Source organism: Lactuca serriola, chromosome 3 (genome assembly GCF_051521515.1).
Source record: "Lactuca serriola cultivar US96UC23 chromosome 3, Lser_US96UC23_V15, whole genome shotgun sequence".
NCBI classification, from domain to species: domain Eukaryota; kingdom Viridiplantae; phylum Streptophyta; class Magnoliopsida; order Asterales; family Asteraceae; genus Lactuca; species Lactuca serriola.
The window spans coordinates 73418-145506 of record NC_136410.1 but is presented as its reverse complement, the minus strand read 5'-3'; the positions used below and the strand labels follow the sequence as shown (position 1 = coordinate 145506).

Below are 72089 nucleotides of genomic sequence, written 5' to 3'. Positions count from 1 at the left end.
AGTCACAATGACTATTGCCAATGAAATTACAAAGTCCTATATTTGAGATTGTTACAATACAACTCCATAGACGTGATGTCTCTCACTCAAAGTACATTCCTTGAACATCCTTTTGCATAAAATTTTCTAATCTAGACATAGACTCTCAATATCCAACTCCCAATATGGAAACATTTCCATATTTGCCATATGACAACTCATTCTTAATATAATCTTATCTATTCATAATAATGTCGATATGGTCCATCCAATACCATACTTCCAACTACTCACAAGCGACCAATCCTCATTGAACTTTTGATCGTCCTTTGATAGTTGTTTAATTATCTTAGTCAAAACCAATTCTTGTCCTTTTTCCCTCTTAATGCGCGAGACATTTGGAAAATTTTAGAATGGTCAAATATTATAGTACTTGCAATCGATCCTATACCCGAAGCATATGGGACACGATGCATAATGTCTTACATAAAGATACGATACTTTACCAATCTTATGCCATAACATTTAATGTGTCATGTTCTCACAATTCGAACTATGAAGAGGGATGCCATAATCATAATCGAAATTTGAGAACGCACTATGTATCCTTGACTAAATTTATTAACATTCCACAACCTAAGCCTTTAGATTTGAAATGAAGCATAATATTCTCTCCCTTAATTATAGCAAAACAACTTTTCAACCCTTACGACTTTGCAAAGTATAACTCTTGTTTTCTATAATTAATATTGCTAACTTGCAATACTTGCCATAATAATCATACAAGCATAACATTTATGCTCCCACTAACTTTGACATGTATTCTGAAAACAACTTAACTTCCACAAAAACAATACTTATTGAATTTCTTAAGTTCATATTTCTAATACCTAATGCTTTGATAATCCTTTATCTAAGCTTCTCAAACTTATACACCTTTCCCTTAGATAGCTCATATGTGTGTCTAAACAATTCAGACTAATTGCCAAATCTCACAATTCGAATCATGGAAAGGGATACTGTAACCATAATCGAATTCGAGAATACAATTTTCACAATCACTATCTTCTTAAAATCTCTATTAGTGAAAGCATTTCCTCACAATCATTTTCATGAAAGAGGAAATCTTATGACACTTAGATTTTAATGGTGTATGCGTTCCTATCCATGCGAATTTGTCAAAACCAAAGTTTGCGACAAATCCAAACTCATATGGATCGAACTTTCTCAATCTTGATTTCTTGCCTTATGGTAACACGAGTGCCAACCATGTCTTCCAAGTAGATAAGCAACTCACCCTTTCCTATCAATGTACTTTTCATTGATCAAGGTGCTTGCCTTTTATGCGTTCAAATGAGAACTCATAGAACTCATATGCATAATTAACTCAATTGGAATGGCACAGAAACAAGATAATGTCAACACGATAGGTTGTGAGCCTCAAGTCGTGTGCTAGTGATGATTAATAAGGTTTATTCTTGTTTTGTTCTTGAAACCTTTCAAGACCATTAAGACTCCCACTGACTCCTTGACATATAAGATTCTCTTGTCAATAAACATTTCTTGACAAACAAATATTCAAGAGTTAGTGTAGCTTTTATCAAGACAAAAACACTTCACAAAATTGGTCCTAGTTGGTCTTTGTCTTATCCAAGACATCACAACTTACCAATTTCAAATGTGCAAGAATAAGAAAACCTTTTTCCAAATTCTACATTTGATGGATGCTATAAACCTTCTTAAGACTTTTCACTCAATGTCACAATCTTAACTCTAAAACTTGTTTTGGAACGAAGTATGATTGACTTCTTGATTTAACCATTTCTTCAATTCTTGATTCCTCTTCTCAGACATACAATTGTACTAAGAATCACTTAGAGGATCAATTGAGATATGGTTCTTAATCATTAAGACCTATCATAAAACATAATAAAAGGCACTCTCCCTTCTTCTTAGAATAGAGAAACTTTTTATCTTTCTGCCTACTTGATTCTTCTTATTCGTTCTGCTATTGATTTAAACTCTTTCAATCAATTCAGAATTACACTTAATCTTATAAATATAATCATATTTACTAAACCATTAGTAAATCATGACGAATATCTTTTTTACTCTTGTGGTGGACTTGATCAACACACAACTTTGTGTACTCGATCTCTTAGTCCTTCACTTGACACTTTGTCAACGAATTAGTCTAATTTTCAAATATGAAATTTCTCATTCATCATGCAACCAAGTTGCATGATTCCAAGTTTCTGTCCAATTGAAACTTGGGCGATGAGAAACTCTCCCTATTTGGTAAATTCTTGACATTTCCACAAATAACATAATTAAGAATAAAATCCATTATTGCTAATAATAGAAACATTCAAACATCAATTTTTCATACACGCCATTGCAAGGATAAATAAATAATATAAAATCAAAATTTATTTTATTGCGGAAAAATTTGTCCTTACAATTCAATTCATTGAAAAACTATGTTAATACATATTTCATAGCAATCTATTCTAACTCCAAGTAGTAGCTCAAAATTCTAATCTTCAAGCAATGCGATCGAAATCCATTTCTTCACGATTAGATTCAGCTCACTTCTTCCCTTAAGCTTCCTTTCTTTTCTTCGATCCTATAAAACATCAATTGTAATCTTATCACATCATGTATTAAGAATCTAGAATAGGAACTTAAAAAGAGTTAGTTAATGGATTTTACCTAAAGCAGAGCCATACGTTTTGACTCTCCCATCTCTTAGATCTCTTAGGTAAATAGAACAACTTCGTCTCCAATGCCCCTTCTCTTGGCAATAAAAGCAAATTGACTCCTTTGGAACAGCACATGGAACTAATTCAGACTTTGCCTTTCTCTTATGATCAAACTTTTCGATCATGGCATGCCTTTCGTTGCCATTGCCTATATCCATAGAGGTCTGGAAGGCAGATTCACCGATCAACTTTGCTTTTCCAGTGCGCCAAACCATTGCTGATTCAGCAGCAATAAGCATGTAGGTGAGATCTATAAGGGTCACGTCGTGGTTCATCATATAGTACTCTCTTACGAACTCACTATATGAGTTGGGAAGCGACTGAAGAAACCAGTCAACAGCCAGCTCCTCACAGACAACAGATCCCAACATTCTTAACCTATCAATGTGTGACTTCATCTCTAGGATGTGTGCACACACCGACTTTCCTTCTTCATGTTTACTTGCCAAAAGGGCTTGAGTGAGCTTGAACTTTTCAAGCCTTCGAACTTGTGGGTTAGGGAGAATAATTGGAGAAGGTGGAGGAAGTGAAGCATGATCTCTTGTTCCTCGATCGAATCGTGGAATATCATCTTCATGTGGAAAGCTTGTTCCATGGGATTTGGGAAGACCACAGTTGTCGTACTTTGACATCTACAAAACGGGAGAAAATAAATTCAAGTTAGTTGATTGATTGAGTCCTTAATAAATCACCCAAATGAGATACTAAGGCTAGGACCCAACATAATATTCCACAACTTGGGAGAGGGATGCCGTAACCCAAATTGCAGAACATTTGAAGGTAAGTGAATGACGATTCACTAATTTTCCACCATGAAAAACAAAAAACAGGTTAAGTTTTAAATGTTTTGAAAACTCCTAGATCCTTTGAGATTCATTGAACTTTTCAATGACATGTTTAAATCTCGATATGCCCCTCGATTTGTGACTGGGATGCTGAGGATCACAAAACAGGGTGTGAATGACCATGCAAACTTACATAGTGCCCCTACATGTTACGATCACCTATTTGATGTGCCCGTTAACCACACACACTCCACCGAACTATGACAAACATTGAGTCACCCTTTGCTACCTTTGCTTAGAACCATTTAGTGTGCCGGTTAACCACACATGCTCCACTAACGTCTTCGCAAGGGTACAAAGTGTAATTTCATGGAATTGCATCAATTCACTTTTGCCTAAAGTAACTAAGATTGGGAATTTGTAAAAGCATTTAGTTACTTTTGTACTTCATTATGCTTATAATGGAAGGTTTCTGTCCTATCCTACCTGTTTGGCTAACGACCCTCCACTAGTCAAGAGTACAGTGGGTAAGAGTGGATACCCATTCAATCACCATTTTATAGGCAATTTCCTTAAACACCCCTTATAGACCAGTTTCGTGAATGAGGCCTACTAACGGTAAGACTAACTTTTACTCATACATATATATAATATTAGACTTTTAATGTTATATATAGTATAGGGTGTATTTTACACTTTTAAAATACTGGGTGGTCAAATTTAATAATTATACTTTTAATTTAATTAAATTGTAGACCAAAACTTTATGGATTTATTAAATCTCTTTTAATTATACACTTTAACTAATTAATAAAATCATAAGGGTGTGATTTGAACTTTTCAAAACAATACTAGGGTTTTAGAATTTAACATTTCTAAATTAAATTTTTAATCGACTTTTAAATTCCAAAACTTGAGGGCAAGTTTTGAAACATTTCAAAACATTAGGGTTTAACTTATTTAAATTTCAAAACAAAACCTTTAAGTTCAAATTCAAACCATAAAACTTACATGGGCACAATAGAAAGTTTTTCACAACACAAGGATCAAATAACAAATAATAGAAATTAAACAATTAATTTTGTCATTATCTATATTTGACCTAATTTCAATTTCTTGCAAGATAAATTACCCAATTAATACAAATAATCAACCTTTAATCTTTTAGAACCATTAAAAATCATATTTTATAAGTTTAAAACGAATATGGTAATTATCCTTAAGCAAAACAGCAATAAAATCTGAAATTCCCTCTGTCTGATGCTCCGACTCACCGAGTCACACATTGGAACTCGCCGAGTAGGGCAGACTCGCCGAGTCCATGTAGTGACTCGCCGAGACAGTTCGAACAGAAGGCCAGAATTCGATTTTCATTAAATAATTCAACATAGCATCACATACAATAGAAACCAATCAAGTCTCTGATACCACTGATGGGTTTTGGCCATAAGAACATCCTATGTGCTCATGCAATCCCTAATGCTTGGATCTAGGTTTCTCTATTGTACATGCAATGTATCCAAGACTTACAATCTTAGATCTAACATATTATAAACTGAAATTAGGGTTTAAAGAATTACTTTTGATTGTTATATAGCAATAACAATCTCAAATCCTCCTTGTAATGACTTTATAAAGCTTAGAGTCACAATTGTCACTCCTCTAATGGCTCACAAACACCAAGAGCAAGAGGATGAAGAATAAGGAGAGAGGAGGCTGCCCAAAACGTCCAGAAACCCTAGTGGAACTCTTAGCCACGTTTTTGGGGCTTAAGGGTACTTTATATACATGTAGGCTATTAGGGTTTTCAACTAGGAAACCCTAATTTGACTGCTTAAGCCCTAAGTAGCCCATAGACCCTTTTAGAATATCCATTGGACGATTTCTAATGGGTTTCCCCATAGAATTCATCCAACCTATTATTCCAAGGTGATCCATATCCCAAATGCAATTATCTTATAATTACAGTTCCAGTCCCTTAAGTTTAATTAATCTCTTTTAGCCACAAACTAATTATCAATTAATTCTTGACTAATATTAATTAAACAATATGATTTCTCCTTTAATATATTATTCTCATAATATATTAATAAATCATAATTAATCCTTTCTCTCCATAATTCATCTTATCAAGTTGCTTTGGTGAAGGCAACCAAAAAGGACCATGCACCATCGGGTCAAGTACATACCAAAATAGTTATGGACTTAGACACTAATCCAACAATATTTTTACGTAATATTCTTATGAATGTTTTTATAATCAGTTAATTAAAAATGAAATTTTTGGACACGAAATTTGGGATGTTACACCTTGTTCTTTTCAAAGTTCCTTTTTCTCTTTTCAAATTCTTTTTTAGAAAATGATTTTCCTTTTGAAAATTTCCATACCGAGTCCTTAGTTTAAGTCCAGACACACTCGAGAGTGTGTCCGAATCCCTTAAACCAAGGCTCTGATACCAACTTGTAACATCCCAAAATTGAAGCCCAAAAATTTCATTTTTACATAAGTTATTATAAAACCAAAAGTATAAAAACATCCATAATAACATCTCATGTCAAAACCAAAGTGTCAATAGTCAAACATGTTATCATAAAATAATATCAGTGTGTAATCCCAAGGATCTCATGTGCGGAAAAACACAGCGTGATACGCTGCGATCGAGCCAACTCCTTTCCTTTGAAAACGAAGTACCTGAAACCAAAACTGAAAACCGTAAGCACAAAGCTTAGTGAGTTCCCCCATCATACCACATAACACATAACACATAACATACATACTGCCGGGAAATACTGGGGTGCCTGACCTATCTTGTCCGGCCATTCTGGGGTGTCGACCTACCCTTTCTGGCCATTCTAGGGCGCCAACCTACCCATGTCAAGCAGTTCTGGGGTGCTGACCTACCCTTCGTTCCTAACAACCGAACTCTGGGGACTATTTCACCCCCTACTACTACTACCACACATATCATAACATAATCATATTGTTAGACATATCTGGGGTGCCCGACCTACCCTTTAGTCCAAACAACCGAACTCAGGGACTATTCCACTCCTACTACCACTATCACATATAACATGTCATGCTAGCACATAAACATACCAGGTAGTAGCAATCTAGACAATTATCACAAAGACAATCATCTCAACTATAATCAACTACTAGTGGGCCGACCTTGGTGCCTTAGACCCACTTCTATTGGAAGGTAACTCACCTCACACTGTGGAAGTCCCATAGACAAAACTCTAGCTGCTGGATGACAGGTTCTCGAACTGTCAATCATCAAAATAACACCCAATCAGTAATTGGGTTCCAACACATATCCATAAGTTCACGCTTGGGGTAAAAGGCTGCTTTACCCTTATCTTAGCTTGATTCAATCCCAAGGCCCAATCCAAAGGCCCAAAAGTCAACTATGAGTCAAGGCCTAACATATGGCTCAATTTTCCAAATTGGGCCTAAGCCTTTACATGGTCTTCTTCAAAGGCCCAATCATTTATTCTAGTCCAACATTTGACATTTTAATGGCCCAATATCATATAATCATTAAGGCCTAAACTATGGCCTATCTATGGCCTAATTTTCCAAATTTGGCCCAAGCCCCTTACATGGGCCTTACCCTAAAGCCCATTAAATTATTCTAGTCCATATGTTTGATTTTGGATGGCCCATTAATAGCCCAATCACCAAAGCCCAATAGAAAGGCCCAACTTATGGCCCAAGTAAGATTAGGGTTTCACATAAAATGACAATTAGGTTTAAGTGTTTCTCACTTCACCAAGGACTTAATCCATTAAGTCCATCACTCTACCAGATAAGTCATATGGTGTGATTGAGTATAATTCACAACTCCATACCAATATCCCAAAAATGGGTCCCAATAAATCCAAGGCCCATAAATCTAATATTAGGGTTTTCTAAACCCTAATTAGGGTTTCCAACCCCATCTTAGCCCAATAGGCCCAATAGCTAGATCTTTTGATCAATTAGGGTTTATCAGGTCCATTAGGGTTTTAGTCCCTTTATCCAAATACCCCAAATGAATCAAACACAAAAAGCACACCGCCACCCAACACGGCGGCTGGTGGCGACAGCCACTACCTAATGGTGGTGGTTATAATTTTCTATTACTATTTCGGGCACCATTTACAATTCACAACTCAATAACACACACATACACACAAATATAAACATACAAACACATAGCCACCCTAGTGGTGGCCGGCGGTGGTACGTGGTGGCAGCCACCATGGTGGTTTCCGGCCAAAAAGCACACCCTCACTTGTTCAGCAACACCAAAACACAAAACTCTTGAGCTAAACACGAAAAAGAAACACACCCAACGTAATTCTTGTGGCGGTAGGCGATGGTTGTGCGAGATGGCGGAAGCAGCGACAATAGATGGCGGCGGCAACAAAATAGCGACCACACGCACGCCTCTCTTGAGATTCAAAGGTAGCCACCCACCTGATGGTGTTCATCGAACGGCAGCAACATCACTCTTGACCGATGGCGGCGGGCATTGCAAAAACGGGATAGGGTGGCAGTCGGGAAGGCAGCGACTGGAGCTTGTTGAGGAAGCGCCGACAACAGGATCGCAGGTGGAGGATAAGAAAATACGACGGGAAGGTGGCGACTAGCCGTCACCGGCGACAGTAGCAACAGGGTGCCATCGGCCGGAGATAGCAGCGTCAGTCACATCGAGCATTGCTTCTTCAGCCTCTTCTTTCCCCATGTCCATCCACTGGAAAATGATAGCATCTTCTGTGGCGGCTATAGACGGCTGGGTTGGTGTGGCGGAGGGAGGATGGGGATATAAGTTTGCGTCGGCTGAAGGTGAAGGAGTATAAGGTGGGTGAATGGAGGCGGCTAAACATCCTAGGGTTAGGGTTCCCGTAAAGGGTGACGGGTTATATACTCGGTCCCCATAAGTAATTTCCATAATGCCAAGAATAGCCCCTCTCCATACAAATCTTTTCAAAACAGATCTCATATTTACCCATTACACCCCTATTCTTGTAATTCTTTTCATAATCAATCCAACAGTTACCAAAAAGCCCCTCCTCTACAATTTATTTTCAAATAAAGTCCATAAGTTACCCTTCAGCCCTTAGTTTTCCAAAATCTTTCAAATTAAGTCCCAATAATTTACCATGTAGTCCTTGCCTTCATAATTATTTATGAAATCAATCCGAAACTTACACTTTCAACCCCCAACTTCTAAAATCATGACGGTTAGCTTCTCGAGAACACGCCTTGTTGTACAATTATTGATTTTAGGGCTGTTACGTATTCATTAATTTGTATATTTATTTATTTAATAAGCAGGGTGTTACAATTACAACAATCGTGTAACATATAATGAAATACAAAAAATTGGGTTGGATATAAGCTTTTATTTTAAGTTCAGTACTTAAGTAATTATAATTCTGAATTAGTTGTATGAAATGGTTTTATGGTTTAGGGTTTAGGGTTTAGGGTTTAGGATTAGGGTTTAGGGTTTCGGGTTTAGGGTTAGGGTTTAGGTTTTAGGTTTAGGGTTTAGGGTTTGGGTTTTAGGTTTTGGGTTTTGGGTTTAGGGTTTAGGGTTTAGGGTTTAGGGGTTTAGGGTTTAGGGGTTACATGTGACATCCTCAAAATCACAGCCAGAAAAGACCGGATTCATTTATGCTTTTAAAATAATTTTCAGAGTAAATCCATTGATTTAAAAGAGTTGTGGAATTTGTTCCCAAAAACAAAATATGATAATATTTACCAAAACATTTCATAAAGGAATGCATTTTCATTAGATATCAAAGCTCGGGATGTCATGTTCCGATACAGACCGAAAAGCATAAACGACAAATTACAAGCCATACAACAGTTATATACAACTACAGGCTTATAAACAAAATATCTTGATTATTCATCCATCTTATGCCCTCGCGCCACTTCCTGTAATATAAACAAAATTGAGTGGGTCAGGCTTGGGAGCCTGGTGAGCATATAGGGTTTTCAACCCACAATAAATAATTATATTTAATTCACCAACCAACAATAACCCGATTACCCATTCCCGTTATCCTCACTTTACGTCCCTAAAACAACATCTATTACAAAGGACCTAATCTAGGATTTTCATCAGGATGGACCTTACTGCAAGGGGTTTCCTCAGCAATAAAAGTCTTAAAGGCAACCATGAGGGGGATAGAGTACACCGGTGAACACATTGTTCACAAACACCTACAGGTTATGAGCCTGCTAGCGTTCCACAGGACTGTCTAGAAAGAGTCTGTGGTCATCATCCATACTCCACTAGATGGCTAGATCAACAACAACAACATCGAGGCCTCTCATCTGTTTATCACACATCAACTATCTACCCATGCTCTACCCAACATATTAGAAGATAAAAATATATATTTTTTTATACATAGTTTAAAACCTGTATAGCATGTTCATTCAATACATATTCCACATAACAGATGATGCACACACACATAACACGTATTTCATAGAGAATAAATCATATCTATGAGTTAGAAGAAAGTGATTATACATTCACACATATAATCAACAAAATATACACATAACATGTATTTCGTACCAAATACTTCGTAATTATGTGTTAGAAGAAAGTAACTACACACTCACTTGATCAGAAGATGATCGGACAACACTACTGCTTGTAGAAGTAGTAATCTTCGGTAGATCTGAAAGATCTTCACAAAAATTGGGTTCTCGCGGGCAGAGCTTTGGCTCGGGAATTTTACTTCTCCAGATCTTTGGGGCTTCGAAACTGATGGATTTTAGGTAAAACAAATAAACTACAGAACAATTCCTAAGTTCACATGCAACCTACTTTGGATCTATGTTTTAACTATTGAACACATAACTTTGAATTGCAAACAAGAACCCTAGAGGAGAGAGGCTATTTTCGAAAATAACTAACTAGGGTTTAAGAGTTACATACCTTTAAATTGTTATAGTAAACAATTCATAATCCTCTTGAACTTGATCTTCTTGGAAGCCTAGCACCACAAATGTAATGCCTCTAATGGAATCACACCCAAGAACTAGCAAGAAGGAAACATGAAGGAGAGAGGGTAGGGTATGAAAAAATTGGCCTAGGGTTTCTTCCAAGGTAGGAGTGGCCAATTTTGAGAGCCAGGAGGCTCCTTATATAGTTGAGGGATCTAAGGTTTAGGGAAAACCCTAGTGTTCCTTTGCTTAGGGCCTAAGTTTATCCAAAGGCCTTATCCAAGCCTCTTGGACGAAATCATTAGGGTTTCCCCTATAGATTTCGTCCACCCCCTCCCAAGGAGGTTCTGGAACCTTCCACTCAACTATTAGATACTTGCAAACTAGTCCCTGCACTTTATAATCAATACAGTTAACCCCAAAAATAATTCTAATTAATTTATGGCTAACTATTAATTAAACATTATGATTTCTAATCAATATATTAATCTTTTGATATATTAATAAATCATTTGTATTAATTTATTAATCTTATAATAAATCAATATCTCTCCTTTCATAATTTTCTTGTCCGGTTGCTAGGTTTGAGGGCAACCCAAAAGGACTATGTTGCTATCAATTCAAGCACATACCAATTATATTTATTGGCTTAGACACCTAATCCAACAGTCTCCCACTTGGATAAGTCTGTAACTATAATTGCTTGTATGACTTCTAAATTTGACCAGCAAATTGTAGCTTCCAAAAGCTGTTGCCGAACTCTGACCCAGTCAGTTACGTGTCCTGAGATAAGTGATCATATGACCCTTCGTTCTACTAGATATCCCTAGACATAAGACATGGAATACAATCAATCTCTTTGTCCAGAATCCATGTTTATCCCTAGACATAAGACATAGAATATAATCAATCTCTTTGTCCAGAATCCATGTTTCCCGATTTCTATTTTGTGATGATATAGGACTTTTAATCGAACACATCAATTTAGTCCTGGCTGGGCCCAACACAAAAATCAACACCAAATGATCGAGGGGCCCACATATATCGCTTTTCCTGTTAGGGCAAAAGGAACGAATAAACATTGACTCATATGCTTGTATCTTTTACTCATCAAACCATACATGACAATACATTTTATAACACCAAGTTACTGTTGTATTTTCGTATCACCAATGTATAGCCGACTTGCAAATTACAACTCATATATCTCTGTTTCAAGATCATAGATATTATCGTCTCAGTATTACTCATGATGAATTCCATGAAGTAATACTCTGAGTGTGGGTTTATCCAATACTCAAATCTCACTCTCTGAGTACTCATGAACATTGCAGCAATTCTATTGCTATGTCTATCCTTAGAGAATCTGCAATCCAATTCATGACAATCTTAATTCACTACTTACTTCCAAAAGTACGAGCGACTGTGGAGTTTGAAGAATCATATTATTCGGGAAGTAAAACATGCAAAATATGAAACACAATAATAAACAATTGACAAAAAGCTAGTAAACAAACTCATAAATAATACTTTATTATTTAATCACCAAAAGTCAATTACATTTACTTTGTAACAAGTTTCTGAACTAGACTAATCTAACCACTAAAACTAATATCATCTTTCAGCCCTATGCTTCGAGCATGCTGAATATGCTTAGCCCTACTCAGACCCTTTGTGAGGGGGTTTGGTGGGTTATCTTCAGATGACACCCTCTTTACAACAATATGACCTTCTTCTACTCTATGCCTGATGAAATGGTATTTTCTGTTGATATGTCTGGTCTTACCATGGTCTTTGGGTTCCTTAGTGAAGGCAACCGCTCCCTCATTATCGCATAACAGTTCCATGGGCTCCTGGATGGTTGGAACAACTCCGAGATCCCCGATGAAGTTCCTTAACCAAGCTGCTTCCTTAGATGCTTCACTCGATGCTATGTACTCTGATTCACACGTAGAATCAGCCACTGTATCTTGCTTGGATCTTTTCCAAGTAACTGCTCCTCCATTCAGTAGAAATACCCAGCCAGATTGAGAACGCAAGTTATCTCTATCCATTTGAAAGCTGGCATCACTGTAACCATCTACTCTTAAAGTATCATTGCCACCAAGTACAAGGACCCAGTCCTTCGTTCTTCTCAAATATTTGAGTATATTCTTTACTGCTATCCAATGAGCGCTACCTGGGTTTCCCTGATAGCGACTGACCATGCTCAAAGCAAAGGCCACATCAGGGCGAGTATATGTCATAGCGTACATGATCGATATGACAGCGGAAGCATAAGGTACACGACTCATGTCAATTATTTCCGCATTTGTACTAGGGCATTGAGTCTTACTCAATTTTGTGTTGCTCTGGATGGGTAGCTCTCCCTTCTTGGAATTTTCCATACTAAACCTCTTTAGTACCTTATCCAAGTATGTGCTCTGACTAAGTCCAATTAGTCTCTGATTTCAATCTCTCAATATCCTAATCCCAAGAATATAGGCGGCTTCTCCAAGGTCTTTCATGGCAAAACACTTTCCAAGCCAAGACTTAACTTCGTTCAAGGTTGGAATGTCATTACCAATGAGTAATATGTCATCAACATCTAACACCAGAAAAGTTACTATACTCCTACTAGCTTTGATATACACACAAAACTCATCTTCACTTCTAGAGAAACCAAACTCTTTGACTTTCTCATGGAAGCAAAGATTCCAGTTGTGAGATGCTTGTTTCAATCCATAAATGGATTTCTCAAGCTCACAAACTCTATTGGGAAAATTTGCATCGACAAAACCATCTGGCTGATTCATGTAAACATCCTCAGCCAGCTTCCCGTTAAGGAAAGCAGTCTTGACATCCATCTGCCAGATTTCATAGTCATGAAAGGCAGATATGGTGAGCAATATCCTGATAGATTTAATCTTGGCTATTGGCAAGAATGTTTCATCATAGTCAACCCCTGGGGTTTGTGTGAAACCTTTCGCAACCAGTCTAGCCTTGAATGTGTGTACATTCCCATCCATGTTCGTCTTCTTCTTGAAGATCCGTTTGCACCCAACTGTCTTACGACCCGGTGCATTATCAACCAAATTCCTTCATTCGTTGACTCTTGAATCTCTTCAAGGTCAATGGTACTCCCACCGTCCTCTTTGAATATGAGCTCTATTTCTAGAAAGACTCCTCTTCGTGCTACAAAAACCATGTTCTCACTAGGTCTGTAGAACAAATATCCAAAAGACTATTTTGGGTAACCGATGAAAACACATTTCTCACTTCTTGCTGCTAGCTTGTCGTGAGTCTCTCATCTTACGAAAGCTTCACAACCCCATACTTTAATATGTGCTAACGAGGGAACTTTCCCTGTCCACATTTCGTGAGGTATTTTGGCAACCTTCTTTGTTGGGACAAGATTTAGGATGTGGGCGGCTGTCTCTAAGGCATAGCCCCAGAAATGAATTGGAAGTGAGGCACGACTCATCATAGAACGAACCATGTCTAACAAGGTTCGATTACGCCTCTCAGCCACACCATTTAAGTGTGGTGTCCTAGGAGGAGTCAATTGTGAGACTATACCACATTCCTTTAGATAGTCGTTGAACTCAATACTAAGATACTTTCCGCCTCTATCGGATCTAAGTATCTTTATTTTCCTGCCTAATTGATTTTCGACCTCATGTTTAAACTCTTTGAACCTTTCAAAGGTTTCTGAATTATGTTTGATTAAGTATATATAACCATATCTACTATAATCATCAGTGAAAGTCACATAAAATCGATTAGCATCTCTTATGGTTGATCAGAAGGGTCCACACACGTCTGTATGTATGAGGTCCAACAAACCTTCACCTCTTTCACAAGACCCTGTGAATGGTGATTTTGTCATCTTTTCCAAAAGACAAGATTCACACCTATCATCTGATTTTAGGTCAAATGATTCCAACACTCCATTCTTTTGAAGTTGGGATATGCGTTTCTTGTTAATTTGTCCAAGACGACAATTCCACAAGCATGCCTTGTCTACACTATTAGACAAGTCAATATTAAACACACTATTTCCTAAGCTATCAACACAAGTCACTGTTTCATACACACCATCACAAGGTAAAGCTTCAAACATGAAAACACCATTCTTATAAACAGAAATTGAACCATTCAAATTATTAAAAGAGTACTTAAAACCTTGTCTGAACAATGCATGAAATGAAATAATGTTTCTCGTCATCTCAGACGAATAACAACAATTCAATAAATCTAATCTAACATCATTACTAAGCAAAAGTTGATAAACTCCGATCTTGGTCACTGGTGAATACTTCTTGTTTCCCATGATTAAGTTTATCCTTCCTTGCTCTATCTCCTCACTTTCCTTTAGCCAATGCAAATCAGAACAGATATGAAAACCACATCCTGTATCAAGGACCCATGAACGAGAAGATAATGAGTTATTAGAAGAAATAGTGTAAATACCTGCCGAAGACGGCTTCACTTTGCCATCTTTGATGTCCTGCAGATATTGTGGGCAGGCTTTCTTCCAATGCCCTTTTTGATTGCAATAAAAGCAAATAGCCTATTTTGGATCAGAAACATGGGGAATGGTAGCATTGGGCTTGGCCTTTGGGTCACTACTAGATGACCCAACTTGGACCTTTCCCTTCCAGTTTTGCTTAGGAGGACCTTTCCTCTTTTTCCCCTTTCCCTGTCCAATAGCTAAGACAGGAGCACTTGCAGGAGTGGAGGCTATACTTTTACCCTTCATCCCTGCTTCAGCAGTCTGCAACAAGTTGTGCAGTTGGGCCAGTGTCTGCTCAGTGTTGTTCAAATGGTAAGTTAGGATAAACTGACCATAACAATCGGGCAATGAGTTCAAGACCATGTCAATGGACAATTCCTCATCAAAGTGAACATTGAGCTTGACCAAACGCTTTATGTAGCGTTGCATTCTCTGCACATGAGATACAACTGATTCCCCTTCTTTCATCTTACAAGCCATGAGTGACTTGACTACCTCAAACTTTTCTTGACGAGCTCGCTTATGGTACTTTTCCATAAGGTCCTTGTTCATCTCAAAAGGCCAGTAGTCGTCGTAGTACCTTTTCAGTTCTGGGGACATGGTTGCGACCATGATGCATGCCACTTTGGTAGCATCATCATAGTGCTTCTTGTAGGCAGCATACTCTTCGGGAGTGGCTTTGGACTCATCAAGTTCCTTGAGCTCCTTTTCAAGGACATATTCTTTGTCCTCGAATCGAAGCGCCGTCTTGATGTTACGTATCCAATCGTTATAGTTAGAGCCATCCATAACGACTTTGGAGCAAATATTGAGTAAAGAGAAATTGTGGCTGGAGGATGAAGCAGAAGTGTTTCCAGGAGTAGACATATGAAAAGAAAGATAGTTTTAGTTAGATTTCAAGGCACCTCAGTATAATAACCCAAAGATATCATATCAAGGTTAGGATCCAACTATGATGATTTACAACTTAGAAATGGGATGCCGAGATCCAAGTGTAAATCTCATAAAGGTAGGCGAATGACGATTCACCAATTCCACCATTAAACGAAGTGAAATTCCTAATTTCTTTTGAGATACATTGAAACTATTCAATGGCATGTTTTAATCTCGGATTATGCTCTTCTATTTGTGACTGAGATACCGAGGATCACTAACAAGATGTGAATAACCATGCAAATGTGCTTGGTAACCTCATTGTCTTTATCATTAACTATTGCTGTGTCGGTAAACCACACACGCTCCATCAAAATGATAATTTATGAGATACCCATTACTACTCTTTATTAGTGCCTATTAGTGTGCTGGTAATCCACACACGCTCCACTAATGACCAATAAAGCATAATGTGCAATTTCATGGATTAGCATACTTTTCACATTTTTCCTAAAGTAACTAGAGTTGGGATTTTGTAAAATAATGTTCTAGTATTTTAATAATATTATACTTTTAATGAGATGTAGTTGTCCTATTAAATCCGTTCTGCTAACGACTCTCCACTAATCAAGGAAGCGGTGGGTGAGAGTGGACACCCATTCAACTACCATTTTATAGGCAGTTTCCTTATACCCCCTTATAGATTAGCTTCGTGAATGAGACATACTAGCGATTTAACTGACCATAGTCTTATACATATATAATATTTAACTTTTAATTATAATATATATAAGGTGTGTTTTAAACTTTTTAAAACTTTAGGGTTTATATATAAATTTCGAAAATTAAGACATTAATTTTAAATTTAAAATAAACCAAATAACTAGATTTAATATTTATCTATTAATTAACTTTTAATTAATTAATTAAATATTGTAATGATTATCTAATTAAATTAAACAATTAATTTAATCATAATCCAAATCCCTCTAGATTTCGAAAATTAGGGAATAGGATAATTTCCTTATTTTTCTCAATTATCCAATAAGCAAATATTATCCAAAACAAAGAAACCCTAAAAGAGACTAGCAAATTTCGAAATTTAAAGGGAGGGGGCTAGGGTTTCCAAAACCCTAACCCTAATTTCGATTAGGGTTCATGGAGGCTAGGGTTTTTCGAAAAACCCTTTGAACCAAAAACCCTAGAAATCGAAAATTTGGCCTTTTAGGGTTTAATAGCTATAAACCCTAATTTGCAATTCAACTATTATAGCAATTCAATTTAAAACAACAATGGCTCTGATACCACTGATGGATTTTAGGTAAAACAAATAAACTAGAAAACAATTCCTAAGTTCACATGCAACCTACTTTGGATCTATGTTTTAACTATTGAACACATAACTTTGAATTGCAAACAAGAACCCTAGAGGAGAGAGGCTATTTTCGAAAATAACTAACTAGGGTTTAAAAGTTACATACCTTTCAATTGTTATAGTAAACAATTGATAATCCTCTTGAACTTGATCTTCTTGGAAGCCTAGCACCACAAATGTAATGCCTATGGAATCACACCCAAGAACTAGCAAGAAGGAAACTTGAAGGAGAGAGGGTAGGGTATGCAAAAATCGGCCTAGGGTTTCTTCCAAGGTAGGAGTGGCTAATTTTGAGAGCCAGGAGGCTTCTTATATAGCTGAGGGATCTAGGGTTTAGGGAAAACCCTAATGTTCCTTTGCTTGGGGCCTAAGCTTATCCAAAGGCCTTATCCAAGCCTCTTGGACGAAATCATTAGGGTTTCCCCTATAGATTTCGTCCACCCCCTCCCAAGGAGGATCTGGAACCTTCCACTCAACTATTAGATAACTGCAAATTAGTCCCTGCACTTTATAATCAATACAGTTAACCCCAAAAATAATTCTAATTAATTTCTGGCTAACTATTAATTAAACATGATGATTTCTAATCAATATATTAATCTTTTGATATATTAATAAATCATTTATATTAATTTATTAATCTTATAATAAATCAATATCTCTCCTTTCATAATTTCCTTGTCCGGTTGCTAGGTTTGAGGGCAACCCAAAAGGACTGTGTTGTTATCAATTCAAGCACATACCAATTATAGTTATTGGCTTAGACACCTAATCCAACAGACACTTGCTTTGGGGCTCGGGAATGATACCGGGGTTTCAGGATATTTCTTGCACGAAAAACGATGCAAAAACGAGAGAGAAAGAAGAGAAAATGAGCAAAGAACTCGGCAGCCTCGACTTCCTTTTATAGGGGGCTAGATCCTCGATTTATGCGTGGCGTAAATCCAGGTACGCTGGGCGTAACCCGGATAAGGCCGCTGACTCCCCGCCTTTGGAAAATATCGAATTTTATATTTAAATTAAATACCTTAATTATTTAATAAATTTCAAAAATTCATATCTTCCTCATATGAGCTCCGTTTTTGACGTTCTTTATATCCCCACGTAGGTGAGACTACACTCTACAACTTTCGTTTAGACTCCGTCGGCTCATTTTGTTTTTATTTTTTTATTTATTTTTAGTAGGACGGGACAGGAAAACTCCGTTATAAATTCATAACTTCTTCATCTGATGTCCGTTTTCATCTGTCTTTTTACCGTTGCACTACTATCAACAAGATCTTCGATTCTCGTTTAGATTGTTTCGGCTAAAAACCGCTCGAATCTCAAATCGAGTATTCGGGTTGCATATCGCTGACTCGAAACTTAGAAAAATCATAACTTCCTCATACGAAGTCAGATTTGGACGTTCTTTTTATGGACGCTCACAGTTTAACGAACTCTACGACTTTCGTTTCGATCACTAAGGCTAAATATCTCTCTAACGTAAATTCACTTTTTACGTCATTTGGCGTCGTGCCGGTTCTATCGCGAAACTTCGACAGGTCATAACTTCTTCGTTATAACTCGGATTTTGGCATTCTTTATATATTCGGAAACCTCGTTTCGACCACTACAACATTATCCATAGATATCGAGCTTATCTAACATTTAATTTTGACACTCATTCTTAACCTTTATTCAATTAAGACACACAAATAAGCACAAAACACATAATACTCAAATAATACACTTCTGTTATTTCAAAACGTATTACAAATGTTAGCCTAGACTATTACATTAATATTAATGACAAGCCCAGAAATACAGACATTACAAATTTTCTCCACCTTAGGATGATTCCGTCCCCGGAATCACACACCAACAAACAAATGCGGATGGCGACCCATCATGTCACTCTCCGTCTCCCAGGTGAGATTTGGCCCATTCGTATGTTTCCAACGGACAAGAACCAATTCGACCATCTTGCATCGTAATTTATTAGTCTTTCGGTCAACGATTGCCTCTGGTTCTTCAATCAACCTCTTGTTCTCATCCAATCTTAACTCCGAAATTGGAATTATGTCGGGAACTTCTCCCGTGAATTTCCTCAGATAACACACATGAAAAGTGTTATGAATCCCATTCAGTTCTTCTGGTAGTTCAAGCTTGTAAGCTTGGTTCCCAATCATCTACAGAACTTTAAAAGGTCCAATAAACCTTGGACTCAACTTTCCCCTTTTACAAAATCTTATAAGTCCCTTCCACGTTTAGGGTTTAGGTTTAGGGTTTTTTTTTTGGGAAAGAGGCCAAAGCCCCGACAAAGATTTTATAACAACAAAAAGAAAATACAAGAGTTTAAGTCACTTTTGGACAAACCCCAAAAGTGAACCAAAGCCAAATATCAAAAAGGTACCAAAACCATATGCTAGGTCTAAAAACAATGAAAGCAAAGAAACAACAATTTATTTTCTTCCAACTCCACAAGCCGGAGTGGTCTTCACCCGTCCAAAAATCTAAGCAATTCATTGTCTTCTAATCTTCATGCATCTTCCAAAACTGGTATCCTCTTTCTTCAAATCAATCCAAGTGATCAAAAAAACTCTATAAACCCCATAAATTATCAACATCTTCAATCTCTCTTGACAAAACTTCAAATTAACCAAAATAGCAATCAAATTTGTACACCTTATGCTTTTATTTATATTCTTCGTATAACCCCAAAAAAGTAACACCTTGTAAGCTTCAATGGAGACATAATTCCAATTTCCCAAAAACATAATAATCCAACCATCAAAAAATCAAACCATATCCCAATATCAACAAAAAAATCTTCAATGTATCCAATCTTCATCCCAAAAAAACCATTATCTCTCAAAAACTTATAATCAATCCAATCTTCAATCAACCAACTTTGAATAAACAATCTCTCAATTTTAGCCTCCCAAATAAAGAATAAATCACTCCAAAAACCATTTTTTAAAAAATCTGCATTATATCGAATCTTCTCCCCAAAATAACTACTATTCTTCAAAATCTTCAAACTAAACCAATCTTCAAGAACCCAACTTTGAATACCCTTTCTCTTCACTTTATCAATCCTAATTTCAACATCTTCATTTAGCATCCAAAAATTCTTGAAAATGAGCTCAAAATTTAGGATTTTACAGAAAACATATCCGTCAATTCCTTGAATGTACACACCTTGTTTCCAAGGCGGAAATTCACTTTTAAGGGAAAAAGTGAGAAAAATCCCAAATCCGTCAATTCCATACATATACACACCTTGTTTCCATGGCGGAGATTCACTTTTAAGGGAAAAAGTGATAAAAATCCCAAATCCGTCAATTCCATGAAAATACACACCTTGTTTCCAAGGCGGAGATTAACTTTTAAGGAAAAAAGTGATAAAAATCCCAAATCCGTCAATTCCATGAATATACACACCTTGTTTCCAAGGCAGAGATTCACTTTTAAGGGAAAAAGGGATAAAAATCTCAAATCCGTCAATTCCTTGGTTATACACACCTTGTTTCCAAGGCGGAAATTCATAACAATTGGGAATAAAGCCCATATGTAAATGAATTAGATCCACATCATAAGGCATAAACCAAATGAACCTCGGGATCAAACCGAGCTGCAATTCACTTTTAAGGGAAAAAGTGATAAAAATCCCAAATCCGTCAATTCCTTGAATATGCACACCTTGTTTCCAAGGTGAAAATTCACAACAAATGAGAATAAAACCCATAAGTAAATGAATTAAATCCACATCATAAGGCGTACACCAAATGATACTCGGGATCAAACCGATATACAATTCACTTTTAAGGGAAAAAGTGACAAAAATCCCATATCCGTCAATTCTTTGCTTATACACACCTTGTTTCCAAGGCGGAGATTCATAACAATTGGAAATAAAACCCAAAAGTAAATGAATTAAATCCACATCATAAGGCATAAACCGAATGATACTCGGGATCAAACCGAGATGCAATTCACTTATAAGGGAAAAAGTGACAAAAATCCCATATCCGTCAATTCCATTTAAAAAATAGTGAAAATGAATTCCATTAATAGCAATAGAAATCATCCATAACCAATAATTCCAATTTTGCCCTTTTGCCACAACAAGAACCAACTTCCATCTACACTTGCTTTGATCGATCATCATAATATTTCCACTCCAAAAGCAAACTCCAGAATAAACATTGAAATCCAATCTCCAGTAAATAAACCCGATTAACCCAATTATGGGAAAAATCATAGAATAATGACCAAATTGCCTCTACCTCCAAATATTGAAAAGATACAAAAAAGAGGATCAATAAAAATATCACCAATAATAATCGCACCACACCAGCCACCTCTATGATCGATCCAGAACAAAAAACACCCAAATTATTAAAATACCCAATATACCCCTGTTTATTAATCCTCCCAACTTGGTACCAATAAAAACGATTTCTCATAGAATCTCCCATCCTCACGAATCTGCGACATTAAAGAAGAATAAAAAAAGTCCAGTCTTCTTCCACCATCAAATTATTATCGCCCAGATTACCAAAATACCCTTCAGCCTCAAAAACCCCTTCTCGATATCTCCTTATATCCTTTATTCTTCCCTTTCTCTCGCCATATCCCTGTTCCGATTGAAGATTGAAGCTCCACCATTTATCATTATTACCAATTAGAAAAAAATAATTCCAGAATTGACTAAAATGCCCCTTATAAACAACCACAAAATACCCATCATGCCCATCCATCCCCCATAACCAGGGTCTATAACTGCAAATAATCAACTTCCTGTAGTAGCATCTCTGCCACAGAAACTCCCAACCCATCTCAATTTTGAATTTTTCCCCATGATAACAATCAACATTATTAAATGGGATATTCCACTCCTTGCAAATTTGCTCATTAAGACCTAAGAATCCAGGCTTAAGACCAAAAAGCTTTAATCTAATATCAACCATGATATTATGAGCCACACTTTCAACATACTTACTTTCTTTCCCAAATAATCTCTTGTTTTTTTCAACCCAGACATGATACACAGAAGCTGCCAAAGCAGTTTTTTTTATAAAATTCTCAATATTCTTCACTTTCAGGGAACTTTGAAGGTCTTCAATGATTTCAACCATGGACCATGCTTATGAGTAATTTTGGTTTTCTGCTTAACCTTTTTCCAGATTTCATTAGGGAAATTGCACTCAACGAACAAATGCTCTTGGGAATCAAGTTGAGATTTACAGAAAGCACAAACAAGCTCACTTGATTGATTCCAATTCTTCAATCTATCTTGGGTTCTTAACTTACCAAGGATAGCCAACCACAAAATAAAACTGTGATTGGGTATTCTTTGTTGAAACCAAACAAGACCAAACCATTTGACTTTTTCCTCACAAACCATGATGGAAGCTGTAACCTGTTTAACTGAAAAGGGAACAGGATCATTCTTCCAATTAAGCCACATCACTTGATCCTTTTTCTCTCTAACTAACTTAGGAATAGAAATTTCTCAAAGTTGGGGGATCAGTCTTATCCAATTACGTGGCCACTCTCAATCATCATTAATAATAACATCTTTGATTCTATCCCGAATATTAAATCCCTCATTGGCAATTTCTCTAGGGGACAACACATGGCTCAAAGGACCCAAGTGACTCCAGTTGTCATACCACATGTATGTTAATTCTCCATTTCCCACATGATAAAGAAAATTTTCTCGAAGACAAGTTCTTATGTTGATTAAATTCCTCCAGCTCCAGCTCATTTTATCATGGAATTCAATGTCCCAAAAACTTCTTCCCTTCAAAAGATACGAATTAACCCATTTCACCCACAAAGAATTCTGCCCACTTATTAATCTCCAAATTCTGCTTCAAAGGAGAGCAATATTCCAATCACTCAGATTTTTAAGGCCCAATCCTCCAAATTCTTTCTGTTTACATATCGCATCCCAAGCAACTTTAGCCATACCTTTCTTCATATCTCCATTGTTCCACAAAAAATTCCTCATGATTTTCTCTATATCCTTAGTTGTTGACTTGGGCAAAAGAACAACAGAAGCCCAATAGACAAGTAAGGAAGAAAGAACCGAGCTAATAAGCTGCAATTTGCCAGCATAAGAAAGAGACTTATTTTTCCAATTGCTAACTCTATTCTTCACTTTATCCATCAAACCTTTACAATCTCTAATGAATAATATGGTAGAAATCAGAGGAACACCCAAATACCTCATTGGCAATCTTCCTTCAACAAATGGCAGAATCCTCAAAATCTTCCTTTTAAAATGATCTTTAACATTTCCAAAAAAAAATGTGGCTTTTAGATAGATTTGGCACAAGACCCGCAGCACTAGCAAATTCATCTAAAGCCTTCTTCACAATCTTAATGGATCCAGAACTACCATGATAGAAAACCATTAAGTCATCAGCAAAACATAAATGAGTAAGCCTCTGATCATGGCATCTCCAATGGTATTTAAACCCTTCCTTTTCACGAATGCATCTCATGAGCATAAGATTAAACACCTCCATGACCATGGTAGAAAGATACGAGGACAAAGGACATCCCTGTCTAAGCCATTTTTTTCCTTTGAAATATCCATGAAAACTCCCATTTATATTTATCATAAAGGAAGACGTGGTGTCACACCCCAAAACCAAGAACGGCGGAAACGTTCTGGGGCGGAGGGCGTCATGTAAAGTATCACAACAATGCAAAGTAGTAAACAAACAACAACATCATCCATTGCATTAATAGTATAATTTTAATTACAAGTGTGTTCTTTCATAGTATACAACAACATAATGAATAATCAAAATAAAAGACGAGTATGGACTGCTCCGTCTTCACAAAACCTGGTCGTCATACTTGTCTAATTGTGACATGAGAATACAAATTATTTTGAAAGCGAGTATCAGCCAAAAAGCTGGTGAATTCATAAGTATTTTAGTGTCATTGATTTGTAAAACTGCAAAGTAAAGACTTTGAACATTTGGAGAAAAGTTTGTATAAGTATGAAAATGTTTGTAAATAGTTGAAAACGTTTGAAAGACCCTAGAAATCCCTATGATTCCTATTAGTATAAAAAGAAATATTCTGCCAAGACCTAACTGTTTTGAAAGTAGCCTTCTACCAAGACTTGACTGTTTTGAAAGTAGCCTTCTACCAAGACCCGACTGTACGACTAATATTATTATTAATTTAACCTACCACATCGATTATGTGAATATGACCCATAGTAAAGGTATTAATAATATATTTACTGGAGTTTCATATCCCAGTGTAATTATCGTAAGTACTGTAGTATTTATAATAAGTGACTACTTTTGTACTATTTTGCCTTAATTAAGGGTTAAGGCATAATATGATGGCTAGATCCCAGGCTAGACGCTCCCCTGTCAAAGAGATTTTGGGACCCACACGCGACCCCTGCATGATTGCAAGCCGCGAACATCCACATTACTATGATCATGTATACCCAATATAACTATCACTAATGCGTTAGTGATTCATTGGTATAGTTAGATCCTGAAATCGTTCCATGCTATAGCGCCTAGTTATGTCTGTTCTATTGTTGTATATGTAAACGTACTCATGTAAGCGTATCTATGTAAACGTACTCATGTAAGCGTATCTATGTAAACGTACTCATGTAAGCGTATCTATGTAAATGTATTCACGTAAGCATATCTATGTAAGCGTAATCATGTAAGCGTAACTATGTAAGCGTAATCATGTAAGCGTATCTATGTAAGCGTATATATGTAAGCGTAATCATGTAAGCGTATCTATGTAATATGTAATGTATTAGTATAGACTCATGAATGAACTGACTCTTGTGTGATTCCTTGTACTTGGAATGGTAAGTAATATCTCCTAACTATACCTATAATAGTTACTAATAATGTACGTGTATAAACTAAAGTATGCCTTTGCTACCCAAAGGTACTGAACTGACTGAGGAAAACTTTTATGTCTACATATGTATACATGATATATAACTAATATTTAGACGGCATTCGGACGGATAACCGATACCCTATAGCCACATCCCAACGAGGAAAAGGAAATTGAGTGAGTTAGCCTTCCTAAGTCCTTTAAACATTACTTTAGACATAATGTTCTATCTTCTAACTCTAGTAAATGATCCTATTTATAGGATACTCCTAGCATACAAAAAATATACTAAGGACTAAACATATAAGCTTCAAATAAAACTGCCTTAGTAAAATACATTATAAATCATACGAAGAGTACAAAAGGCTTCGACTCATTACAACCCAAAAATACCCTTACACTATGAAGAGAAACTAAGGAAACTTACATGATACTATACATGAGATCATATTATACAAACATTTGAATACGATAACTAGAATGTGACATATTATTTCCAGATACAACAACACATGGTTGTATCACATTGTAACCAGAGTTTCCTAGAGGGAGAGCGGGCATCGTGTGTTTAGATCTATACGGGACAGACACTCCCACACCCTGACTGCTAGCTACGGTCCCAGCCGATAAGGCCAAGGGGTGAAAAAATATCACCTTACTATTTTATGACCCCGGAAGGTCATCAGTTATTCTGCAGTCAATCAGTATGGTTACAAATGAAATCACATCTAAACCTTTAATTAACCAACTAGGAATTAAAGACAATAAGACTCTCCGAGGTGTATAGCTCATTTAATACGACCTGGAGTCTTTATTTTATTACTTTATAACTAGTAGTGTCACTACTAAGATAAAACATTATTTTCCCTATATGCACTTACTTTGTGATCTTCTCACAAAAATGATAAAGTAAACTATATTTTTTGTAACAATAGCTTCGCTTGGGAAAACTCATTCATTTACAAAAGAACAAACATACAAACAGTTGGGTCTTGGTAGAAGACTACATTTCAGTAGAAAATATAGGATTTTCTAGGGAGTACAAACATTTACAAACATTTACCAACATTTACAAACATTCACCAACATTTACAAACATTTACATTACAGAGTTACAAACATTTTTATACAAACAATGACACTAAAATGCTTATGAACTCACCAGCCTTAAAGCTGAAAAACTCTTTCAAAATAACTTGTATTCTCAGGTCATCAGTGGACAGGTGCCGAGGCCAACTTTTGAGAAGATGGAGCACTTACAAGACTCATCTTTTATTTTGATGCATATTTTTGGTGTCTTATAAACTATACAGAAGACACTTGTATTGAAGTATATTATTAATGCAATGGATGAGGTTGTTTGCTTGTTTACTATTATGCTTTGTTGTGATACTGTACATGACGCCCTCCGCCCCAGAACATTTCCGCCGTTCCGGTTTTAGGGTGTGACATGTGGACATTACAATTATCTCCCCCTTAGGATGATTACGTCCCAGAATCATCAACAAGACGGGGCTTGTATAATGACTCCATTCGTTATCTCTTAATCCTAGGTAATAATTGTAACTTTTATGTTCCTTCAAATGAGTATTTAACTCTTGGACTTCATGACTGCTGGCGATGCTCAATCTTGCATCTGTCCTCGTAGTATGTTGGACTTTCAATTATAACGTTCGAGTTACAATCTTGATTCTTATTGGAACTCCTTCTTCTTAACAGGCTTAAGATAAGTTATTTCCTTCGATCACCATAATAGACCGATGAGTCATTGATGCAATGCTTAGACTCATGTCTTTTAGAGTCAAATTCCAGAACGGAATATACCTTTCTTCATATTCTAAGGTGATATAATCACATTATAGCATGTAGCACTTCTAGCTACAAGCTTCTTACTTTAACGACGATCGCGATACTTTTATTGATCGCTTCGATTATCTTTCATTTCAATCTTCTGGCTTAAGTCAGATGCTACATCAATATTGGTTCTCTGAACCACGTAACATACTCATCTTAGTCGGACTCGATTTGGTATGACCACTAGGGTCGGAACAATAATCATTTTCTTTGTCATTATCGAAACAGTGGTAACGACAGACATAAACAACACAAAACCAATTACTAGTGCCTTAGTGACCTTGTGACTTTCCCAGATCCAAATGCTTGTCCTGTGCTTCCGGTAGTATAAGCATCTACTACTATCCACACCTACTCATACTCTTCCCAAGTATTGTCTCGCAGTCCTCAAGTTCTTATTTCCTAAAATCACAAAACAATTTAACACATACGAATGTGTCCAAGTAATCATAAAAATTTCCTTAGACTCTACTATGACTTCTTCCATGTGTATCTTCAACATAAATTCCGTTTCAACTCGGTTGGTGATAGAAATGCCATACGATGGGATAACTTCATGGATTATACCAAAAAAAAAATTCTTTCTGCCAATCGAAAGTGTACTTTTCCCGTACCGTACTCCTCTAAAATTATTTTAGCAAACATATTCTAAAGGCAAAGATACCACTCTTACAATATCTTTCGATATGTGACATTCATTATCATAATCCATTTCATTTCCTCCATTTACTTAATTCTCTACGAGTCTTCACCATGACGCTATGTTCACAGAAGCATGCGTTCAGTGCATCGAGACAAGAATATAGACAGAGAAGATTTAGATGTGTAATCCTCCTTATTACTCCGAAAAGTAACATGCCAGTTCTAATACCGTAATTAAACGTTTAGAAATTTAAACACATAAAATTTCTAGATCTGGTCGGCAACCAACCATAGATTCGATCCAACAATAGCATCATTAAGCATATAAGGCATCTTATAAGTTTAAGTATAGAAATTTACGGTGTTACACTACTGCTCCCCAAGCTACCAATACCAATATAACACTTAGTCCCAAAATGCCTGATATGTGCATAATTAGTTAATTATTTAGCATACATTTTTATTCATTTTTAACTAATTATGTGAATAATGTGGACAAAAGGTACTTAAAACTCCTTAAATTTTGTTTTCAGTCCAAAAGACATGCTTGAGAGTGAAAGGGAACAAGGGGAAGCAATTAGAGACCAAAGAATGAAGATTGAGGGACAAAAGCTTTCCTACTCGGCGAGTACACGAGCCTACTCGGCGAGTCCATTAGAATATTCCAGAAAATAAGCCACGACTCCTGATTTAAGACGGATAACTACGAGCCTACTCGTCGAGTTGGGTCTGCTACTCGCCGAGTACACCCTGTTTTGAGATAGCTATAAAAACCGAGCCTTTATCCGATGGGACGACTTTTCTGGCATTTTTTGAAGATCCATCTGCGATTGAGAACCCTGGAAGGCGCTGAGGAACTCTAATCTTCAATCTCTTGAAGAACCAAAGCAACTAGGTCAATCATTCCACTTAGCTTTAGGAATTAAGAATGTTTAATCTAGTTAAACTTGTTTTTGTGTTCGTTTTTACTGCAACTAGGAGCTAAATACGTTTTTGTTTCTGTTTGGGGAATACCAAGGAACTTCTATGGTTTAATTCTTAGCTTTTGATTGATTGTTTATTGGTGATTTATTAAATTAAGTTTGTTAAAGAACCTTATGCATTAATCACAACTATTTTCTGTTAATTTGAAGACAATTAAGCTGCATGAACATCTCTTAATTGTTAACCTCATATGTCTATGTGAACCCTTAATCATATGCTTAGGAATAATGAATATGAAACTAAGATTAACAAGGTAATGGGTAGATTAATGTGTGAGCTTGTTTGAGAAACCAACAAACAAGAGGTTAATTGAACTACTAATTTGATTAACCACTACAAATCTTATTTAATCCAAATCATTAATCTAGGGAATTAATTAGTTTAAACACTTGATCACCGCTTGAATTAATTGATTGTCTAAGGGTTAGGAGTAATGAACATGAACCTAACCACTATAGTTGGTAGCCAATAGCAATTAATCTATCATAAATACAAAATAACCATAGGAGTGAATTGGTTGAACCTAAATAGAAACATCTTTATCAAATTTGGTGAATTAGTTGTTTGCTTTAGTTACTTAGTTCATTAAGTGTTTTTATGGTATGTTTAAGTTTCTAGTCTTGCAAAACTAGAGAAAAAACCTTTTTACTTTCATTATTTGTGATTTGTGCATATTTAGTTCATATTAAGTATAGATTTTTATTCATTTATTAGCTAAATTATTGCATTTTATGGACAAAAGGTACTTAAAAGTGTTTGAATTATATTTTCAGTCCAAAAATGAAGCTCGGAAGTAGGAGAAGCGGTTGAGAGATCGAGAATGGAACAAAGAAGGAAAAACACTAAAAATAGCACCTACGCAGCGAGTAGGGTCGACTACTCGACGAGTCCAAGCGAAGATTTGAGAAGATAAAGACTCGGGATCCCAGAGACTTATCACAATACGGGGACTGAGAGATGGACTCGACGAGTCGCCACCTGACTCGACGAGTCGATTCGTATATATAAAGATAACTCCTCAGAACGAATGGGGGGAATTTTGGAACGATTCAGAAGAGTTTAGCTGCGATTAAGAAGTCAGAAAAACCCTAGAAGACGAAGATAGAAGCTAGAATTCAATCCCAAAGGAGAATTGAGGCAAATTTCATCATTATACTTAATCTTTTGTTTTGTCATTATGGTTAAACAATTAGACTCTTGTTTGCTGTTATTTACTTCAATTATGAGCTAAAACCTTTAGACTTCTGTTTGGGGATACAAAATTGATACTATGGTTTGATTGATTGGTAGGATTAATTCTAAGTTGGTGATTTTTGTTATTTTAGCTTGCTAAAGAACCTTGTGTGTGAATAATAATTATTTTTCTGTTAATTGGAAGATAATTGATTAGCATGAACATCTATTGATTATCAATCTCATATGCTATGTGATCACTTTGCCATATGTCTAGGATTAATGAACATGAAACTAGAGTTAATAAGAAAATTGAGTAAATTCATGTGCAAGCTTGTGTGATGACCATCAACAAGAAGTTAATTAAAAGATTAAATTAGTTAACTATTGCAAGTCTAAATTAACCCGAATAATTAATCTAGTAAATCTAATTAAATTAGACAACTGGCCACTGTTTAAGTTAGTTTATTTGCTAAGGATTAGTGTAGTGAATGCGAATCTAATCACTTGAATCGGTAACCGACAAAAGAATTAATCCATTGCACCATTACCTTGAAATCAACAATAGGATCAATTGAGTTGAACTAAACAGAAGTTCCTTCCCATTACTGAATCTAGTTAATTCTTTGTTTTCTAGTTTTTAAATTAGTAATAGTTAGCAAGTTTCTAGTCTTGTAAAACTAGAGAAAACCCCCTACTTATTAATTAATTTAGATAGAATTAGTTTTTAGTTTTAATTTGCCGTTCCCTGTGTTCGATACCCTACTTATCCAACTATATCACAATTGATAGGTTCACTGCCTTTATGAATCCGCTTCTTCAAAGAACTCGCCACTCAAAAACCTCAAGTCCGTTTTTAGCAAGAAGAGGAGCAGCAAATATGGAGCATCTAGTGCCTCTTTGACAATCGAAGACCCAATTCAAGAGGATATCGAGTACGAGACCGAGGAAGAAGAAGAGCCCACATATGAGCACGACTCCGAGTTTGAAGACGATTTAGCTATCACTATGGCTAATATCGATGAAGTCCCCATGGGGGAATGGAAGAAGAGGATGCGTGATGACACCGGCCCGCGACTTGTGCAGCCCGCAATTCCCGCAACCGCTACTTTCGAACTAAAAGGCCATATTCTCGCTCAACTCAAGGAGATTCCTTTTTATAGAAAGGGTCACGAGGACGCCTATAAGCACTTGGACGAAGTGAATGATGTGGCTGACTACTTCAATGTACTGAATGTTCCACGCGAGACCCAGCTTCTTCGCATGCTTCCAGTCACGTTCAAAGGGGCTACAAAGGATTGGCTAAAGTCACTTCCTCCCGGATCGGTCACCACATGGGCCAAGATGAAAGAAGAGTTCATAGACCACTTTTTCCCGCCCTCCAAAATAGCCAAGCTAAAGAAAGCCATTGCGAACTTCGAGCAACAACGCGGAGAATCTTTTTATGAAGCTTGGGAAAGGTACAAGAGTTTGATTAGAAATTGCCCACATCATGACCTTAATAGCCAACAAGAGGTCTCCATTTTCTATGATGGAGTCAATGTCACCACAAGGCAATTGCTCGATTCTCAAGGCCCGCTCACAAAGAAGGCGTCCTCGGTAATCAAGGAGCTAATTGAAGAATTCTCTAAGCACTCTAGAGAATACCAAAATCCAAGAAACGAAGTAAGTCGGGGGTAGTGAACTCGGCAAGTGATAGCATGGGGGCGGTGATAGCTAAGCTTGATAGTCTAGATAGGAGGATGACAAAAATGGATCAAACAATCCATGCTATTCGGGTACGATGTGAAAATTGTAGAGGGCCCCATCTCACAAAGGATTGTGATTTGGATGAGAATGGAAACAAAAAGGCTCAAGTATTCTATTCAAGTGGCGATCGATACGACGAAAATTGGCGGAAATCGAAGAAGGAATGGCTCCCATACGAAGAATACAAGAAGGCTAAGGAAGAGAAATACAAGCAGAAGGAGAGGGGATTTTATCAAAAGGAAGAACCGGTAGTGGAAAAGAAAGCCGATTTAGAAGAATTGTTCACTAGATTCATAGCCGCGTCCGAAAAGAGACACAGTGATCACGATGCTGCAATACACGAGACCAGAAATATGCTAAGGAATCAGCAGGCATCCATTCTCAACATTGAGAAACAGCTGGGACAGCTTGCAGACCAAGTGAACGAAAGAAGACCGGGTCAACTTCCAAGTAACACCGAAACCAATCCAAGAATGGAGAATATGAGTGCAGTGACCTCCAGCAATGAAGAAATTTTCACACATGCACAGAGGATCTCTAGAAGGAAGATAGAAAAGGCAGAAAAGTCGGCTCCAGCTAAACCCGACCTGACTCGCCGAGGCCCTCTAATGGACTCGACGAGTCCATGCGTAAATGACACAACTGTCATTCCCTTAAAGCCATATAATCCTCCTTTGCCATTCCCAATCAAAGCCATGCCTGTGGAAAAAGTTGAAGCCTATAGAGCCTTTATGAAGCATGTTAAAGCCCTCCAAGTCAATGTGCCATTTGTAGAAACGATGCTCACAACACCCAAGTACTTCAACTTACTAAAAGGTCTCTTTGCTGCTAGGAAAGACTTGGCTGAAGTCGCGAAGATAATATTGAGTGAGCTACCCGAAAAGAAGGGCGATCTGGGGAGTATTGTAATTCCGTGCCAGTTTGGAAATGCATTTGTCACCCAAGCGTTGACTAACTCGGGTGCAAGCATCAATCTGATGCCTTTCTCTTTCTTTAAGAAGTTGAATTTACCGGAGCCAAGACCGGTAAACATGAAGATCCATTTGGCAGACAAGACAACAATTCATCCATGAGGGGTTTGTGAGGATCTTCTCATTAAAGTTGACAAGTTCATTTTTCCAGTAGACTTTGTGGTGGTTGACATGGAAGAAGCCCCCAAATTCCGATTATTTTGGGGAGATCATTTTTAAACACCACATGTGCTTTAATTGATGTATGTGAGTCTACACTAACGTTGAGGGTAGGTGACGAGTCCACAATATTTAGAGCTGTACCAGAAGCCAATCAAGAAGAGGAAAGAAAAGAAGAGATCTCATTCATCCATTTGGATGATGAGATATTACAAAAAGAACTTGCACTTTTGCAAGAAGAAGATCCAAGCAAGTTTTTGCTACCTTCTGGAGAGGATGGAGATGTTAACAAGGACTTGGAGGAGATAGAAAAGCTACTGGAAGGAGCCTACTCAGAAAACACCCAGGCAATAATGAAATACGATCCGACTCACCGAGTCACATTACTGGACTCGACGAGTCCAGTCGAAATTGCCAACAACTTGGGCAACTTAGATCTGCTTGTTGCTAGTTCTCTGCATATTCTGGACTTGGATATTTTTCATGATTCTTTAGAAGAACAAACAGCAGAAGGAGAAATGGATACAGAAGTTCAACACGCCCATATAGCATGTCCTGATGCAATTCCGCTTGAAGATGGGGTAAGCACAGAAAAAGAGGATAAGGAAAAGGATAGGAGAGTGGAGGCTGATCAACCATTCATTACCAAACCTAGAGCACAAACTTTCACAAAATATGAAGTAATTAAGTTTGAGAAAAAGGAGGTGCAAGAGAAGGTGAAAAAGAATGGGGTGAAGAAGAAAAATAGGAGAAGGGAAGACCAAGCAGCTGAGGATGATGTTGTAAAAAAGAAGAAAGAAGAATCAAAACGGGCATACAAAAAGAAGATTCACGCTTACAAAACGAAGTACAAACCACAAAAGATTAGGCGTGCATTCCCGATGCCGGAAGATGACGAGACGTAGATGGGAAGGAGTCCAGCTAACGACTCCTTAAAAAGAAGCGCTTGGCTGTAGGCAACCCGTTATTTAGAGTTTGCTTTCTTTTACCTTTTTAGTTTTGTTTGAATTTTTTCGTTTTTAGAATTTTAATCTTCCAAATCATCGGACATGTCTGCTTGAGAGTGCGCATGGACTAAGTGTGGGGTGGAATAAATTTTCTTTTCTAAATAAATGACAAAAATTTTATAATTTTTTTGAATTGTTTGTAAGAGACTCGCCGAGTCTGACCATGACTCGACGTGTCCATTTAGATTTCAGAAAAGAATAACATCACGACCAGACTCGCCGAGTCTGACCCTGACTCGACGAGTCGGTATTATTTATAGAAAAAAATAATAATGGAATTAGTTTTACAACCGATAACTAGGGTTTTAACCCTAAAGAAATCATTTTTTTTCACAACCCACTCGCCGTGCGCCTCCCTCCCAACTTTTTCTCTCTCAAGCATTCATCTTCTTTAATTGTTCTTCATGTTTTTCAAGTTCTATCAAGAAAGGTAACTAATTTCTTCCTATTTTCTATTAAAAGCATGATTTTAAGATGATATAGGGTAGTAATTTCATAGAAAACCCGATTTTGGAGAATAGTGAATTTCTAGGGTTTCGATTTTTCATGAATTATGTTGTTATGCATGACTATTCTTGCCCTAATACCCTATAAACATGTCCCTGGAAAAAACCCTTGAAGTAATTTTGAGATTTCATGGTTCAATTTAGACCGACTCGCCGACTGACTCATGCAGTTCTTGCGACTCGCCGAGTCGTTGATGGTCTCGACGAGTCGAGTCGAGGACACAGTTGTGACTTATTTTTATGATTTTCTGTGTTTTCTGGGTGTTGTGTTCTTTGTTTTCCAGGAATAATGTTTCACAGGGGGCAAGGTTCAAGTGGACGCCAAGGAGATTTTCCTTGGTTAAATTTCCCTCAAATCGAGTCCGCTTCTACCATGACGTGGTGGAAGAAGAAATTAGCTGAAGTCAGGAAGAAAGAAATTTACGTGCCCAACAGAATTGATTGGGGTTGGTTGCAAGGTGTGCGCTATGAAGAGGAGTTGGCTCCTTATCTTTTAAAGGAGTTTGTTTATGAGGGAGAGACGATGGTATGCGATGGGTGGAGCCGGATCTTCCATATCAAGAGCCGGTGTACCGGGAGCTTTGCCTGGAATTTTTCTCCACGGTATCTTTTCGTGGGGGAGATGACTGCTATTACCCGACGAGTGTCAGTTTCTATCTTGGGGGCGAGTTTCATCAGTGCTCCGTGGTTGATCTCGCTTGTCGGATGGGTATTTATGACCGGTCACTGGTCTCGACCGCTATTTTCCGCGCATTTATGGAACACTCTCACAAGGTGTTCCCCGATGGAGTGACGAGCACGGGTTGGTGGAATACGATTGCCAACAAAGTGTACATTCCGAAATTAGCCCAGGAAGGAAGCATTCGGTTGCCTACACACCGCCTTATTCATCGCCTTATTTCCTCCACCATTAACCAAAGGAAGGATGATGACAAGGTTTCTAACCTTGATGTCTTCTACTTATGGAGCATTATCACGCCCGACACTTTCTGCAATATTCCTTGGTGTTTGGCTTCATATTTGGCTGAGGGTGCGGTCAAAGACCGCAACACATTGAAGATTAATGGTGGAATGTTTGTCACACGGCTCGCTAATTCGTTTGGGTTGATGACCCGTGGCTCATGGAACTTGATGACTATGATTCCTACCCCTCCATTCAATCCTATTCTTTTTAGGAGGGCTAGGATCATTGAGGACTATGGTGGTGGTCATTATGCTATTCCGCATGATGATCCTGTTGTTGGTCCCGAGGCGCCGGGAAGGAGGGACCGATCGAGGCGAGAGCGTGATGTAGAGGAGGAACTGCCGGTGATTCCGGTAGACAATGATGAAGTACCAATGGATTGGTACAATGTTGAGATGAGGCTGTTACAAGATCAAATGGCGTGGGGTATCAACTTTAGCAATCAATCACATATTCGACTTTTTGACCACTTCAACATTCCGCATATTGATGGTGGTAAATTCCCGTATATTCCATCATGGGAAGAGGTGATCAATGCGAGAAGGAGCGGTGCGAGTGGAAGTGGAGCGGCGCCGGATCATGACGATGATGAGGAGGATTAGTTTCTTTGTGTTTTTATTGAACAATTTTTTTTTTGTTTTTTTTGTTCTTATTTGGTGTGTTTGGAATTTGTTAAGACTTTTACTGTTATGCTTGATGTTTGATTGCCTTGATGATTTTTCAGAATTGAATTAGGAGTGCTTGCATAGAAGGGTTTAGAGTTATAGAGTCAAGAGGGTTATCAAGAGTGAAAGAGAGTCAAGAAATGGAAGCGTTAGAGTCAAGGTGTCGAGTCCGGTCCTTAGGGACATGAGCGAGTGAGTCTAGAAGTGAGGAGAAATTTTGAAGATTTATTAGAGGCTGGAACAAATGAAGAATATCATTTTTTTTTTCGTCCAGCGGTCTACTCGTCGAGTGCACTAAACTGACTCAACGAGTCACCTTGTATTCTCACATATTCGAAGATGTCCGCGCTTATACTCGACGAGTCGTATATATGACTTGACGAGTCATTCATTTTTATACCAAGAGGACTGCTGATTTGATGCTGATGAGTGTACCACTTGACCACTTATTTCTTCCATATCGATTCTTGAAGATCTTACACTGTTTCCCCTGCATATTTGGAGCTGCCACACGATATTTTGACACCCAAGTCATGGATGAGCTGTTCCCATGGCTAAAGTCAAGAGAAGAAGGTGCTGGAAAGAAGAGTATCAACCTATCGACTGCTACCCAGGGGAGTTTGTTCCAATTCCCTCTATATATTTGCATTTTTATTTTTTGCATAATATGAAATGAGGGCATTGCATAAAATAAGTGTGGGGTAGGGGGTTGGTCACATATTAGAGAATTTAGAATCTTAATTTAGGCTAATTTTTAAAAATATTGTTGCATACCAAAAATATTACCTAGGACTTAATTTAGAAAATTTTGGTAAAAGCAAATTAGGATTCCATGTTAGAATTGTGTTGATAATTGCATGAAAACCCAAATGTTTAGTTGAGCCTATAAACGTTCTAGTACATTTGTGGCTTCCTTATTCCAGTGAAATCATGGGACAAAAACACGACCCCGCTCAGCCCGAGGGATGCAATATGTTTAGCAGCCTAAACCTGAAATGTATCCAGGAAAATTATTATCGTTAGCCAATAAAGGTTGAGGTTGAGCGCCCCTGCTTAAGCATGTAGGGATTTGAGTGAAAAAGAGAGGTACTTGTAAAAAAAAGAGAATTACAAGAAAAGTTGAAGAATTTTGGAGCAAATAAAGTGAAGATCAAAAGATCAAAATTCCAAGAAATTCAAAAAGTAGAAGATACCAAAAATCAAACAAAGTGGTGAATTCAAAGAGATCAAAGATCAAATTATCAAGAAAGTGAAGAATTCAAAAAGCTCCATAGTGGTATCGAAAAGTTGTAATTCTAGATTATGTATGCTTGGGTTGCTCATCTAAACATACCTTGAGGGTAAGAGGTTTTCTGCGGATGGATTCGGGGGGTTGCATAAAATGAGCATAGTTCGGGGTGAGTGGGCGCATGTTTATGAGGATTGTGAGTATTTCGAGTATGGGGGGTACTTAGGACAATTTTAGACACAAATGCATGTGTTGCGGTCTTGGCATAATGGTTGGGTTACATTGGAGTTGTCATATGTGATTCTAATGTTTTAAAATTCAGTTTTGCTTGGGGGCAAGCAAAAGTCAAGTGTGGGGTATTTTGATATGTGCATATTTAGTTCATATTAATTATAGATTGTTATTCATTTATTAGCTAAATTATTGCATTTTATGGACAAAAGGTACTTAAAAGTGTTTGAATTATATTTTCAGTCCAAAAATGAAGCTCGAAGCAGAAGGAAGCAGGAGAAGCGGTTGAGAGATCGACAATGGAACAAAGAAGAAAAACACTAAAAATAGCACCTACTCAGCGAGTAGGGTCGACTACTCGGCGAGTCCAAGCGAAGATTCGAGAAGATAAAGACTCGGGATCCCAGAGACTTATCACAATAAGGGGACTGAGAGATGGACTCGATGAGTCGCCACCTGACTCGACGAGTCGATTCGTATATATAAAGATAACGCCTCAGAACGAATGGGGGGAATTCTGGAACGATTCAGAAGAGTTTAGTTGCGTTTAAGAATTCAGAAAAACCCTAGAAGACGAAGATAGAAACTAGAATTCAATCCCAAAGGAGAATTGAGGCAAATTTCATCATTATACTTAATCTTTTGTTTTGTCATTATGGTTAAACAATTAGACTCTGTTTGTTTGTTGTTATTTACTTCAATTATGAGTTAAAACCTTTATACTTCTGTTTGGGGATACAAAATTGATACTATGGTTTGATTGATTGGTAGGATTAATTCTAAGTTGGTGATTTTTGTTATCTTAGCTTGCTAAAGAACCTTGTGTGTGAATAATAATTATTTTTCTGTTAATAGGAAGATAATTGATTAGCATGAACATCTATTGATTATCAATATCATATGCTATTTGATCACTTTGCCATATGTCTAGGATTAATGAACATGAAACTAGAGTTAATAAGAAAATTGAGTAAATTCATGTGCAAGCTTGTGTGATGACCATCAACAAGAAGTTAATTAAAAGATTAAATTAGTTAACTATTGAAAGTCTAAATTAACCCGAATAATTAATCTAGTAAATCTAATTAAATTAGACAACTGGCCACTGTTTAAGTTAGTTTATTTGCTAAGGATTAGTGTAGTGAATGCGAATCTAATCACTTGAATCGGTAACCGACAAAAGAATTAATCCATTGCACCATTACCTTGAAATCAACCATAGGATCAATTGAGTTGAACTAAACAGAAGTTCCTTCCTATTACTGAATCTAGTTAATTCTTTGTTTTCTAGTTTTTAAATTAGTAATAGTTAGCAAGTTTCTAGTCATGTAAAACTAGAGAAAACCCCCTACTTATTAATTAATTTAGATAGAATTAGTTTTTAGTTTTAATTTGTCGTTACCTGTGTTCGATACCCTACTTATCCAACTATATCACAATTGATAGGTTCACTGCCTTTGTGTGTTATTTTATAATTAAAAGTAGGTTTAAAACTAAGTGAGTTTGCACACATCAATTTGCTTAGTTAAAATGAGCTATTAGTTTAATTTTCCCGTTCCCTGAGATCGACATCCTATTTACCCAACTATACCACTAAAAGACAGGTTCACTGCCTTTGTGTGCTAAATTTATCAATAAAAAAGTAGGAATAAAACAAGTGCATTTTACACACATCAAGCTTTTGGCGCCGTTGCTGGGGAACGGTTCTAAATAATTAATCTAATCCCTAATTTTTTCGATCCTTTGTGTGAGTTTACTTGCATAAAGTTAAGTTATTGCAATTTAGTAGTTAGTAATTAGGTTTTAGCATCTGTTTTAGTTTTAATATTCAGTTTACAATCTCTTCAAAATCACACTGATACTCGCCGAGTACAGTCGCACCTACTCGGCGAGTACAAGTGTATTTGGCAGATTAATTTTCGTTTTTTTTAGTACATTTTTTTTCTTTTTACGTTTTTATCTTGTTTATTTCAGGACTTTCATGACCAGAGGATCAAACACCCTGTTGTGCCCCCCGTTTGAAGATCCCGAATCCGCATTGAAAAGGAACAAAGGAAAGGACGTGGAGAGTTCGAGTACACCAAAGAAGTCACCTTTGTCCAATTTGAAGACTATTTTTGGGAAAAAGAAGAACAGCAAATCAGGAGCATCCAACGCTTCTTTAGTAATCGACGAACCGGCTAAGGAAGATATCGAGTACGAGACCGAGGAAGAAGAGGACCCTACATACGAGCACGAATCCGATTCCGAGGAAGTGTTAGCTATCACAATGGCTAACATTGATGAAATCCCCATGGGAGAATGGAAGAAGAGGATGCGCGACGACACTGGCCCGGGACTTGTGCAACTCGCAATTCCCGCGACTGCTACTTTCGAGCTAAAGGGTCATATCCTAGCTTTACTTAAAGAAATACCTTTTTATGGAAAAGACCACGAAGATGCCTACAAGCATTTGGATGAAGTCAATGATGTAGCTGATTACTTCAATGTTCCAAATGTGCCTCGCGAGACTCAGCTACTTCGCATGCTTCCGGTGACATTTAAAGGTGCTGCAAAAGACTGGCTCAAGTCACTTCCCCCCGGATCAGTCACCACATGGGCCAAGATGAAAGAATAATTCATTGATCACTTTTGCCCACCTTCCAAGATAGCCAAGTTGAAGAAGGCCATTGCTAACTTTGAACAACAAGCTGTAGAGTCGCTATATGAAGCTTGGGAGAGGTACAAGAGCTTACTAAGAAACTGCCCACACCATGATCTAAACAGCCAAAAAGATGTCTCCATCTTCTATGATGGAGCCAATGTCACAACTAGGCAGTTACTTGACTCGCAAGGCCCGCTCACAAAGAAGCCGCCCCCGGTAATCAAGGAATTGATTGAAGAATTCTCTAAACACTCTAGAGAATACCACAACCCTAGAAATGATGTTACTAGGGGAGCCGCATATGCAGCTATTGAAGACTTATCCGCGGTCATGGCTATGCTAAAAACCATGGATAGGAGGATGGATAAAATGGATCAATCGATCCATGCTATTTGGGTGGGTTGTGAAAACTGCAATGGGCCTCACCTCGCTGGAGACTGTGATTTAGATGAGAATGGCAACAAGAAGGTGCAAGTTTGTTACTCAAGTGGAGACCGATATGATGAAGACTGGTGCAAACAAAAGAAAGAGTGGCTCCCTTATGAAGAGTACAAGAAGGCCAAGGAGGAAAGGTTTAGGCAAAAAGGGAGAGGTTTCTACCAAAAGGAGGAGCCGGTACAAGAGAGAAAGCCAAGCTTGGAAGAAATTCTCACCAAATATGTAGCTGCTTCAGAAAAAAGACATAGTGATCATGATGCTGCAATTCAAGAAACAAGGACCATGCTAAGGAACCAGCAAGCATCTATCCACAATATAGAAATGCAGCTTGGGCAACTTGCTCAACAAATCAACCAAAGGTCACTGGGTGAACTTCCTAGCAAAACCGAAAATAACCCGCGAGGCGCGCACATAAACATAGTCACAACAAGAAGTGGGAAGATAATCACTCCCCTGGCACCTATTCAGACTGAGGCATCCAAGGAATCACAGAAGGAGGAGGCAAAAAATCAAGCATAATAGCAAAACTTACAATCTGACAGTCCTACTCGCCGAGTACCACGTATGGACTCGGCGAGTACATTACCAAATCTGAATAAACAGATCCCTGAAAAGCCATATCAGCCTCCAATGCCATACCCAGCCCGAGCTAAGAAGGAGAAGCAGGAAGAGGAGTACCAGAAGTTTCTAGATCATATCAAGACTCTTCAAATTAACATACCCTTCATTGAAGCCGTCATGCAAATGCCCAAATATGCAAAGTTCCTTAAGGAACTTCTCACTAATAGAAGGAAGATGGAAGAAGTGAATAAGGTAGTCCTCAATGAAAACAGCTCAACTGCTATGCTAAATAAGCTACCAAAGAAGAAGGGTGACCCGGGGAGTTTGACTTTACCTTGCCAATTTGGCAACTTGGCTGCTATTCATGCCTTAGCCGATTCAGGAGCAAGTGTGAACCTAATGCCATATTCATTCTTTAAGAAGCTAGATCTCCCAGAACCAAGGCCAATTCGCATGGCCGTTCACTTGGCAAACAAAACAGTCACCTTCCTAAGAGGCATATGCGAAGACTTACTAGTCAAGGTGGACAAATTCGTCTTTCCCGCTGATTTTATCATTCTAGACATGGAGGCAGATCCACAAGTTCCAATCATCCTTGGAAGGCCCTTCCTCAACACGGCAAGTGCTATAGTAGACATGAGGGACTCGAAGCTCACCTTGCGGGTAGGAGAAGATTCAGTCACATTTGGGGTAGACCAAGCTATGAAGTATGCAAGGAACAGTGACGACACGACATTCTCAATTGATATGCTTGACGAATTATTGGAGGAATGCATGAGTGAAGATTCCAGCAAGTTCACAACTGATGATGAAGAATTTGATCCAGAAAAAGACTTAATGGAGATTGAAAGGCTGCTGGAAGAAGCTGATTATGAAGAATTGGTGAAGCAAACTGAAAGCCCTACTCGCCGAGTAGGACCGATCTACTCACCGAGTTCTTCCTTAGAAAAGGCAGAAGTCGTGAATACAGCCACAAACTCGCCGAGTACCTTACCTGCACTCGGCGAGTCCAACAGTCAGAACCAAAAATCTGAGCTCAAAACTTTACCAGGACATTTGGAATATGCTTTCCTGGAAGAAGGCAACCAAAAGCCAATAATCATAGCCTCTGACCTGTCCAATTCTGAAAAGGAAGAGCTCGTACAAGTGTTGAAGAAGCGGAAGCGGGCCATAGCATGGAGCATCACCGAAATCAAGGGAATAAGCCCATCCTATTGCTCCCACAAGATCAATCTGGAAGAAGGAGCAAAGCCGATTGTACAGCACCAAAGAAGGTTAAACCCAAATATGCAAGAAGTAGTCAAGACGGAAGTGGTCAAACTCTTAGATGCAGGAATTATTTATTCCATTTTCGACAGTCCTTGGGTGAGTCCGGTCCAAGTGGTGCCCAAGAAAGGAGGGATGACGGTCATAACCAACGAAAAGAACGAGCTAATTCCGACACGAACGGTAACTGGTTGGAGAGTGTACATCGATTATCGAAAGCTAAACGATGCCACTCGTAAAGACCATTTTCCCCTACCTTTTATTGATCAAATGTTAGAAAGACTATCGGGCCATAGTTACTATTTGTGACAACCCTATTTTTTCCAAGAAGCATTGTAAACACTCGAAAGCTAAAAAGCAACGAAATTAACCTCGAAAATAAAGTGTTCAAGTATCTAAGTTGGGATACATCAAATATTAGATATCATGCCAAGGTTTCCAAGAACATAAAGAACGCTCAAAATCGGGTTATATTGAAGAAATTATAACCACTCATATATTTACAACACGACGTTAAAACATTATTTGACGTAAAAAGTAGAATCTCAATAAAATGCATTTTAGCCTTAAGTATCTAAACCAAAGTCGTAGATCTCGTTGAAAGGTGAGCGTACATAAAAAGATCGCCCAAATTGGACCTCGTATGAAGAAGTTATGGATTTTCAAAGTTTCGTAACAGTAGAAGAGGGCTAAAAACTCGGATTGAAGATCGAGTGTTATTTAGCTATCGCCACCTAAACGGAAGTTGAAGATCTCCTCAGTAGTAATAAAACGATAAAAAGACAGACGAAAACCGACGTCGAATAAAGAACCTATGAATTTTTAACGAACTTTAGGAGGCCCGTCCTATTAAAATTATATCATTAAAAATAAAGTCAAAACTAGCCAACGGAGTCTAAATGAAAGTTGTAGAGCATAATCTCACCTACGCGTAGATATAAAGAACGCGAAAAACGGAGCTCGTACACGAAAGTTACGGAATTTAGAAGTCGGAAGCAGGGATTACGCCCCGCGTACTAGACCCAGAGTCGAGTCCCATCGGCCCGCCCAAGCTACGCTTAGCTAGACCCAGGAGTCCCATCGGCCCGCCCAAGCTACGCTAGCTAGACCCGAGTCGTAAGCCATGACGCCATTTTACGCCCCGCATACTCCGGAAGTACGCGCCGCATACGAGGGTTTCCAGCCCTATAAATAGAAGGCATAAGCTCGAGTTTAAGCACACATTCACAAATTCTCCAGATACTCTCACACCCTTCCAAGCACCAGAGACCATTCCCTCACCTCGGTTTCCGTAGTCGAGCCCCCGACGAAAGATTTACGCTGCAGAGATCCCCGAAGAGCCCGACGATGCAACCATCCGCGGACGAAGTTCTGCTCAACCCTAGCCTCTCTCTTCAAACTTAACGAGTGAGTTCATACCCCTACTTTTCAATTCTTTGCATGTTTTAGGGGGGGGGGGAAATACAAGTACATTATAAGTCGAAGTATCGTTTTTATAAACATCTTTATGCTTAGAAAGCTATTATATCACCAAGTTATTCTTACTAAATGAAAACATACTTTTGAGAAGCTATAACGAGCATAGCTAACAACTTATTCATACATTTTACATATACATCTTGACAAATGAAATACTTTCAAATGAAGTAAAGTCTTTATCATCGTAAATCTGTTTATACCAAGTAATGTGAGACAACTTCACGTACGTTCAAGTATGCATTATTAAGTCCTGTATTATATACCATAATCCCTTGTAGGGGGAGCGTGATACTTGTGTATAGATCTATACGGGATTGACAACCCCACACCTAAGCTGTTAGCTACAGCTAGGCCGGCAGGCCTGGGGTGACAAATGTCATAACAGTTCCAACGCCTGAAGAACGTTGTTACAGGCCATCAGTGTCAATAGCATGGTTATAAAACTCACATAAAAGTATAAAAACAAGTTAGATTTACGAGATTCATATATGTATTTCAGTTTTCCATTTTATCGTTAACACAAATTTTATCACTATTATTCAAGTATGGAAAACACAAACGCACTCCCACACAGGAAACTTTTCAAATCATTTATAGAAAATATTGGATTTTCTGAAAACCTCGTTCATCGGTTTACTAACAAAAAGGACATACTTTTCAATGCAAAACACTTATGAACTCACCAACTTAATTGTTGACACTTTTTCAAAACCACTTGTATTTCTCAGGGAATCAGTAATACAGGTAACCACCAGCTTTTGGAGAAAGGAACACTAAGGATGTTTTATTATTGAACATTTATCATCTCATTGTAATATTCTTTTGCTATTATGTATAACGCAACAACATACGTTTTCATTATATATGTGATGGTTGTGTTACTTTCTTTACAATATTCAATGGTTGTGATACTACGTGAAGTCATCCACCCCCGAATGTTTCCGCCATTCTGGTTTGGGGGTGTGACAGATTGGTATCAGAGCATTGTTTATAGTGAACTAAGTATATCGAACCACATACGATATACAAACTATAAATGCAAAGAGGACCAAAAACCCTCCGACAAAACATTTTCATGAACAAAATACTTTCTTTTTAAAGATATACATTTAAAAAAAAAGCATGCATTAATCTCGTATCATAACAAGTTTTACTAAAAAGTATTAAGGCAAGTTACGACACTACGATTGAGCCTCGGGGTATGTAATCAGGTCGAGAATAAATATAGCCTGATCAACTATATTTATCCTGGATTTGACCAACGTACGTCGAGGAATGGTCATAGTGGACAACAAGCCAAGAACTTACCAAATACAAATTAATTTAGTTTCGCCAAATTGAAATATTATAGGAGTATTATTAAAAAAAAATAGTTGTACAAATTATAGTTAAAAATAGTAAGTCGTTAAATAGAATTTTCTTTTCTTATAAAGTTCTCATACATCTATCCTAGTACAGACAAATGGTCGGATTCCATTTACCAGGAGATCCCTACTACCCAAACCAAGGCAACGGCGGTTGGATAGAAGAAGACCCGGAGGAAGACCCAGAGGAGATCGAAGAAGAGGTCGAGGAAGAACCCGAAGGGGTTATCGAGGGAGAATTCGAAGTCGAAGTCGGAGAGGAATTCGAAGTCGACGAAGAGATCGTTGAGATTTCTAGCGGGACAGACTCCGAGCCAGAAGTGTACGACCCTCCCATCCCTCATCCTCCCGAAATCAGACCATATCAACCGGGACCCATTCCCATGTGGGGAAGTCACCTCTACTATTGGAGCCGCCAACGAGGTGTACGCCCTCCTTTCGGCATATGCCGAGATTTTTACAATGTCAGTGGGGGAAGCTCAGCTGATCGAGCACTTCCTGTTATTGTGAACGCTATAGCTACCCAGAACTACGAGACGGACATGCAAGTAGCCAGAGTTCGCGAGGTCAATGCTGCAACCCAAGGTAACGCCGCTGACATCCGCCGTTTGGAAGGACTACATGAGAATACCCAAATCTACACGGGGACACTTCAGAATCAAATGATAACGGCTCTGGCAGAAATAAGAGAGATGAAGGAACAACAAGCAGATCTAGAGAGGCGACTGATGGGAGTCAAACGGTCGGATGCCGAATCTAGCTCCAAACGTCGCAAGTAGAACTTGTTCAAGCCCCAACAATTTTGTTATAGATTAGGATTTCGGATAAAAGTTTTTCCTTTATTTCCCTTGTTTTCCCTGTTGTATCCGTAATCGGAGATCTCTAGGAGGATCAAATTTTCCCGAACAAGATATGCAATGTAACACACCTCAGGTGTGACCTATATGTATAAATATGAAGTATTTCTTATTATATACCTCTCAAAAATTTCGAGTCTTAAATTTCTATGCCTACCTTGAAACCATAAACTAAAGTCAAAACAAATTACAAGATACAACTAACACACGATTGTCAAAACATTAGAAACTTATAGTATTCATTCTTATTTTTCTCTACCAGAACATGCCTCCTTGTAGATCAACACGCAGAAACTCAACTTCAACACCACCTCCACCACCTCCTCCAATTATGGACACCGTTATGTTCCAGACTGCTGTAACCGCTACTGTAACTGCAGCAATGGCACAAATGAGCAACAACGGATCGGGGGGAGGAACAAACAGTTTTACAAATGGCCAAGGTCAAAGCCGTTCAGGGGTATGCACTTACAAAGACTTCACCAACGGAAAACCTATTCCCTTTTACGGGACTGGGGGAGTATTGGCTCTATCTCAATGGATAGAGAAAACGGAAGCTGTATTCGAAATCTATGCATGTCCTGAAGAAAGCAAAGTAAAGTTTGCTGCTTTTACTTTCTCTGAACGCACCCTGACATGGTGGAACGGCCACGTCCAGACACTAACCCTGGTGGTGGCAAACTCCATGGGTTGGGAAAACCTGAAAAGAATGCTCCTTCGAGAATACTGCCCAAGAGGCGAGATTCAGAAGCTTGAACAGGAACTGTGGAACCTCTCGATGGTAGGTTTGGATATAGCAGGTTACACCAACAGGTTCAGTGACTTAATAACACTTTGCCCAGGAATGTTAACCCTGGAGAGCCAAAAGGTCGAGAGATACATCTGGGGACTATCACCCCAACTCCGAGGAAGTGTGCTAGCTTCCAGACCCTTGACTTTCGCCAGCGCCAAGGAACTAGCGCAATCTCTTGTTGATCATGGTGTCTGTCAAGGAGTCGCGGCTATTATGGCTGAACCAACCAAAGGGAACAGCAACAATGAAATCAATGCCAACAACAACAACAAGAAGAAACTTTGGAACAAAAGGAAGGGACAAACTTCGCAAGAACCTTCAAAGAAGCAAATGGTTGCGGTTCATGCTGCTACTACCCCCACCACAACTCCTGCTACCTCTGCGCCAACAAAACCATATGCGGGGATTCTGCCCAAGTGCAGCAAGTGCAACTACCATCACCATGGTATTTGTCGCGAGATGCACTGCAAGAACTGTGACAGGAAAGGGCACACAACCCGTTTCTGTAAAGCACCGGCACGACCAATCACTCAAGTTTCTGGCACTAGAGTAAGTCGGGCGTGTTATGGGTGCGGAGAGACTGGACACTTCAGGAGGGATTGTCCCAAGGAAAGGAATATTGGCGGTGTGGGGAGAGTGCTGGCAGTAGGACAGAGAGAAGCAATAGCGGACCCCACGGTGGTTACGGGTACGTTCCTACTCAACAACACTTATGCATGCATACTTTTTGACTGCGGTGCGGAGAGAAGTTTTGTGAGTCATAAATTCAAACACCTACTTAATCAAAATCCCCAACCACTCAATAAAATATTCACTGTAGAAATGGCAAACGGTAAAACAGAACACGCAAACGATTTGTACGTAGGGTGCACACTAAATTTAAACGAGCGTTTGTTTCGAGTCGATCTTATGCCCATTTCCATAAGAAGTTTCGATGTCATCATCGGTATGGACTGTTTGAGCCTTCACCATGCCGATATCCTTTGCCACGAAAGGGCTGTTCGCCTAAATCTGCCAAACGACGAAACTCTTGTCATTTACGGCGACAAACCTAGTTCAAATTTGCAAATCATTTCCTGTATTAAAGCACAAAAATATATTCGTAAGGAATATCATGCCTTTCTAGCCCACGTAGTAGACAAGAAACAAGAATCGAAAAACATTAAAGACATTCCGGAAGTCTGCAATTTCCCAGACATCTTCCCAGAAGAACTTCCAGGAATCCCACCGGAACGTCAAGTCGAGTTCAGAATCGACTTAATCCCCGGAGCTACCCCTGTAGCAAAGTCACCGTACCGTTTAGCCCCAGCCGAGATGCAGGAACTATCCAGTCAATTAAACGAACTGCTGAGCAAGGGATTCATCAGACCGAGCTTCTCACCATGGGGAGCGCTAGTCCTATTCGTGAAAAAGAAGGACGGATCCTTTCGCATGTGCATCGATTATCGGGAACTAAACAAACTCACGATCAAGAACCGATATCCCTTACCGCGCATAGACGATCTATTCGACCAACTTCAGGGAGCAAACTACTTCTCAAAGATCGATCTAAGATCTGGTTATCACCAACTGCGAGTACTGGAGGGAGACATCCCCAAAACGGCTTTCCGAACACGTTATGGTCACTAAGAATTTGTAGTAATGCCCTTCGGATTGACGAATGCTCCAGCAGTGTTCATGGATTTGATGAACCGAGTATGTCGTCCCTTCCTGGATAAATTCGTGATCGTATTCATAGATGATATACTCATCTATTCAAGAAGCCAGGAAGAACACAACAAACATCTCCGCCAAGTACTGGAAACATTAAAGGCAGAGAAACTTTACGCAAAATTTTCCAAATGTGAATTTTGGATTCGGGAAGTGGATTTCCTAGGACATGTTGTAAGCAAAGAAGGAATACATGTGGACCCCTCCAAGATAAAGGCAATAGATAGTTGGACTACTCCAATAACCCCTACAGAAATCCGACAATTTTTGGGACTCGCCGGGTATTACCGAAGGTTCATACCGAACTTTTCAAGGATTGCCAAGCCACTTACCACCCTAACCCAGAAAAATGCGACCTTCGACTGGGGAGAAAAACAAGACAGCGCATTTCAGACACTAAAGCGAGCCTTATGTAGTGCGCCCATCCTAACCTTGCCAGAGGGAACGGAGGACTTCGTGGTCTATTGTGATGCATCAAACCAAGGACTTGGGTGTGTCTTAATGCAAAGAGGGAAGGTCATCGCCTACGCCTCAAGACAACTAAAGACGCACAAAGCGAACTACACAACGCATGATCTTGAGCTAGGAGCAGTCGTCTTCGCTCTGAAGATATGGAGACACTATCTCTACGGCACAAAATGTACCATCTTCACTGATCATAAAAGCCTCCAACATATCCTCAATCAGAAGGAACTCAACATGAGACAAAGACGATGGGTAGAACTACTAAGTGATTACGAGTGCGAAATTCGATATCACCCTGGAAAGGCTAATGTAGTGGCTGATGCACTCAGTCGGAAGGAGTACTCAGGTCGCCGAGTGATGTCCCTAACTATGACAATCCATTCACGCCTGTTCACGCAAATCAAGGAAGCCCAAATAGAAGCCTTGAAATCCGAAAATGTGACAGGAGAAGCCCTAAGGGGAATGGATAAGAACCTTGAGACCAAGAACAACGGAATTCGTTATTTCATGGATCGAATTTGGATACCGAAGTTTGGTGGATTCAGAGAAATCGTTATGGACGAAGCCCATAAAACACGATACTCCATACATCCCGGCTCCGATAAGATGTATCTCGATCTCAAGAAGTTGTACTGGTGGCAAAACATGAAAGCCGAAATTGCTACCTACGTGAGCAAATGCCTGACATGTGCCAAAGTCAAGGTGGAATATCAGAAGCCCTCGGGTTTATTACAACAACCAGAAATACCCGAATGGAAGTGGGAGCGGATAACCATGGATTTCATAACAAAATTACCCAAGACAACGAGCGGACTCGAAACCATTTGGGTAATTGTCGACAGGTTAACTAAGTCAGCACATTTCCTACCGATCAAAGAGACGGATAAATTGGAGAAGTTAACAAGGACATACCTCAGAGAAATTGTACGACTGCATGGTGTGCCCATATCCATTTTCTCGGACCGAGATAGTAGATTCACCTCAAGGTTCTGGCAGTCGCTACAAAAAGCTTTGGGGACAAGACTAGACATGAGTACCGCTTATCACCCACAAACCGACGGTCAGAGCGAGAGAACTATACAAACCCTAGAAGACATGCTGAGAGCTTGCATAATCGATTTTGGCAAAGCATGGGACACACATCTACCATTGGTCGAGTTCTCGTACAACAATAGCTACCACACCAGTATCAAGGCTGCCCCGTTCGAAGCCCTCTATGGCCGCAAATGCAGGTCACCTTTGTGCTGGGCCGAAGTGGGGGACACGCAACTAGCAAAAGGACAAGCAACTGACAACACGCTCACTGGACCAGAAATCATAAGGGAGACTACGGAGAAGATTGTTCAAATCCGAGAACGTCTAAAAGCATCAAGGGATAGACAAAAGAGTTACGCAGATAAGAGACGCAAACCCTTGGAATTCCAAGTTGGAGACCATGTCCTACTCAAAGTCTCGCCTTGGAAAGGTTTAATACGCTTCGGAAAACGTGGAAAACTGAACCCTAGATACATCGGACCATTCGAGATCCTTGCCAGGATCGGTCCAGTGGCCTACAAACTTAGACTACCTCAGGAGCTCCACAACGTACACCCTACCTTTCACGTATCAAATCTAAAGAAGTGCTTATCCGATGAGACCCTTGTCGTCCCTCTAGACGAAATTGCAATAAATGAAAACCTCCAATTTGTGGAGGAACCAGTAGAGATCATGGATCGGGAAATCAAAAGGACTAAACAAAGCCGCATACCCATTGTAAAGGTCCGCTGGAACGCCAAGCGAGGACCTGAATACACCTGGGAACGCGAGGATCAGATGAAACAAAAGTACCCGCATCTTTTTCCTAAAACTGTAAACTCTATCTTAGATTAAATTTCGGGACGAAATTCCCTTAACAGGGGGATGATGTGACAACCCTATTTTTTTCCAAGAAGCATTGTAAACACTCGAAAGCTAAAAAGCAACGAAATTAACCTCGAAAATAAAGTGTTCAAGTATCTAAGTTGGGATACATCAAATATTAGATATCATGCCAAGGTTTCCAAGAACATAAAGAACGCTCAAAACCGGGTTATATTGAAGAAATTATAACCACTCATATATTTACAACACGACGTTAAAACATTATTTGACGTAAAAAGTAGAATCTCAATAAAATGAATTTTAGCCTTAAGTATCTAAACCAAAGTCGTAGATCTCGTTGAAAGGTGAGCGTACATAAAAAGATCGCCCAAATTGGACCTCGTATGAAGAAGTTACGGATTTTCAAAGTTTCGTAACAGTAGAAGAGGGCTAAAAACTCGGATTGAAGATCGAGTGTTATTTAGCTATCGCCACCTAAACGGAAGTTGAAGATCTCCTCAGTAGTAATAAAACGATAAAAAGAAAGACGAAAACCGACGTCGAATAAAGAACCTATGAATTTTTAACAAACTTTAGGAGGTCCGGCCTATTAAAATTATATCATTAAAAATAAAGTCAAAACTAGCCAACGGAGTCTAAATGAAAGTTGTAGAGCATAATCTCACCTACGCGTGGATATAAAGAACGCGGAAATCGGAGCTCGTACACGAAAGTTACGGAATTTAGAAGTCGGAAGCAGGGATTACGCCCCGCGTACTAGACCCAGAGTCGAGTCCCATCGGCCCGCCCAAGCTACGCTTGGCTAGACCCAGGAGTCCCATCGGCCCGCCCAAGCTTCGCTAGCTAGACCCGAGTCGTAAGCCATGACGCCATTTTACGCCCCGCGTACTCCGGAAGTACGCGCCGCGTACGAGGGTTTCCAGCCCTATAAATAGAAGGCATAAGCTCGAGTTTAAGCACACATTCACAAATTCTCCAGATACTCTCACACCCTTCCAAGCACCAGAGACCATTCCCTCACCTCGGTTTCCGCAGTCGAGCCCCCGATGAAAGATTTACGCTGCAGAGATCCCCGAAGAGCCCGACGACGCAACCATCCGTGGACGAAGTTCTGCTCAACCCTAGCCTCTCTCTTCAAACTTAACGAGTGAGTTCATACCCCTACTTTTCAATTCTTTGCATGTTTTAGGGGGGGGGGGGAATACAAGTACATTATAAGTCGAAGTATCGTTTTTATAAACATCTTTATGCTTAGAAAGCTATTATATCACCAAGTTATTCTTACTAAATGAAAACATACTTTTGAGAAGCTATAACGAGCATAGCTAACAACTTATTCATACATTTTACATATACATATTGACAAATGAAATACTTTCAAATGAAGTAAAGTCTTTATCATCGTAAATCTGTTTATACCAAGTAATGTGAGACAGCTTCACGTACGTTCGAGTATGCATTATTAAGTCCTGTATTATATACCATAATCCCTTGTAGGGGGAGCGTGATACTTGTGTATAGATCTATACGGGATTGACAACCCCACACCTAAGCTGTTAGCTACAGCTAGGCCGGCAGGCCTAGGGTGACAAATGTCATAACAGTTCCAACGCCTGAAGAACGTTGTTACAGGCCATCAGTGTCAATAGCATGGTTATAAAACTCACATAAAAGTATAAAAACAAGTTAGATTTACGAGATTCATATATGTATTTCAGTTTTCCATTTTATCGTTAACACAAATTTTATCACTATTATTCAAGTATGGAAAACACAAACGCACTCCCACACGGGAAACTTTTCAAATCATTTATAGAAAATATTGGATTTTCTGAAAACCTCGTTCATCGGTTTACTAACAAAAAGGACATACTTTTCAATGCAAAACACTTATGAACTCACCAACTTAATTGTTGACACTTTTTCAAAACCACTTGTATTTCTCAGGGAATCAGTAATACAGGTAACCACCAGCTTTTGGAGAAAGGAACACTAAGGATGTTTTATTATTGAACATTTATCATCTCATTGTAATATTCTTTTGCTATTATGTATAACGCAACAACATACGTTTTCATTATATATGTGATGGTTGTGTTACTTTCTTTACAATATTCAATGGTTGTGATACTACGTGAAGTCATCCACCCCCGAATGTTTCCGCCATTCTGGTTTGGGGGTGTGACACTATTGTTTTCTAGATGGATTCTCGGGTTATTTCCTAATACCCATAGACCCAATGGACCAAGAAAAGACCACATTTACTTGCCCAAGTGGGAGTTTTGCTTATAGACGCATGCCCTTTGGGCTATGCAATGCACCCGCGACTTTTCAAAGGTGTATGACAGCTATATTCCACGATATGGTGGAAAAATTCATGGAAGTTTTTATGGACGACTTTTCAGTTTTTGGATCTTCTTTCCATGATTGTCTCACAAATCTTGACTTAATGCTAGCTAGGTGTGAAAAAACCGACTAGATCCTCAATTGGGAGAAATGTCACTTTATGGTCAAGGAGGGTATAGTTTTGGGCCACAAGGTTTCCAAAATGGGAATTGAAGTGGATCGGGCAAAGATTGACACCATTGCCAAATTACCCCCACCAACCAATGTGAAGGGCATTAGAAGTTTTCTAGGACACGCGGGTTTTTACCGGCGTTTCATAAAAGATTTTTCCAAAATAACTAGACCTCTAACACAATTGTTATTAAAAGACGCACCATTTAATTTTACTAAAGAGTGTTTAGAGGCATTTGAATTTTTAAAGGAAAAATTAACTAATTCCCCGATCATTGTTGCACCAAATTGGAGTTTACCCTTTGAGATCATGTGTGATGCTAGTGACTATGCATTAGGAGTTGTCCTTGGTCAAAGGGTTGATAAGCACTTTCGACCCATATATTATGCTAGCAAGACTCTAAACCCAACCCAAGAAAATTACACCACCACTGAAAAAGAATTATTAGCTGTGGTGTATGCCTTTGACAAATTCCACCCTTACTTGGTTTTATCTAAAACTACTGTTTTTACTGACCACTCGGCTATCAAGTATTTGTTTGCCAAACAGGATGCCAAGCCAAGACTGATACGATGGGTGCTACTTCTTCAAGAGTTTGACATAGAGATACGAGACAATAAGGGAATGGAGAATGTAGCAGCTGACCACTTGTCAAGGCTTGAAAACCCGCAATTGCACGAAGATAGAGTTGGCGATAATTTTCCGGACGAGTATATTATGGTGGCGTGGGAGAAGAACCATGGTTTGCAAATATAGCTAACTACTTAGCTAGCAGTTACATCCCAAAAGATCTCACAAGTCAACAAAATAAGAAATTCTTTTCCGAGATAAAATATTACTTTTGGGATGAACCATATCTTTTCCGAAGCTGCGTGGATGGGATCACACGAAGATGCGTGTTCGGGAAGGAAAGTCGGAAGATATTAGAGCATTGTCATAGCGGGCCCACGGGTGGACATCATGGAGCACACTACACTGCAAAGAAAATCTTTGACATTGGGTTCTATTGGCCCACGATTTTTAAAGATGCAGCCCAATTTGTCAAAGAATGTGATGCTTGTCAAAGAGTGGGAAACATTTCATCTCGAAATGAAATGCCACAACATAGCATCCAAGTGTGCGAGGTGTTTGATGTGTGGGGAATCGACTTCATGGGACCATTTCCCATGTCTAGAGGAAACAAATACATATTGGTGGCGGTGGATTATGTATCCAAATGGGCGGAGGCACAAGCGTTACCAACTAATGAAGGTCGGGTGGTGGTGCGGTTTTTGAAGAAATTATTTTCACGATTTGGAGTCCCGAAAGCTCTTATAAGTGACCGAGGCACACATTTTTCCAATGACCAATTGGAGAAGGTGTTAAAGAAATATGGGGTAACCCATAAGTTTTCCACATCCTACCATCCACAAACTAGTGGACAAACCGAGGTGACAAATCGAGCGTTAAAGCGAATCTTGGAGAAATCGGTGGGGAGAAATCGCAAGGAATGGTTGGATAAGCTAGATGATGCACTTTGGGCTTTTCGTACAGCTTTCAAAACACCTATTAGTACTACACCATATATGTTAGTTTATGGAAAGCAGTGCCATTTGCTGGTAGAGATAGAGCATAAGGCGTTTTGGGCCTTAAAGATGTGTAACTTCGATATGAAGGAACTCAAGAGCAACCGGTTGATGCAAATGAATGCTCTTAAGGAGCTGAGTAATGATGCATACTCTAGCTCATTGATCTATAAAGAAAAGACCAAGAGGTGGCATGACAAAAGGATCAAAGAAAATAAAGAATTTCATGAAGGCCAAAAAGTGTTGCTCTTTAATTCACGAGTAAAGCTTTTCTCGGGAAAACTCAAGTCAAGATGGGATGGTCCTTTTCTAGTGAAGACGGTGTTTCCACATGGAGCTATAGAGCTATTGTCAAGAGATGGCATGCCTTTCAAGGTTAATGGTCATAGGGTCAAAAAGTATGAAGAAGGAGTCCCCCAGAATGAAGGAATGGAAGAGTTGCTGTTGCTGGAAGGGATTGCAACCACGTAGAAGGGGAGGAGTCCAGCTAATGACTCCCTAAAAAGAAGCGCTTCTCGGGAGGCAACCCGAGTTTCAAGTTTGCATTTTCTTTCCTTTACTTTATTTTGTTATTTTTTTTTATTTTCCTTCGTTTTCTTTTAACAATATAATTGCTTGAGGGCAAGCAATGCCTAGCATGTGGGGTGGATGGCTTAAAAAAAAATGAGAAAATACATTAATTTTTCAAAACTTTCACATTTTTTCAATCTACAAGGTTTACTCGCCGAGTAGGCACGTATACTCGGCGAGTACCTGCCCGAGTAGCCCAATAAAACGCGTAACGACATTTCTACTCGGCGAGTAGCCAATTTACACGGATGAGATATAATTCTGTAAAAAGAGGGTTTTCACCCATTTAACCCCTATACTCGCCGTGCACAGCGTGTTCTCAAGAATCCCTGCGATTTCTTCCAATCTCTTCGATTTTCCACTTAATCTTCATCTTTCAAAGAAAAAGGTAACATCTTTACACTTAAAACTCATCAAAGGTTCAATCTTTATCATAGATTTTCCCCTATTTTGCTTAATTTCGGATTTGGGGGTTTCCTCAAATTCTAGGGTTTTAATTTAGCCATGAATTAGGTAATGTTAGGAGGAATTTCTTTTGGATTTATGGTTAGATAACTCATTACAACAAACCCTGTGAAGAATTTGGAGTTTTGGACAGCCTATACATGTCTGGCACCAAATAGTTCCCGATGTTCATCCTACTCGCCGAGTAGGTCGTGTACTCGGCGAGTAGAGAACTATTCAGACCTGATTTATTCGTTTTTAATTACTGGGTACTGTTTGTTTGTGTTCTTTTGATGCTTTTATGCAGGTATCATGGCCAAAAGGGGACAGTCTTCTCGTGGGGGGAGCCAAAGTGATATCCCGTGGCTTTCATTTCAAAAAATTACTTCCAAATCGTCACAAGTGAGGGCCAAAAACAGATGGGAGGCGCTCAAACAGAAAGAAATCCATTTGCCCAACGCAGTTGACTGGGACTGGTTGGGAAAAGTGGGTTTGGAGGAGGAGATCACACCATACTTGGTGAAGGAGTGCAGTTTGGGGTATACCACCATCACATGTGATGGTTGGTTACAATTATTCAAGATTCAAGAACCTGTATATGCCGAATTGTGTTGGGAATTTTTCGCTACCATCTCATTTCGAGGTGGTAGTGAGTATTACAACCCCAACATAATTTCTTTTTCTTTGGGCGGGGAGCTGCGACAATGCAGCATTGTTGAGTTTTCTTGGAGGCTAGGAATTTATGACCAGAGCACAATGATGACTGAAGACTTTGAAGCTTTTCTGGAGAACTGCCATAAGGAACTTCCCGAGGCAGTGGTGGCCTCTACATGGTGTAACACGATTGCCATCCGGGTGTATATTCCTTCCACCGCTCAGGAGGGCCACATTCACTCGCCAATCGATCGCCTTATTCACCGTTTCGTGGCTAGCACCATCAACATGCGTAAGGATTGGGACAAGGTCCCAACCCTTGATATCTTCTATCTATGGAGTATTATTACTCCCGACGCTTTCTGCAATCTCCCCTATTGCATTTCCAAATTCCTTGCTGAAGGGGCGGTTAAGGAGAAAGTTAACTCCAAAATCAATGGAGGCATGTTTGTTACTCGACCGGCCAAGTCGTTTGGGGTCCTAGATTTGCAACAAGCTAGGGCACTCACGGTTATCCACCCTCCACCATTCAACACTTCACTATATAGGAGGGCACGGATAGTTGAGAAGTTTGGCGATTCATTCTCCATTCCACATGCAGACGAGCCGACAATCCCCGAGGAGCCGGGAAGGCGGGTACGACAACGTAGCGAGCGGGTACGAGAAGACCCACCGGTTATTCCGGTGGAAGAAGACAACGATGGATGGAACCAAGTGGAGTATCGGCACTACTTGGACGACATTGGACGAGGGGTGAATTATAATAATCAATCTTTTGAATACCTCTTCCAAAAGATGAACATTGCCCCAAGACCCGGACCCGACTATCCATACATTATGAGCTGGGACGAGAGAATGAGGAGAAGAGATGGAGAAGGAGGAAGTGGCGCAGGAGGAGCCGAGATGGAAGAAGAAGACTGAAGACTTTATTTATGTTTTTGTGTTTTTGTGATGTTATGTTTTGAACAAATGTTAAAACTTGGATGATTTTTATTTTTTGTTGGGATGGTTATTACTTTCACTTTTAGTTGTTTATTTTTCAGGGATGGAGGATTAGGAAGCATACTAAATTGTTGAGGGTCAAGTAAGGAATGAGAGATGGTCAAGAAAAGTACAAAGTTTTGTCCCTAGGATTGAGTCTGTTAGAGTTGAGAGTAATGGAGAGTGTTGTTGTTGAAGGATTTAGAGTGAGGGTCAGTGAAATTTTCAATTTCAAAGCCTGAGTCAAAAGGAGCATGAGCTGGATCAGTTTTGGCAATACAACGCCTACTCGCCGAGTGCATAAACTCTACTCGGTGAGTACCTGAGATATTACACGATACAGTTCCAAGTCAAGAGATACTCGCCGAGTACACGTTACTACTCACCGAGTAGACTGACAATTTTCGATTTCCAGAGCTGTTTTAAGCAATTTCACTGCAGCATTTATCCACTTTTTGTCAAGAATTGTTATTGGGGATTTTCTAAGAAGCTTGTTCTGTGAAATTTTCGAGCTGTCAACCACACGAGACTCATGACACCCAAGCCATGGATGAGCTGTTCCCATGGCTAAAGTCAAGTGAAGAAGGAGCTGAAGAAGAGAGTATCAACCTATCAACTGCTACCCGAGGGGAGTTTGTTCTAATTCCCTCTATATTTGCATTTTTATTTTTTGTATAATATGCAATGAGGGCATTGCATAAAATAAGTGTGGGGTAGAGAGTTGGTCACATATTAGAAAATTTAGAATCTTAATTTAGGCTAATTTTTTAAAAATTGTTGCATACCAAAAATATTACCTAGGACTTAATTAGAAAATTTTGGTAAAAGCAAATTAGGATTCCATGTTAGAATTGAGTTGATAATTGCATGAAAACCCAAATGTTTAGTTGAGCCTATACACGTTCTAGTGCATTTGTAGCTTCCTTATTCCAGTGAAATCATGGGACAAAAACACGACCCCGCTTAGCCTGAGGGATGCAGTATGTTTAGCAGCCTAAACCTGAAATGTATCCAGGAAAATTATTATCGTTAGCCAATAAATTTTGAGGTTGAGCGCCCCTGCTTAAGCATGTAGGTTTTTGAGTGAAAAAAGAGAGGTACATGTAAAAAAAAGAGAATTGCAAGAAAAGTTTGAAGAATTTTGGAGCAAATAAAGTGAAGATCAAAAGATCAAAATTCCAAGAAATTCAAAAAGTTGAAGATACCAAAAATCAAACAAAGTGGTGAATTCAAAGAGATCAAAGATTAAATGTCAAAGAAGTGAAGAATTCAAAAAGCTCCATAGTGGTATCATACATTGTAATTCTAGATTATGTATGCTTGGGTTGCTCAACTAAAAATACCTTGAGGGTAAGAGGTTTTCTGCGGATGGATTCGGAGGGTTGCATAAAATGAGCATAGTTCGGGGTGAGTGGGTGAATGTTTATGAGGATTGTGAGTATTTGGAGTATGGAGGGTACTTAGGAAAATTTTAGACACAAATGCATGCGTTGCGGTCTTGGCATAATGGCTGGGTTAGATTGAAGTTGTCATATGTGATTCTAATATGTTTAAAATTCAGTTTTGCTTGGGGGCAAGCAAAAGTCAAGTGTGGGGTATTTTGATATGTGCATAATTAGTTAATTATTTAGCATACATTTTTATTCATTTTTAACTAATTATGTGAATAATGTGGACAAAAGGTACTTAAAACTGTTTAAATGTTGTTTTCAGTCCAAAAGACATGCTTGGGAGTGAAAGGGAACAAGGGGAAGCATTTAGAGACCAAAGAATGAAGATTAAGGGACAAAAGCTTTCCTACTTGGAGAGTACACGAGCCTAATCGGTGAGTCCATTAGAATATTCCAGAAGATAAGCCACGACTCCTGATTTAAGACGGATAACTACGAGCCTACTCGGCGAGTTGGGTCTGCTACTCGCCGAGTACACCCTGTTTTAAGATAGCTATAAAAACCGAGCCTTTATCCGATGGGACGACTTTTCTGGCGTTTTTTGAAGATCCATCTGCAATTGAGAACCCTGGAAGGCACTGAGGAACTCTAATCTTCAATCTCTTGAAGAACCAAAGCAACTAGGTCAATCATTCCACTTAGCTTTAGGAATTAAGAATGTTTAATCTAGTTAAACTTGTTTTTGTGTTCGTTTTTACTGCAACTATGAGCTAAATACGTTTTTGTTTCTGTTTGGGGAATACCAAGGAACTTCTATGGTTTAATTCTTAGCTTTTGATTGATTGTTTATTGGTGATTTATTAAATTAAGTTTGTTAAAAGAACCTTATGCATTAATCACAACTATTTTTTGTTAATTGGAAGACAATTAAGCTGCATGAACATCTCTTAATTGTTAAACTCATATGTCTATGTGAACACTTAATCATATGCTTAGGAATAATGAATATGAAACTAAGATTAACAAGGTAATGGGTAGATTAATGTGTGAGCTTGTTTGAGAAACCAACAAACAAGAGGTTAATTGAACTACTAATTTGATTAACCACTACAAATCTTATTTAATCCAAATCATTAATCTAGGGAATTAATTAGTTTAAACACTTGATCACCGCTTGAATTAATTGATTGTCTAAGGGTTAGGAGTAATGAACATGAACCTAACCACTATAGTTGGTAGCCAATAGCAATTAATCTATCATAAATACAAAATAACCATAGGAGTGAACTGGTTGAACCTAAATAGAAACATCTTTATCAAATTTGGTGAATTAGTTGTTTGCTTTAGTTACTTAGTTCATTAAGTGTTTTTATGGTATGTTTAATTTTCTAGTCTTTCAAAACTAGAGAAAAAACCTTTTTACTTTCATTATTTGCTTAGTTAAAATTAGCTATTAGTTTAATTTTCCCGTTCCCTGAGATCGACATCCTATTTACCCAACTATACCACTAAAAGACAGGTTCACTGCCTTTGTGTGCTAAATTTATCAATAAAAAGTAGGAATAAAACAAGTGCATTTTACACACATCAATGCCCTGCAGAAATCAAACTAAATCAACTCTGGTCAAAGTCAATGGTCCATGGTCAAAGTCAACACTTCTAGGTTGACTTGACTCACTGAGTTGCTCCATCAACTCGCCAAGTTCAAAAGCTCAGAATCCTGCAATCGCGAACCAACTCGTCGAGCCGGCCCCTGACTCGCCGAGTTCCCTAGCTAACCAGACTCATGACAAACCGAGTCAACTCGCCGAGTTCACCCATAACCAGAAAACAGGACAACTTAATTAAACTTGTCGAGTTCTCATTCAAACATGTTGGGACCATTGTTCAGCTGACTCGCCGAGTTCACCTTTGAACTTGTCGAGTCCATCTTCATAAGTTAGGGAGATTGCATTGGATTCGCCGAGTTTATTCCTTGAACTCGTCGAGTACGAGGATCTTCAAGTCCATAATGAACCCAACTGGTTGAGCCCTCTTCCAACTTAACTCACACCCACTAACAGAAGGGTTTTAGGCAAGAAAACGGTTTAACTCGCCGAGTCCCTCTAAGTCCAATTCTATCAGAAAATTTCAGCCGAACACAAGGCATCCAGGACCCAGATCTAACCTTCTAGTTTCGGAATAACACGCAAAGATACTGCCTTTACATCCATGCATGGCCCTTTTTGCTCAAAAGGCCATAACAACCTCTTAGACTTTGCATGGGGAGTTCTAATGGCATAAAGCCTCCACCTTTATGCCTTAACTACCCTAAATGCTTCAAGATCTGAAAGGATCTTGCTTAGGGACGTCCGAATCCCACAAGCAACCATTCTTGGACCAAATATTCATAAAAAGGCGAAAAGAATCGATCTAATGAACTAATGATCAAGTTAGAGACTTGATTACTAGAAAATGATGAGATTGAGAAGCTACTTCTAAATCCACAAGCTTTTCCTTGAGCCTTCAAGTTCCCTCTTCTTCTCCTTCCTCTTCAAGAGCACACAAAACACACAAGCGTGGCTCAAACACTCACAAGATGCACTAGGGTTTTGTGGGTGAGGGTTTGGGGTCTGGAGGCAGAATATTAGGCAGGGGGAATGAGAATATGATGCTTAAATAGGGCACCGAGTCCCGAAATTAGGGTTTCCCAACCCATACCAGACTCGCCGAGTCAGTGCCCCGACTCGCTGAGTTGGCCACTTAATCCGCGACACGGAACTTGCTCCTACTTATCGAGTTCCTCACTGGACTCGACGAGTAGACCTCCCGACTTAGGGTTTTCTTTCCTTTCTTGACCTTCTAAATTCAGGGTGTTACAACTCTCCCCCACTTAAACTAGACTTCGCCCTCGAAGTCTACTTCAACTCACAATCATGCAACCACTCGCGACATTCCTAATCGTTGCATACCTTGCATGCTTGGACCAACCCTTGAGAATACCATCCTGAGAATGATCCAATCACTATAACCTTCTAGTACAACACTCTTACTCAACCATTAATCCCTCCGGTACTTCCCGAGTGCTTACTCTTGACATCCATGGGGCTCACCCCTTTGCCATGCGCTGTCACTGGCCTTCCCAGAGCTGCTTTCTTTAAAACACAATCCTTTCATATCTCCGACAAGAATAACCTTCTGCGGAAACTGAAGTCCCAACCACTCCTAGTGCCGACCATCTTCTGATCACCTAGTTGTTCTGCACACGACTTCTCTTATTACCGCCCTTGTCTGACATTCTTCTGTCTCTTCTCCATCTTCCGGATGAACCGAGACCACCCTGGTCCCAACTGATCTACTCTCAAATGGATTACCAGACTCCCACCGGTTACTGAACGCAAGAACAATCTCTGAGTCGCTCTCAGTGACTTTCAGAGAAACTTCGACTATCTAAAATTGTTCCATCTACCTTGCCGCTCTGACTCCATATGCTCTGGGATCATCGATCCCCTTACCTGACACTAAGGTCTCTACCAGGTCCCACATGTACTGCTACCAACATACGGTCCTTGCCCATAGGTCTCACCCAACTATATCTTGGAGCGGCCTCTCCCAAGGTCTCACCTTTCCAGGGCTATGCATGCCAACTCCAAATTGAATCTCAACTAACTATCATTTCCTGATTTTTGTCATGCTAACTAGGAGACATGGGCCTCGCCTGCTAACTAGGAGATACTGGCCCTTGCCCACACTCCTCTGACTGGCTACTAACGAATGTTGTGGCTATCCTACAGTCTTACCACACTCTCCACGCCGCCTCTACCACTTACTACTAATCCGATAGCATCCCATGCCGGATGTTCACAAAATCTACATCCTGACTCACTCGAGTTCTGCTGATGACTCTTCAATCTATTTTTCCTGACTAGCCATTAACCATTGCAATGTACAAACTCAATGTTGGGAAGTTTCCCAAACTCCCAACTCATGCAGTCCTCTACCCACACAGCCTTTCAGACTGCTTTCCTATCACACCCCCAAACCGTCAGGAAAACAACGGCGGAAAAGTCCGGGGGCGGGAGACGTCATGTGTAGTATAACAACCATTGTACATAGTAAACATAGTAAACACAACCATTATATTAAAATAAGAATATTTAAATTTGTTTAAAAGAATTGAAAACATAGTTTATATACATCAGTATAATCAAAAGTAAAGACGAGACTTCTATATGCTCCAACTTCTCCAAAAGTAAGCGAGGTACCTGTCTAACGTGGACCTGAGAATACAAGCGGTTTGAAAATATATCAGCATAAAGCTGGTGAGTTCATAAGCATGATTTTTGTAATGAAAAATGGTCACTGAATTTATGAAAATACTTCATTTTTATGAAGTTAGTATCGAAAACCATTGATACCGAGTTATGAAATACATATGCATGTTTTCCAAGAAAATCCCATATTTTCTAACATGTTTGTTGGTTTCTATATGATAAGTACATTCTGTTTGAAAACCCTGGTTACTACCAGTAAGTATAGTAGTTTTATTACTAAAAATAAAACCAATAGTTGTGTCCTTCGAATACCCTCCAGTAAGTAGATAGGTAGTTTTATTTCATAAAATAAAACCATAGAAGAAAGAAATCCCGTAAACAAGGTTATTATATACATATTGTGAGTCGTATAACCATACTAATTTGACCCGTGACCTCCTTGACGTTCTTCATGCGTCGTACGATTACAAAATTTGTCACCCCAGGCGTACCCACCCAACTGTAGCTAGTAGTTTAGGTGTGGGATTGTCGGTCCCGAATAGATCTATTCGCAAATTTCACGTTCTCCCTCCAGGAGACTCTGGTTATACTACCGGAGACGATTTATTGGTACCCCGAGGGGCATAACGAAGATAAGTCTCACAATCTTGTATTAATTAGTTTACATTTTGTTCGGTTGTTCTCGGGTTTGGAATCGTTTGTAATGCTGCAGAGTATAATAATTATACACAAGATAATTACTTAGCAAGATACTCTAGGTTAGAATGGATAAACTAAATCTGACATAGTTTATATTTTTGACTTTGCATGAAATTTGAATCTATAAACTAGATAATGAAATCCCAAACTATACCCATTATAGTTTGAATGGTTTGTTAAGTTCCTGTGCTATTTTGAAAACTATGTAATTATGTTTAGAAAGCGTCCTTTATGCTCCACATATTACAAAAGGGATAAATATATCTAAATGTTTGATAGAAAATCGTTGTAGTTACATCAGTTTTTAAGTTACGAAATCCTTTATGATTAGGTTGTATTCCCCCCCCCCCTGAAAACATGAAAAACTTAGAAAAGTGTATGGGTATGAACTCACCTGCAGTGAGTGGAATGGATGGAAGCACCGGGTAGGATGCTAGGTGTCAATTGAGAATTTGAACGCACACGAGGATCCTATGTAACGGGTAATGATACATTTAAGTATCTAATTAGTTATTTGATCACTAATGAAGTAAGTAAAGACACTCTAATGCATGAAAACACTTTGTTTCAAGTGCTAGGAGTGATACGGGTTGCATCTAAGGGGTGTATGGCCTCACTATGGAGTTTACTCCTCAAATGATGGCTCTTAGGGGTGTTTACGGTTTCAAGACCATATCCCCCATGATTTTACAGCCGTAAACTCATGGGAATGGTGGGTTTGTGTGTTTTAAGCCTTCAAGCATCACAAAGAAGGTTTCTAGGGATGGTTCAAGGTCTTAGGAAGTGGTTAGGGCTCGAAATGGTACCCCCTTGGAGTTTACGATTTCTGAACCACTCCTTGGGGAGTTTACGGTCGTAAAAACATGAGTTTACGGCCTTAAACTCATGTTTGCCTCTTCCATTCGTGATTTGGTGTTTCTAGGATAAGCATGCAAAGTTCTAGTCCATTAGCCAAGCATTGGAAGGAGTTTGGGGCATCAAAACCCCCTTTTGGGGTGTTTACGGTTTTGGGAGGTTCCCAAACCGTAAACCCATGCTCTTGGGGTTTTTGGGTGTTTAATCCATGGATTTGCAAGTATACTAAGCAAACAATTAGGTAGGAGGGGTTTACTTACTTATGTGAAGTTTGTAGGAGTGTTTAGGACCCAAAAACACTAATGTGTTCTTGGTGTTTTGAAGTTCACTTGAATATCTAGTTAAAAACCAAGAATCCATGGATGAAGTGAGGTATAAACACTAGATAAGTGTTGTATGAACGAATTTAGGGAGAAAACACTTACATTTTTGATGTTCTTGATCAAAACCCGAAATTGTAGAGAGAGAGAGTAGAGAGAGAAAGCTTCATAGAGTGTGAAAAGGTTGAAATGAAGGCCACTCAACCCTTGTATAGGGTGAGTTTACGGCCGTAAACCCGTCTTGGCCGTGAACTAGAGGCTTTCCGAAGGAAATCGAGGGTTTTTCACGTGATTTTATCGTTTTCCGACACATGTGAAATTATAACAACAATCCTAATTGATTTACTTAACTCAAGAAGTTAACGGAAAAATTTAATAAAAATAAATTTTATTAACGAAAGTGGGATACAGTGACTGGGTAAATTTCGGGTTGTCACATTTCCTTTCCTTCTCTAAGGTCACAAACTCATCCAAGTTTAGCATGCTACTGCTCCTGAATACTTGGAGGGTTCTCCCCCTCTTTAATCCTGCTAATTCCTTACAACTCATAGCTTGGAAAGGATTCACAATCCTTCCTATCATCCAATGACCAATCTGCTGGTAATCCCATGCTTGCTGCTGCTAGTGATCCAAGACTCACTAATACTAAATCTGATCCGCTATTAAAGACTAACAGAACACTTCTTGAGTTCCAATCATCCTTGATACAACAACCGCATCCTGATAACCCGCTCTAAAGGGGGGGGGGGAGGGGGTACTACTATGAACTACCGTCCGAAAATCCATGGTATGCAGATGACATATGATCCGAACACGAACAGGAATAAAATTTTATCATACATTCACTAACATTGATGCAGTACCATAATAATATAATCATGAATAAAAGTCGATAGGGAAGCAAAAGATACACACCTGCAACGTCCGGTGCTGCTTGCGTCTCTGCCGAAATCAACTAGAACGCCCTGCTCCGTGTTGTAGGCCCTTTGCCCGACCCTGACGACCGCTGGTGATTCTCAAAATCATAGTGACATGTGCTATCACCTATCTTGTTGAAAGCAAACTTGGACATTGGGCCTTATTGTGGCCCCGCTGACCGCAATGGAAGCATACCATGTCTGATCCCTGGGAGATGGTAACAGTACAATCTCTGCTAAAATAACCGATCTGCTTGCATTTGAAACAACCCAAATCACCACCATTGCTTCTCCTACACACACCCTCGTGCGTCCTGCTTCACTTGCCTTCGCGACTGTGACTCTAAAAGTATCTCGATCTCGAATCCGACCTTTTGGGTCTCTTACTCGAACCTGTGCACAACTGAACCTCATCCGGTTTCCTCTTTCTCTCCGACTCCAGGTCAATCTCTTGCCCCTGAGTTATCTCGTCTGTCCCATCAACCGCCTGAACAGTCGTTGTCTGACCCTGAAACCTAGCGGATACTTTGCCAATAACACGCTCAATAATGTCGGGTAACTCCTTGCGTACGATTCGTGAAACCTCCATAGTGATCCGATCATGTAGTGGTCTCTCCTGGAGACTAGGTCCGAAACCCACCTCTGATCCCTGATGACAAGAGCTAATAATGGGATCCTCCCTTCCGAGGAATCCTAGAGATCCATAAACATTGGGCCCTAGAGGAGCCCCTAACCGTCCCGTAGCGATTTCGGCCCGAGAGGCCTCGAGGCGGCGATCCAACAACTCTAAAATCCCCTCATTGACTATACCGAAGATCAAAGGAGTCTGTTCTAATATGTTGTGCGTAACCTCATCTGATACAAACTCTCATCTGCTCCTCGAGCTGACTGGCTCCTGAACCCGAGCCTGACCCCTCACTGGCGCCCACATCCCCCACTTGCCTATCTCGTAGCGTCACCATGCTGAAAATAAATCATAACGACCATCAGAATACTCCTCTCCAACGAGGGTCACACATGCACTACTAATTCCCTCGTCTCATCTCGGCCCTTATTGAATAGAGTACGGATCCTTTGCTTTCAGTAGTACGGGCCCATACTACCCTCCACATCTATCCGTACTTTCCTCAAGAATTGCCTCGACTCCACCAGGTCCCTTTCACTACTACTACCACTGCTCCCAGCACTAATCTCATCCTAGGCTTTCCCTAAGGTAACCTCCAACCTGCACCCATTCCTCAGCTACTAAAGGTATCTTCATAATGCCAATTAGCCATTACTTGAATACCATCACCTGTGACGAGGCTCAGATAGTCCTTCGAGTAAAGGACTCGTCCCTACAGCGGTTGGACTCAAACGAGAGCTGCGTAATAGGGCCAAATCCAGCACTCTGAGATTATTCAACCCTGATCACATGTGACTTGGCGTACTCACCTAATGTCTAACTCCCATCACTCAGAGTCTCACAAAGCACAAAGCGAGTAGAATTCAGACAAAAAGGTAAATCTAACCATAACATAAGCAAGCGATCATATTCACATATCAAGAATCTGCACTAGCATGCGATATAAGCTCATATAATCAGGCATAACCTAAACAGGCTATCCTACCACTGTCTAATCGATACTAGCATGCAGCTCAATAAACACATATAACAGTCATATAAGGCATCATCCTAGATCCTTAGCCCTACATCTATCATGCTGATCACATAATCATATCATAACATAAACTTGTATGGGTAATTTGGGAGAACTTACTTGAGCTCGGCTGATTACATGCACCACACCCTTTTCTCTTTTCAAATTTCTTTTCACTTTTTAGGGTTCTTTTCTTTTCTAAAAGTTCTTTTCCTTTTCCCAAGATCTTTTATAAAATGATTCCCTTTTTAAAATTCTTATACGAAGTCCTCAGTTTGAGTTCAGACACACCCAGGAGTGTGCCCGAATCTACCAACTTGTAACATCCCCAAAATCATGACTAAAAATTTCTTTTTAAAACATTAATAAAACCATAAGTATTAAATCACTTCAACCATAAATAACAGATTAGATAACAAATTAGAGTATCATTTCAAAATGCTTGTTCGTTTTATCAGAGTAAACATCCCGGGCCAAACAAACAATGGTGTGTGTCATGGATCACCCCGAGCTCTTCCTTCCGCTACCGAAAGTACCTGAAACCAAACCTGAAAACTGTAAGCACAAAGCTTAGTGAGTTCCCCAATATACCACATACAATACATAATTACATACTGCAAGGCAAGGCTACATCGGTCCCCCGCCCGGCTACGGAAGAATTCGGCATCAAGCCCCGCCTGACCCCAGGCCCCGCATGGCTTCAAGCCCCGCTCGGTAAACAGATCTGTTTCTCTTAGGCCTTGCCTGTCTCTGGTCCTCGCCCACTAAGCATATACAACATATAAGATAACACATAACTCATAAACTAAACATACACTACAGTATTCTTGTACTAGGCCTCGCCTATCTTGGGCCCCGCCCCTGTCCTGCTACCGGTGAGTCATGGAACCCTATCCATGCTCCTGCTATTAGTGAGATACGGGTCCCCGTCCACACTCACCTCTCTCCTATCTCGGGCCTCGCTCGTGATCTGCTACTAATGAGATATAGAACCCCGTCCATACTTTGCTAATGGTCAGATGTGGGACCTCTCCCACACTCACCTCCCTACCAGGTACATACAAGTATTACACATACAACAAGTATAATCTAACATGCAAACATTCCTCGGGCACCCGCCTGACATTGGACCTTGGTCCGGAATATCATACTAGCATACAATGCCTAGGGCTAACCCCCAGGTCTTCCTATTCATAGCTACCTAGACCAACATTATGGCCTTAGACCCATTCACACAGTGAGGAGACTCAACTTGCACAACTGAAGACTAGCTGAAACCTCTGGCTGCTATAGGAATATTCCCCACACTGCTTGAAATATCTTGTTCTAGATCGTTTGTGATTTAGGGTTCATGGGCTACAACCCGGGCATGAGGAAGCCCCAGGGGATGAGACGAGTTGCTAGAAGAGTAGGACTTCTCTTCACCTTTCCGTGGATATAAGGTTCGTTGGAAACGAACTTGTAACGAAGGAGCCATGATACTTTGAAGATTTGGCAACTTTAATCCTTTAAGGGAAAAAGATGGCAGTGGAGTACGTTAGGCGTACGTGTGTGAGTACGCTTAGCGTACTCATGCGTGTGACTTTTAAGCGGAGCCACCTAGTACAGTGGGCATACCAGAGGGTACGCTGGGCGTACTAGGCACAGAAGGAAAACCATAATTAAGAGGAGTGTCCCTATATAAAGAATGAGATGGTCTCATTTCTGGCCACCATCCTCAGTCCATAAACCCTCTCAAACCCTAATCTTCGTTCTTGAGCTGGTGTATGACCATTTTGAGCTTATAAGTGTTCTTATTGGATTTTTGGAGTGAAGAAGGTGCATGGAATAGAATATAGTTGGAGGCCAGGCTTTAGAACTAAGCTTTTCTGTGGTTGAAGCATCATTTGAAGGTATAAAGCTCAAAGCTTTCCCATCCTTTTTTTATGCATGATATTGTCCATTTTAGGGTTTTTGGACCCAAAGCTTGAGGCTTTTTGAGTTGTTGCACTGCAGAGCTTAATATCTGTCCTTTTAAGTGTTTCTAGTGGAGAGGATCCATAAAAATGAGGTCTTGAATGTGAGAATCAACCCATGCATGAGATATGAGCATTTTGAGTTAAGAGAGAGTAAGAGTTTCATGTGTCGTGACCTTATCAGCCATGCAAAGACTTAAAGTCACTGACTTTATGGAGTAAGGGCCATTAGGAATCCAGATATGAGAGATGAGCTAAGGTCTTAACGGGTTAAGACCTAGAGAATGGATTAAGCATAACTGGGCGTACGCCCAAGGTAATTCCAGTACGCCCCGCGTAATGGGTTGGTGTCCCCGATCAGATTCGTGCATGCTTGGGTACACTGAGCGTACCAAAGGAGGTACGCCCCGTGTAACCTCTCTGAGAGCTTTTTGGGCTGAATTTGTTATTGGGCCTGGAATCTGGGCTTGTGTATTAGTGACTTTGAGCAGAGAAATATTATATTGTACTTTGGGCCCTTGAGTTGGGCTTGCCATTTAGATTGAGAATTGGGCCTTGGGAGAGTCCATTTATTATTCGGACTTGGTGGGCCCAAAGGGTTTTAGGTCATTGATGGGCTAGTTAGTGGTCTATATTTAGATCTATTGAGTGAGATTTTGGACTTAGTTTCTAATTGGGATAATTGTGGGTTTGGCACAGAGTTAGTGGCCGGTGCGTAGCAGCAACATTTATAGGGGCTGTTCATCATCCGAGGTGAGTCTTCTCACTATACTTACAATGAGTGGTAGCTTTGTTTGATTGAGATTGCTTATGTGCTTATCTTGAGCATTGTGATATCCTACATTATGTCTTTGTGATTTATGTTGTATGTTATGTTGAGCTTACAGAGTTAGGACCGGAGGGTCCATTAGAGTTGTGGTATTGGAGGGTCCCACTGAGACACATTGACCAGAGGGTCTTAAAGTGATATAGCCTCGAGTGGCTAATGAGTGCTCATACGTTTTGAGTATTGGATTCAACCCACGCTCACTGGTATCACTTCATGGAATTTATCTCGAGTGATCGTGAGACGGTAATATCATATAAGTCTTCAAACCTAGACATATGATTTGTTACCTATGAGTTGGTTATGCATTGATTGTACGAAAACACATTGGTAACTCGATGCTATAAAACATACCTTTGTGTATAATTCAAAGTAATAGAGCAAGCATATGCGTCGAAGTTTATCTATTCCTTCTTGGATTAGAAGCGATATATGGGCCCCTCGATGATTTTGTTTTTACCCATGTACCAGGCCTGGTTAAAACTAGATTGATGTGTTCAATTAAGTTCTAAGATTTTGTTTTTACCCACGTTGGGAGAATTCTGAGATTCTTGACTGAGTTATGGGGTATTTGAAGTTGTTTGGTTTACAGCGGGAAGATCAATGAGTGATTTTGTGGTACGTTCCAAGAATCAAGTGTGATGTACCAGGTGAAACGATATACGAGGTAGATTCTTGGTATAACGGCTGGTGATGGTTCGAACCCTGAGTGGGGGAGAACTGGGTATTCAATTGAGAGGATCAACAATTCTTTCAAGTGTGGTTAGAGAACTGATTATGGAGATCTACAGTACGGACGCACGAGACCAGGGTTATTGGTGGATGAGGATAGGTGCAAGGCGGGATGATGTGCAAATCCGTTCGTAAGGAGGGATAAATGAACCCACGGTAGGTGGTCGTCGGTTAGGGAATTTATTGTGGCTAGGGATCTTTTGGGTTTGCAAAAGTTAAGTTAGAGGCAGATGGGTCGTTGAGTTCAGGGTGAAATAGCTGAGATTTTCAAGTATAGGTACAGATTGTGATCTATACTCCAGGAGGGGCAACAATTGATTTGTCAAACAATTTTAGAGTTGGTATGAGTAGTTCGTATGGACGGCGATCAGTAGAGGGTGGAGCTTCAAAATTTTTTCAATGTGTTTTTAGTCATTGATGATTCCTCTGTGTTTCAAGTTGTGTGTTGGAGTAGTTCGAGGTCCCGAGTATGATGTCGTATGTGGAAGATCAGTGTATGAGACAAGGCGTCGTGAGGTTTTATGATGGTGTACCGGGGTATCTGTGTATAACGCCCTAAATTTTTGGATTATTTTGAGATTTGAGTTGCTAGTGGAGTACCGAGTGGCTATTGTTCCAGTGGGAACCCATCAGTTAATTATCACAAAGCGAGTCTGTCTAATGGTGTGCCTGCATTGAGAAAAGTGCATGGCTTGTGAGAATTTACATCAGGAGTGGGGCTGCATGAGCTCGGTGGGTGTGTGCACCTATCTATGTTGGGTTGGGGAGCATGAGTTAGTGAACTCAGTGTAGTGATGACTTGATAATGAGATTATGGGGTGATAAAAGAGCGAGTGGATCCGGGTGGTAGTAATCGCGTGGGATTATCAAGAGAAACCATGGTGAGAGCCCATGGTGAGAGTAAGCGAGAGATTGTTATAAAACTACGAGGAGTCATAGCATCCATGAGTCAGTGGGAAAGAGTGTCATAATACTACGGGGAGGCGGAGTATTCACTGGATAGCGAGAGAGTGTTGTAATATTGCGGGGAGCCGTGGTGCTCACTAGTCAGCGAGAGAGTGTCGTGATACTGCGGGGGGGGGGGG

The 72089-nt window shown here is 39.4% G+C and overlaps 2 protein-coding genes and 2 non-coding genes across 4 annotated transcripts; 2 read left to right on the top strand and 2 right to left on the bottom strand.

Annotated features, from left to right (window-relative positions):
* Positions 1-31159: 31159 nt before the first annotated feature.
* Positions 31160-31266, bottom strand: LOC145096389 (small nucleolar RNA R71). The gene has a single exon (XR_013703796.1). It is a non-coding gene; the product is annotated as a small nucleolar RNA R71 (small nucleolar RNA).
* A 945-nt stretch (positions 31267-32211) lies between these two features.
* On the top strand, positions 32212-32589 carry LOC145094196 (uncharacterized). The gene has a single exon (XM_079032501.1). It carries the CDS (start codon positions 32212-32214, stop codon positions 32587-32589), a length of 378 nt encoding a protein of 125 aa, XP_078888627.1.
* Positions 32590-39900: 7311 nt separating this feature from the next.
* Positions 39901-40007, bottom strand: LOC145096383 (small nucleolar RNA R71). Its single transcript, XR_013703791.1, has one exon. It is a non-coding gene; the product is annotated as a small nucleolar RNA R71 (small nucleolar RNA).
* A 952-nt stretch (positions 40008-40959) lies between these two features.
* LOC145094195 (uncharacterized) lies at positions 40960-53958 on the top strand. The gene is made up of 2 exons (XM_079032500.1): positions 40960-42339; positions 53452-53958. The coding sequence occupies exons 1-2, from the start codon at positions 40960-40962 to the stop codon at positions 53956-53958; spliced, it is 1887 nt and encodes a 628-aa protein (XP_078888626.1).
* The last annotated feature ends 18131 nt before the right edge of the window (positions 53959-72089 follow it).

Coding starts and splice junctions, on each gene's coding strand:
- LOC145094196 (XM_079032501.1), top strand. CDS start 32,212: ATGCCTGTGGAAAAAGTTGAAGCCTATAGAGCCTTTATGAAGCATGTT.
- LOC145094195 (XM_079032500.1), top strand. CDS start 40,960: ATGCCATACCCAGCCCGAGCTAAGAAGGAGAAGCAGGAAGAGGAGTAC. Junction 42,340..53,451: donor AGCTAATTCCGACACGAACG/GTAACTGGTTGG, acceptor GAATTTTTAAAG/GAAAAATTAACTAATTCCCC.